Consider the following 72089-nt stretch of genomic DNA (forward strand, 5'->3'; position numbering starts at 1 on the left):
TTCGCCTTGTCCCTAGAGCTCTTCAAGTCAGCCCTTAGTTTCTCTAACTTTGAATCTCTGTCCTGCAACGACTCTTTCAATTTCTTCATAGCAACAACATTATCCGTGTCCAAAATGGCATCAAGTTCGGAAGTCCGCCCAATAGACAACAATCGAGTACCAATAACCTACCAAAAAAAACACACATTTAGAATACAAAACAAAATGCAAACAAATACAACTACCAACTAACCTATAGATAGCGAGCAACCCCTATCTTCCCAGGCTCATGAATCATTTTTACATCAACATCAACTTGAGCCACCTCATCATCCACCGCCATGAAAGGATACGAGGCTGACCATATGGAATTTCGCGGCCCGTCCTTATACCCGTGCAAAACAAGTTGGCTTTCATGCGCCGACTTAATCTCCTCGGCTGAGAACACAACTTCATCCTCCCATTGGTCAGTTAAATACACAATCTTTGAAGGACCCCCACCCCTTTTCCTCTTCAAGGGAATCTCCTGCTCAACCGACCCAACTTTTTCCCTAACCACGTTAGTTGAGGAACCCTCTTTCTCCTTCTTCTTAGCCTTATTAACAAAAGCCTTAAGATTAGCAGTCGTCAAAATCGACGCCTTCTCACCTAAAATCAGAACAAATCTCAGTCAAGAACTTCAATAGCAAGAAGTTAGAAAAACACAAAAACATATACTATACCTAAATATTCATCTAAAGCCTCCCTATCCCCTTCAAGTCTCAACAGAGCAGGAATAGAAAGCAAATTAGCAGAAGACATCGTCGAAATCAAGAACCCAATAATATAATCCTCACTCCTTACCCTTTCCTCACATTCTAATACCTGCCTAGGCTCAGCCGACCAAAACACAGGAAACCTCTCCTCCATTAGGGAATCAAGGAAGAACGGGTAACAATCTTCACACACCTGAACCTTAACAAATATTTCCTTAAAATCCTTGAAAGAGAACTTGTACAAACTAAAGATAGCCCGCCCCAGATGACTACTTAAATTAACCTAACCCCCCTTCCAAACTCTCTTAGCCTGGAACAAGGAAAAAAACACCCCAACGAGGGGTAACACCCCAAATACTCCATCAGACATTCAAAGGCACGAACGAAGGCCCATGAATTAGGATATAGCTGCGTAAGGGCACAATTCAACAGCAACAGTACACCACACTCGAAATCAGTAAAGGGGAAACGAACCCCAAGCTCAGTCAAAATGCGTGTATAAATGTAGAAATAAGACCAATCATCCCTTTTCTCACACATCCTATCATTTTTACCACAAGGCAAAAACTTCACTTTCAGATTATCACCACCCCTGACCCACCTAACGTCATTCAGTTGAGACAACATTTCTACAGTATCAAACACAGACACCCGCGACTTAACGTCACTATCAACCCAACCATAAGGGTCGTTTACATCAACAACAACTCCTTTCTTTCCCATAGAGAGAAAAAGACAAACAGAGAAGGTACAAATGAATAAAAGTACTTACCTTTTTTGCTCATTCTGCCACCCAAAAACCAAACTCCCAGGAAGCCTAACAGACAGGAGACAGCAAGTTACTATGACACACTACCCCAAGAACACCCCCCCCCCACTTCCCATTAACTAAACCACTCACGCAACCCCACTTTCAAAAAAAAAAGAGAAATAAGCAAACACGCGGAACAACAAACATTGGGAGAAGCCCAACATTCAAAAGCCCATACCACGCAAGCCCAGCCAGAGAACCACGTTGAACTTGGGGGCTACCCAGGCACTAAATCCCCCCCCAAACAATCCAATTTCACAAGCTGAGGATATAGAAAGCTCAACATGTTTCCCAAGCCGAGCTTGGGAGCTGTGTACCTTACCGATATCCTCGGCTAACAATCTCACAACCGAGAACAAGTCAAACACGTCTCAAGTGCCAAAAATCTCGCACTTAACCCATACATTGATTCCCAGTAACAAACCCTAAAAAGCCAAACACTACTCAAACGTCCACATTCCTCCACTACGCAGTCTATTTAAACAAACGAGCAAATCTCGTCTGGGGCAATAAAAAAAGCAACAGTGATCATAAGCTATTAAGGAAAACAACACCATAGCATCAAACCCCACTGATTCCTTATTTTTACTTTTACTTGTTGAAGTATATATTACCGAGCACTAACTTGGACGTCAGAGTCCTTTTTGCAGGTCCCACGCCGAGGTCTTCAATTCCAAAGAAAGCGCTTCCAGGTCTCCGACAGAACTCGTAACCGACCACACCTCGGAAGTTTTATCCCGCAAGGAACAACACTCACAATACACACTTACCCACACAACACTTAAAGGTTCATATTCAATACTTAATGCACTTACCAAAATTTGAATCCGAGTGTAACATATTAAGAAGCATATAGTTTAAGTAGTTGATACGATGTAATAAAAGGTGAAACAACTACTATATGACCAGTAATGTTAAGGTGTACAAAAACGTGGGATAGGTGAATTTATTGAACTGTTTTTTATGAAACTGATAAAGTAGATAGATTCAAATTTCAAAACCTTTAATTTAGTGAAAAATAAAATATGAACTTATTTGGGTAAACATGTATTTAATGAAGTTAATTTATTAAAAAACAATATATATATATATATATATATATATATATATATATAAGTAAATATTAAATTTAAGTAAAAAAGTAATCATTTATGGCTTATTTTTTTGTATAAAATTTAATTTTGATGTATTTACAGTATAAAATATTTTATATAATTATTTAATTACATCTTTTATTTTGAAATATATTTTACGTAGTTATTATTAAATATAATTATTTTTACTAATATAATATTATATAATTTAATAAATATATATAATTATTCTACTGCATCAAAATTAAATTATTTTTATATTAATAAAAAAACTAATTTCTTTATAATTAATCATACAAAAAAATTAATTATTCAATCAACCACTATATATTTATATATATTAATTTAAACATTATATATATATATATATATATATATATATATATATATATATATATATAGATTAATTTATACAATTTTTTAACTAAATAATTGATTACCAATAAGGCAGTATACCTTAGCTTGATTTAAAAAAAAAATAGAAATTCAAATCGCCAAAACTTGATGGTAGACATGTTAAACAATTATTGATATTTTATAAATTAAATTGTGGCAAAGTCAGATTATATCTTGGGAAAATAAATAAGAATGTTCATGTTACATGCAATTATGCAAAGGTGACCTACATTGTTCAAAAGTCAAAACTAACATGCTATAAGATTACAAGTAAAATGTTCTTATTTCTTCTTCCAAGACACTAACCCCAACCCTAAAAGACGCTTCACCATTACGTAACATCTTTTGTAGAAGGTTGGGGGGTAAGGAACAATGTGATAAGGGTTTTTTTTTAAACCTATACAAAAATTGTGCTTTTTGGCAATATTAATAACAATCATCAGCACGCACAATGAAACACAGAATTTCCAAAGCATTTTGCTTTATTTGCAATTTTCCTTACACCTGTTTCATTATGGGGGAATCCTCCATTAAGAGGAGATAGGTGGATTCTGTCCATGATGTTAATTTTAGGGGCATCAAGAATTGCCTTGGGCAATGTTAATGCATATTGCATACCCCAAATTGAAAGTGGCCTCATGTAAATGAGAGACCTGTAGTGTCCATCCATTGTCCATGCCTCTGGTGTCTGAAACCAGTACCTGCATTATGCCAAACCTGGTGAATTAATTCATTTCATTTCTTTAGACAAAAGAGAAGTAGTTGCTTCACCCCAATGTGTGATTTGATGAATTCAACTAATTATCAATTTAAAGAGCAAGAATGAAGCCACAGAATTGTAAGTTTGGTGGGAACTTTTTGCACACAAGATGTATGACAAACACACCATCACACTTTCAACCTCAATAGTAGATGTTGTGACATAAAGTTAAGAACTCAAATTCAATACTTGATGACAGACATATTTACCAAAATACTATTATTAACAATGATGAGAGAAAAAACAAGAAAGGGTTCGTTTATTTGTTGTGCTATAGATACTTTAAAATTGGATATATTAATCACGTCTTTGTAGATCTTTGAGTTTGGGATAAAATTAATTTAAGGGAGTAATTTCTAACTACACATCCAATAATCCTAACCCTATTACGGTAAACGAGATGCAAGAAAAAATGAGAATGCTGGAAAACCACACACAATTATGGAGGACAGATGACAAGAAAGTTTACCCATATCCGTCTTCTGACCAGCCTGCTTGAAATATACCCTCGGCAGTTGCAAATGCCTCCTCTTCCATTCCTGCAAGGATCATCGTAGAAGCAACACCGTAGGTCACACCTGTCCAAATTTCGCGAGACTGCATGCAGGTCTCATCCACCTTGCCATTGGGATGCATGCCATTCACGGCCCCCATCTTGCCTCCTTTAACTTTCATTACATTGAAATCATACACCTTCCGGAGAGCACTTTTGATCTTGGACTCATCAAAAAGTGGAGGAAGCCCCGATGATGCTGTATACCATTGCCCAGCCAATTGATCAGCTTGAATTGATTTACTGTTACTACTTGATCCACTGTCATAGTTGAAATAAGAACCATTCCACAAATTCTGTTCAAACGCTGGTTTAGCCTTCAAAAACTTCCTTTTGCATGTTTCTGCAAAATCTCTGTCACCTAGTTGAAGGGCCATTGCAGCTGCGGCTTGAAGGGCAGCAAGCCAAAGGCAACCACAATAAGCACTCACACCATGCACTGTCCATGTATCATATGTTTGATCAGGGAACCCATCATTCTCAATAAGACCATCGCCATCTCTATCAAATTGTTCCATATACTCCATTGCAGCTCGTACAGCAGGCCACACATCAACTCCAAAGGACATGTCCCCTGTTGCAGCAAAATCTCGATACACCTGAAGTACAAATTTGGGGTTCAGGTCCTTCCACTTGCTAGTATCATGAATGTTATAAGCATTCATTTCACGCCATGGATCGTGTGTCCCAAGATCATGAGGCACAGCCCCTCTAACCTTACGAATTCCGCAGTTGCCCTCTGCCAGAAACTTCACTTTTCTTCCATCTTCACACAATACAGCTTTAGCGAAGTCACGCTGTATATTTAATTCAATCCTTGGAAAGAGCTCAAGAAGGGCAAACGAAGCATAGAAGTGCACATCATATGTGCACCACATGATATATTCAACACCTTCCAAGTACAGAAACCTTCCAACATCATCTCTGTCATATTGCTGGTCCATCATTGCCAGAGTAACACTAGCATCACTTTCTTGGGAGAGATCACCACGATGTTTTTCATCCACACCATCTACCATGCAATCAACGTCACTGGCACTATCTGTTGTATACTCAACATCATAGGTGCTATCTGTTGTACGCCCAGCATCTGCACCTTGTCTACGACTCACTTTGGCTTCGGTCACTTTGACTTCTGTATTTTCCAATTCTTTTACCTGATCCCGGCTTTTATTCCTCATATTTGAAGATGGCAAAGGCGAGTCTGGAAGACAGATCAAAGAGTCTTCATTTATTAGACTAATCTGACAATAGCAAGATCCACCAAAAAGCTAGATTTTATGCAGGTTACTCAATCACAAAACAATATACTTAAATCAATACATACCAATCCAAATTGTTCCTCCAGCAACAAGAAAGTAGAGTTCATTGAACAATGTGAACTTGTACCTGTAAATGAAAATTTAGTTATATACTTATATTATCTAAACCAACAGAAGCTTCAAAAGAGTTGGATTCAAAACCACATGAGATAGGCACATAAATCTCTCTTTCTTTTGCCATCAGTTATAATATAAACAATGGAGCGGGAATATGACTGAAAGATGGTATAGGTAATGGAAAGACTAAATCCAAGCAAGCTTTGTTAGGGGAACTCCCCTTATAGCCTTTCCCCGTGGAAGTACGATTTTCTTTGGTGAACAGTCTGATAAATATGGGGGGAGGATGATCTAGGAAAGATTGAGAGAAACCTTTCTTAATTAAAATAAATAACAAAAATTTACAGAGAGAAGAGCTAGTCATGAACTAGCAAAAAAAAAAAGTAAAGTTCTGTTTTATGTTTTTTATACATACTGCAGAGGCTCTAAGCTAATATATACCTGGCAATTATCCATAACAAACAAAGACACAAGGTGATGCTTAAAAATTAAAATGACTTCATGCTTAAACAGAAAATTACCATTCTGGTAATGACTCATCCTGAAGAATAGGATTTTGCCATTTCTCAATGTCTTCTTCCCATCGTTTGTATTCTGTTTGGAATTTTAAACATAAAAAGGTTTGTAAATATTACTGACAGAATCTAAAACTACTTAGAAACATTACTTTAGAAGCATTCATATCTTTTATCCCTTTTGCGGTGTGTGAAGATCATAACATATAATACTAATGCAGATAAACCGCAGTAAGGAAGAATATCAACTTCAATCCAATCAGACAACATACGAGTTAATGCATCATGGGCCAAGTCCTTTGCAGCTCTCTCAGAAGTCCCATAAAATTTTGTGTATCTCCTGCAGAGTAAAAGAATTGAAATTATTCAAACAAAAGCGCACCACAAAAAAAAAAAAAAAAATGGTCGGCATACCACATCTTGCTAGACATTTACTATATACAATATTCTTACATAATTCTGATTACCTATGAAAAGTGCTGCCTTTTGAGAACTTTACTTTTGGAGATGACCATGCAAGACTAAATGCCACAGTGCATTTTCCATGGGGTTCCACCCACGTTGAAGCTGAAACAGCAGCACATAGAGTCTCTCCAGGTGATGAGGGCATACTAGCTCCAGAAGAGAAATTCTCCCGGTCAAATTGTCCATCCTTAATATGCAACAATTTCACTTAGAATCAACCATATATATTTTGCCATGAAGGTAATGGTGATATAAATATCATTTAGAATCCCCAAAATAGAGGTAATCTGTACCTGCACCATTTTACACCACATGCCTTTTGCTGTTGTGCTACTTTTTTCAGAGAGCCCAAACTTCGGTAAAACAGAAACACTAACATTCTGTGTCTCACATGCGGCTATTGCAAAGGTTACAGGAGGGTTACCTTTTCCTGTCCTGCATTGGAATAATTTCCAGTAAAATCATCAGTTATATAGAAGTCAGGTGCAAATCGTACATAGATGGATCTTTCATTGGTAATTTGTTTGTGAAAGGATTAAATGTCATCGTAGGAACTACACGACATTACTTGAATAGCAATAACAATAATAATAATAATAACAACAACAATAATAATCACCATCATCATCTACACTTCGTCAAAAGCTAAATCACTTCTATTTTTGCATATCTAAGTTTTCAACTTCAGTTACAACAATAACAGAGTATTATCTCACTAGATTGGGTCGGCTATATGAATCAAACGATGCCATTGTACCCTATCATGTGTCATGTCTGTTGTGGTCAACTCTTTTAACCTGATGCTCTACTGGTCTAGAAACATAATATAGATACAGAAGATGGTTGTTGGACTAGTATTCTGTTCTGGCTAGCCCTTTTTTTCTCTCTCAGATATTTGGCCTAAAAAACATTTCTCACGAAAATATACCCTTTACCATCCAGCAAATCACCTTTTAAATCATGCTTACCCCTTTCAGTGAAATACTACTTAAAGCACCTTTTAGAAAAAATTTATCCATAATATAAAGTGTCTCCAATCCCTTTTCCCTTCTGAATTAACATATCCAGACATAAATTGAGGACTTAGTTTCCTAAAACGGTTTCGTAGATGATCTTTGTTTTACAGCTAATCTGAGAATCCATTTATTATAGAGGACTGTAAAAGCCTAAAGTTACATGCTCCTACTTCTACCCATGCAGTAAATCCATATCAATCTATTCTAATTAATACAGAACAGCTACTGAGATCACCTGACATATGAGTCAACTACTGCACAGAATACTATCTTAACAGAACAAAATTTTAGTAAAATAACGGCTTACATTAAAGTATCCAAACCAGAAAACAAATCCCCTCACAACTAGTTCTTATATCATCTTTTCCTTCCAAGAGATCTAAGACCATCAAAACATATCACAGGTCTCCACGACATAAATTTGTGATCCCACTTGACACCTTGATAATTCTTGACCAATTGTTTCCCCTTTAATCTCATAAAATAGCCTTACTCAAAGCATAAGCTCTCACACCTAAACTTAATGATCAAGGAAAAGAATCCTTCTCGGTGCATCTTAAGCACAGCTAGTTAATAGGGATATAGGGAAAATCAAACCTAAGCAGCAATACCCCCTTTGGAATAGTCAGAACTTCATTTCATTGTCCTATTATGGATTTAGGTACAAACTACAGAGAAATATGCAAACCAACCGTCATATATAGCTATAAGGTTTGATAACTTGCTTGTGATGTAGAAGTACTCCGGAGACTCCATCTTCAGCTCTGTGAATGGAAAAGGTTTTTGAAAATAAAGAAAAGAGTCAAGATAATGTTTTGAGCTTGTGTTATAGATAAGCAAAGACATATCAAGATAGAACTTACATAAACGGCTCATTTACATGACCTCCTGTTAAGTGTGAGTTTCCACCAATGGAATTCTGCAGAAAATTGATATTGATAATTAATTTAATCGAGTTGTGTGCCTTTTTGTGCAAAATAATTATAATGGAAAAAATCTTACCACCCAAGTAAATAGAAGGCTGACTTTAGCTCTCTCCTTACCAGTGTTTACCAACTGCAAAAGAAACAAGTATGAATCTCTAATAAGCTATATATTACCCAACTAGATGAATGTAAATATGGATGCAATAGATAATATTGAACAAAGATGCAATGCAGAATATCAATTCCTTCACTCACTTTGAAAAAAAGCGAGGTAACATGAATTAAAATAAATGTTTTCAACTAAGAAAACAAAAACACACCAACTATTCTGTACTGTGGAAATATAATCAGAGAAAATGACAATAGCTGGAGAAATACATACTGTGTAAACAAAAACAGCAGCTGGTAGACTGCTTTCTCTATAATTATGCGGTATGAAAGGTGATATCTGCCGGCAAGACACTTTAAGTTCTGGGTCTGGCTCACCTAAGAATTAGAACACAGCTATTAAGCAATAATTCACAAGGACCATACGTATCTAGAGAACGGTTGAAAAACAATTAAAACAAATGAAGATACCATCATAAACTGTCCAAGCTCTTGGAAATAAAGCATGGTACGTTGAGTGCTGGCCATTAAGATTCCACCCCCATGATGATATACCCTGATCATCAGCTTTCTTGTGGGACCTGAAAAAAGAAAAGTAAGAAGAAAATTTGAGTTAATGTATGTATTGAGATATATGAAAAGCAACTAACGAGAGTAAAGCACACAAAATAATTAGAAACCCTCTTTAGGTTTAAACAAAAACCAGACTGATGGATAAACACGGACTGCTAAAAAAAAAAAACATAAAACCAAATGAAAAATCCCATCACTGAAAAATAGATGTCAACGAAAGCTTATAATAAACAATAACAAATAAAAACATTTCGAAGTTTGAAAAAAACGCCTACCCCCCTCTCCTGCCCTTTCTTTTAATCTTACATTACAGATGTTATATTTATAAACACTGGTTTCTAAACTTTCATAAATTACTCCTTACCCTAAGCCTTCATGCTGTCCAGGCGCCAAAACTGATGCAAAGCTTTTGTTTCCTCCATCTCTACTAACAAAAATCTGCCATTTAGAGTAAATAAATAAGATAATACAAACATAAGAAGCAAAAGGTCAATATTAAGCAGAAAGAAAAAATGAACGTACAGAAAACTGGTTGGCCATGACAGGTGAAGCTTCACATAAACCAGGGATAATTTGCCATTGTCGGAACTCGCCTCTAAATCCCCTTGATATGCTGCCACTCCTGTGGAGGCATATGAACATTGTACAAATCAGTAATAGAAGAAGAAAGACCTATTTGTTACAGAGAATTGCTACCAAAGCTGAACAAGTGACCAATTGAATAAAGAAAGAGTGCCCCATTAACCAGCAGAATGGTTAATCCTATTATGAAAAAGAATGTTTTTACACACCAAAAGATGGAATCCACTCAGACACCTTTTAAATCCAAGCGGTGGAGAATGCACATGTTCGAGACATGAGTAAGGTCCGCAATCAAATCTAATGGTAATAGAGCGAATGTCCTTTTTTGGTATCCAAATAACGTTTTTGTGTAAAGTAACATACAGAACTATCCATTCAGTTTATTAATGATCCTATTTCAGTTGGAATCGAACATACCCCATCCCTCCAAGTGGAACTCCTTGAGTTGCAGATGGCTTACAACTTTCTCGAGTGAAAGGATCAATAGGGGCTTTCTGCAGACACCAGGGAAACAAAAAGTCACTTCTCATGTCTGGAATCTTTAACTTTCTATAGTCTATAAAGTTAATCAACTCTTTTATCATAATATCAGGGAATATTAACAATAATAAAAAAATAAAAAGAGAGAGCAATGAATGGCCAGAAAAAATGAAGGATAATTTGAAATTTTACCCTTCCATGAGAAGCCTCTTCCCTTACGTATGACCATATGCGTATGCCTAATCGAACCTGGAATTTAGAAGTTTAATAAAATAAGAAACAGGAATATATCCAAGAGGAACAAAAATAATAATTAAAAACAAACTTGAATAACTATATGCAAAGATTCCATCTACTAAATTAATCAATTCCAGTCAGAGAGATAACACTTGCCATCTTAATAGCTTCCATAAAAGTGACACTAAATTCTTTAAGAAGATTGGCATGGCTGTTTAATCTCCTTCTCCAAGCTTGCTCAGGTGGTGCAGCACTATCAAAATCAAACTGCAAAAAGGGTGCAAGGAACACTTCAATTTTATTCAGCTATGATATGATTAACAAATCAACAACGCATGTAGCACCATAAACAGTTGCCTCAGCAAATACATTCATTCAATTTACTTTTTTTTCTTAATCATTTAATGGTAATATGCAACTCAATCATTCCACAGGGAAAATAAAAAATAAAAAAACATAGAGCTTCACATCAAGTCCAGAATTCAAATTTTCAGGCAAACTCATGCTAAATTATCAGAATACTAAGATGCCAATTCACCAGGAACGAAAATTATTGGAAAAAATCAAAAGCTGCAAGACACAAAAAAAAAATTAAAAAGTTTAGAAGCTTACCAGCTGTAAAGTGGCTTTATTGATATACTCTTCAGGCGGCCATGAATTCTTTCTACAGTGAAAAATGTTGCCGCTAACCATGATCAACCGAAATCAAAGAACCCTCTTTGGCCAAAAGAAAAAAAAATCACAAAAAAAAGTAATCACTTGCAACAGATCCTCATGGAAATTCAAAACCCAGGCACAAGTTCTTTTCCTCAATTGAATCCAAACCAACAATCAAAACTGACTTAAAGCCACAGAAAAACTATTGATCCCACCCTAAAAACCAAAAAAAAAAAAAAAAAACACTGTTCTGAGTTGTTGTGAGTTGTGCTTGGAGTTGAAGAAGCAGAAGAAGAAGAAGCTGGATAATAATAATAATAACAAGGTTATTCGAATTTATCGGGATATATTGATTAAAACTAAAAATGGATTCCAAGTTTTTTTTTTTTTTTCCGGAAACAGGAGATTCGAATTCTGAGAGAGAATGATGCGTGGCAATAGCAGGAACAGCCGCATGTACCACCGAGTCAGAAAGAAGACTCACTGAATTCAATTCAATTCCAACTCAACTCGCTGAGTCGCACACACTCTAACTCGGATCCACAAAAAAACCAATTGAATAGATTTGGAATTGGAATAGGAATAGAATAGAAAGGAAAAGAAAGAAAAGGAAAGAGTAGAGAGAAGAGTGAGACGAGAGCCACCCCTTTTTATTTATTTAATTATTTTGTGAATAAATTGGTGGCGACACAATTTTTGAGTTTTAATTTGAAGTGTGAATGAGGTAATGCGTCGGTCACTTTCTCTCTCTATCAATTTTTTTAATTCCTCTTCATCGCGTCGGTGTTAATGTTACCACTACACAATTCTTTTCTTTATTTTTCTCTCATTATTAATTTCTCAATTTCTTTTTATCAAATTTTTTAATTTCTCACTAAGGATTTGTTAGACATTATTTTTAAAAAATATTTTTTTAATAATTTTTTTAAAAGATTTTTATAAAATTAAAAGTGATATATTTAGATATTTCATATAAAAAGATTTTTTTGTTTATTAATTATGTTTAGATAAAATAAAATATCTATTAATTATGTTTGGATAAAATAAGATAAAAGTATTTTTTTGTTTATTTATTATATAAAAAATATTTTTTTAAAAAAATTAAAAATATAAATTATAACTTCTTAAAAAAGATATTTTTATTTTTTGTATTTTATTTTTATTATTAAAAATTTGTCAAATACATTAAAAAATAAAAAATTTATTAAAAAAATCTCGATTTAATAATGCATAAACAAACACTAAATATTAAGTACTTTGTACATATATATAATACACATAAATATAAATATTAATCATGAAATGATAAATAAAATTATATAGTAGGTGATTTTTAGCCTGTGATTAGGATTGGGTGAAAACTTTTGATATAGTGGCTAATTTTGTAAAATTTTGAAAAATAGATTCTGTATATGATTTTTTAGAATATAGAGGAGTCTAAAAAAATTACTGGCTGCAAATTTGAACACACAATTCTCCGGGATTAACTGATTTTTTCATGTTTTAAATTTTTTGAACAAAAATGTTACTTGTTCTTGAAAATTCTATTTTTAGTTAATTTTTTTAAAAATTTATTATTATTTAATTAATTTAAATATCAACAATTACGTATTCGTTTATTCAAAAAATTATTTATTATTTATTTTCTTTTTTCTTTAAAAATTTAATAAAAAATAATATTTTAAAAAATATCTAATGGCACTGCTTGAATCTGTAACCTCACGTTTTGATTTTTATTTTCATAAATTTAGGAACAAACTCAATTTGTTTGATTTTTATTTTCATAAATTTAGGAACAAACTCTGGTTATTTTTCCTTTTTTTTTTAATTTAAAAACACTAAATTTATTGGACAACCATATTATGCTTATATGAAAAGTAAACTACCAATTATTCATATAGAATATATATAAAATCTATAAATATATATTAAAATAAATTAAATATAACACATATATAATGTATTTATACATAAAATGATGATTTGGATAGATAATTTTTTGTGTAAACGTAGTGTATTTTGTTATTTGTTGTGGATTTTTTTCTCTATATAAGTTTTTTTTACTTTTTTATTATATAGAAAATAAAAGTGGTAATAAAACACAATTCTTTTATATGGTCTGATAAGATATAACAATTAAATAATGATGTCAAAAATATTTTATATTATCTACATAATTAAAATATTTTTCTATATATATCTGTGGATTGAATGTTAATATATATAATGTCAATTAACACTCCAGGAGCTCCTGTATGCTCTAATGATTTAGGGTAAATCTGGACCAATAGTTCAATTTCAAGCTTTTGTCTCAGTCCACATCACTAAGAAATAGTCAAAAAGGATTTAATTAACTTAAAAACGAAAATTGTCAAACCATAATTTAGATAAGCATATGTTTAATAAGTTTTATTAAAAATATATATATTAATGTGAATGATTTTATTTATAAGAAGCGCGTCGGAAATGGAAGTTGCAGCTGTAAAGTATCGAATGCCAAATTGGAGAGGGAAGTCAGATTTTAAAACTTCTAAATTTTTTAATTTTTTTTTTTAAAAAATAAAATATAATTTTTATTCTTGAATAATTTTTTTTATATCTTTTTTAGTTTCATTTATAAAATTAATAGTAAGAGATTATATTTTTTTTAAATAAATTCAAACTTTAAAAAATCTAAATAAAAAAAAGAAGTCAATTTTATATAGCAACTTGCAACCAATAGCTTCTTTAGTAAAATGGATGGCCATCTCATTCATACATACTCGGTTTACATCAAATTTAGCCGAGCGCAAAGTGCAGAAAATTAATATTATAAAATTTTTGTATATAATTTTTTAGATAATAAAAAATAATAGCTGAATTTTCATTTTATAATTAATTATAAAATAATTTATATAACTCTTAAAATAAAAAAATATATTATAATAAATTTTGTAATATTAATTATAATAAAAATTAATTTATTAATTTATATTTTATATATATTAAAATATTTATTTTGGTAAATAATTAAATTTGTAAATTGTATTTTTCTGGAAATAATTCTTGAATTGTTATCGAATCATAATTAAAATGAATAATCAAAGTTGTTCATATGTAATGTTTTTTTAGCTATTTTTTAGTATTATTATATTTAATTATTTGTACATTTAACACCAAACAAATTTACAAAGCAAATATAAATATTGGTGTGTTTGCTTAATAATATTCTATGGTGCAATTTTGATGTTATTGTACCAAAGTTGAAAATGGTTGGAGAGGTTTTTAATAATTTATATGAAAGATTATGAGATTGATAAAGTAATAGTAATAAGAGTATTGTTAATTATATGTATATATAAGTAGACTATAACACTACGTAATTTGAATATTTATAATTTAATAATATTATTACAATTTTAGTATAGATGATAATTGTATTTAGTCGTTACTTTATAATTAAAATGATTAATGACGCGTAATAAATTTAATTAATTAAGGGTATTGATTAAGTGAATATTTTTTTATTGTAAAAAAATGCATACAAGAGAGTTTTTTTAATGATTATCGGTTTATTACCTATTTAAAATAGATGACAGAGCCTAATGATAAGAGAGCTTTCTTAATAATTGTCATTTATTCGAATTAGTTGATATGATATGATAGAAAGAAATTAAATTGTATAAGTTTATTTTACAATAATTTTATATCAATTTTTATATAATAAAATTAGATAGATAGATAGATAGATAGATTTCCCGTGTTCAATATTCGCATGTTTTTTTAGAGTATTTACTATTTAATGTAGAGAAATGCTAGGTTAATAATTTAAAGTTGTTTGATAAATATGGGTTTAACTGTTTAATTAATAAAGGCATGAATTGAGAGATATAAGAAGGTGGAACTTGCACAAAATATGTAAAATTCGCATCTTTGTTGTTATTGTTAATTTGTTATGCGTACTTGAGTGACATAGTAAATTGATTCGATTCATTTTGGGCTATTTGATACAATCAAATATTAAGACTCTAATCAGACCCGGTTTTAATCGATTTTTTTTTTTTTTACTAAAGATAGGAAATTCGAATCCGCATCCTCTTAATTGAGTATGGAGAGACTATGTCATTTGAATTATTACTCATTAGCGGTTTTAATCGACTTTGATTTGACAAGATAATGGAATTTCAATGACTCAGTACCCAACTTGATAACTTAATTAGACACATATTCTTTAAAAGAAAAATATTCAAGTATTTATTTAATTAAACTCTATTGAAATAGAGATTATAGATATTAGTTTTTTTGTTTTGGTTCCTTAATTAATTTGTGTTTTGTGAATTTTTTTATTTATTTTAGTTTTTTAATTTAAAGTTATTAAAAATATAAAATCTCAATATAATCCGATACCAAATTATCAGAAAAAATCAAAATTGATTGATTAGGTGTTTTTTTCCTTTCATTTTTTTTCTCTAGTCTCGAACTACAATAATCCTATCACATATCTTTTAGAGAATGTGAAAAATTGACTGTAGTTGAATTTCCACCTATAGATAAATACTTCAAAGAACTTTTCAAGCATGTTGTTTGTTTCGAATGTACCCGTATAAATCGACGTGTCTATTTTGTATTACGTTTTTGGAGACATGCTAATATCGTTATCTATGACTGTTTGTATGAAAAGCTGAAAAGTGAAAACTTCTATTTTCCCCCCAAAATCCACCTTTAAATTTGTATCAAAAGATTTGGTAATTTTCCTAACAATTGAAAAAATAATTAGAACGGGTATTTGTGGACCAGTGGCTTCCATTGCTTTTCGGTGACAGAAACTTCTAATACTTTAAATCTTTAACAGAAGCTTAAAGACAAACCAAGAAAAGGAAATGTGCAAAAAAATTACAAAATATATATTAGATATAAATAATATAAATACCTCGAGGAACTTTACTTATCGGCAAAAATTTTTTGCTTAATTGTACAAAGCTATTGTGTTCTCAGCAGACCAATCCTTTGCTATCAAGAATTTGATGAAAGAAAATTGTAGGACTAAAGAAACTTTAGAACTGGAGGAGTGTTTAACTCAATGGTGTTGTCCCTCTATCTAATAGATGTTGCAAATATATATAAAACATAAATTTGATTGTTTAACCGTGGATAAAAATTGAATTATATTACTTATAAAATTGTGGACGATGTTTACAAACCCTTAAAGAAAGGCATAATTATTTACTTATGTTACTTTATTTTATTTGTTTTAGTCCCTTGAAAGATATACTTATCTTTGTAATTTTTTCCTCCCCGAAATGATATTACTTCCCTTTCCAGACTTTCCAGTTAAGGGAAGAAGGGTACTTAAGTCCCTTTCCAGTTAAGGAAACAAGAGTATTAAGGTAAAATTAAGAGAAGGGGTGTGTGTGTGTGTTCGGGGGGCTCCTATCATAATGTCTAACTTTCTATCAGATCCATTAATTGTAATTTGACTCGGTTAAAATAAAAAAGTTTGGAAAAACTTAAACGTCACTACAACAAATCCTTAAGATAGCGACGGTTATTTTGCGGCGGTTTTGTAAATGTGCCGCGAAAAGACAAATTGCGGCGGTTAAAAGTTGGGCTGCAATCAGAACGACATTTAGCGGCGATTTTAGCAAAACCGCCGCTATATTGCTGTAAGGTTAACATTTCGCAGCGGTTTTCTTCAAACCGCCGCTATATTGCCGGTCAGGTTTGTATTTCGTGGCTTCTTTTCGAAAACCGCCGCGATATGTCCGCCGGTGACTTCTTGTTAGGCATTTTACGGCGGTTACTTTTAAACCGCCGCAAAATACGTATTACCACATATTGCAATGTTTTCTTTAGTAATAATCATTTGGGTATAATCTAGTTAAGTAAATACTACTATCTTAAACTATATATGTTTAAATCATTGTTACTTAAACTTGTAACACTTTTTCTACATTCGTTTTACATAAATAAAAATTTCACAAGTTAAATAAGCCATATATGTTAACTCATGTGAACAAATTTACCAATAAGATTTTTTTGTTTACTTTATTGGCATTTAAATTTGCATTCAAATATGGATGTAAAAGAAGAAAATAAAATCATATTCTGAACTAATTAAAAATCAAACATTTTTTAAAAATAATAATTATATATATCTTCTATAAAATATTAAAAATAATAATTAAAAATATTTTCTACAAGTCATTAAAAAAATTCAAAACGTTATAATTTTACAAAAATTATAATTTTAAATTATCATTTTTTTTATTTTAATGATTTGTTGGGCATTTATTAAAATAAAAAATTTAATTTTTTTTTAAATAACAATCTTAGCTTGTATTCTTAGATATAAGAATTCATAATAACTAAATTTAAAATAAAATAATGTTTTATCAAAATTAAATACTAAATAGAATAAAAATATTTTTTATATGAAAACCAAACAATTATCTACATATTATTATGGTTAATAGATTCAATAATGCTAACTGACCAACAAAATATAATATTTTTGACAAATATTTTACTAATTTTAAATATTAAAGACTAAATTCTAAATCTTAATAAATATTTTTAGAAAATATTTTATTTTTAATAATTTATAAAAAATATTTATAATTATTGTTTTTTTTATTTATGATTGAATATACTCTTTATTGAATTTATTATGGATATTATTAGATGTACTCTTTATTGTACTCTTTATATATGCTTGGATCATATATAAATAGACGTAAATTAATTCGATCTACTATGGTCCAAAATTAATTCGAAGCAGACTCATTCAAATTACTAGGGACGACTTAGCGTGCATAATTCGAATCACCCTGGTTCGAACTACATGCAAGCATAATTCAAATTGGACAAATTCCAATTACAAGCATTACTACTAATTTGAATAGGACTAATTCAAAGTAGTGTTTGTTTGTCTAATTCAAATGAGACTGATTCGAATTACATAAGAATATGCTTTTGGGAGATTCTGGTAATGTTTTTCAATTTGGTAGAATTGTGTAATTTAGTCCTCCATTTGATTTAATTGTGAATTTTACCCAATATATAAGGTGCCTATAATAACAATGATTAGATATATAAAGTATACAACAAAAATCTGTGTGGCAATTAAATGTGTTCATATGATATATATAATTATTAGCGCTATATACATCGAAGAGACATTTGGCTTGGTGGTAACATGACATTGTTAAAGCTTTTCTTTCCTCTAGGTTCCAAGTTCGAGCCCTACCTTCTTCGTTTGTGGAAGGCTTTACAAAGTTGATATTCTACAGTGATCCACACGTTGTGGGTCTAATGGTGGAAGCGCGGGTTTAACGATTGAGTCAGTTGGACCACCGGACGGTCCGGTCCGATTCTAATAACTATGAACGGAAATACTAAAATTTGGCGGCGGTTTAAAACCGCCGCAAAACAAATGTTGTTTTCGTTTATTTGTTATTTAGCGGCGGTTTGCAACCGCCGCAAAATTGATAGATATTTAGCGGCAGTTATTCCAGCGGTTGACTAAAACCGCCGCTATCCGTTTTGCCGCGCCCTATCTTCTAGCGTTTCATAAAACCGCCGCGAAATGTTTCACGGCGGTTCAAAACCGCCGCTAAACGGCTCCAGGAACCGCTGCTAAATGGCGTTTTTGTTGTAGTGGTGAACACTAACATTAGAATTATCATCATGACTTCGCTCACATTTGTTGCTTAGGAAAACAGAAGCTAAAATTAGTATCTATTTAGTTTTACTCCACAAATTACTTCTAAAAGCATTAAGTAAACTAATATTATTTATATCGATAGTTATTATATAAAAAAGAGATAAAAAAAAAAGATTGATGTTTAATTCTTTTTATTTTTGTGAATTTCAAATACCCTTACTCATTAAAATACACAAACATTTTTCATTCTTAGTTGAATGCAAAATTACTCATTATGAGACGAAACTACTTACTCTATTCAATGTCACATTTATTACACATGTTTAATAAAAAGGTTTATTTGTTTTTGTGTTATTAGGGCACATGTTAAAATTACAAAATAAATAAATTTTTATTAGAAATATAAAAAATTTAAATTTTTAATATATTTATTTTGTATTTATTAAATAAAAATATTTAAAAATTTTCACTAATAATAAACTTATTACATGTATGTTAGCTATACCCTTAATAATAAATATTAATAAACAGTTAAATTCATAACTACCTATTAATCTTTCAGTATTTATTATTTAGTAATCACAAAATAGAAAATTATCTATAAGCTAAATTAATCCACTGATTTATATGAAATATATAAATAGAAATCATCTACCAAAGAAATTAGGGGTATTTATAGATTAAATCGAATCATATATACAAAATTATATATACAAATTCGTAATATTTATTCATATCCGATCCACAATAATTAGATCCACAAGATGATTAGATCCAATTGAATTTGCACTCTAATCAAATCAAATTGTAGTTATCACATCTATATTCGCAAATCCAATCCGTATATCCACATATCTACATCAAATAATATATATGTTATATAATTTATTTCAATTAATAATTATTATTCATATATGTTATATTATTTTATTTTTATTATTAAAAAAATTGATTTATTAATATTTTAGAAGTAAACATGTTTAAAAGTGTTAAAAAAAGAATTTTATTAGAGTAAAATAATAGATTTTATTGGCTTTTTTTATAAAAATAAATTTTTTTGATATATTTTTATTTTGTGAATATATCTAATATCCGATCCGATCCACACATATCCACAAATGTGCAGATAAAATCGGTTCAAGTATAAAAAATGTAAATATTTAATCTAATTCGATGAGTTTAATGCAGATTAAATCAAAATTTTAGTCATATCTGATCGTATTGCAAACACCCCTAAAGGATATGGATGTTTCTTTTTCTGAAGTGAATACAAATAATTTGATAATTAAAACTACTTAGCAATTGGAGACAAATTAGGAATCTCGAAATAAACCAGGGGAAGGTTAGTTAAAGCCTTATGTCCATAACTACCTTGCATATAGAATTAGGGATCTCAACTTTTGAACTTTGATGGATCCTTTATTTTCTTGATAGATCCTTTATAATCTACTTTATCTTAAAGAGATAAAGAGATGCTTTTGTTTTTGGACTGGAAAGAGATGGCTAACAACTCAATATATTGCAAAATTCCTAAATCCAAGTAAAGTTTGCTAAACTTGTTTACTTTTTATTTTTCTGCGGTTCTGCCCATCTGGCTTTGCAGTTAGGAATGAAAATAAGATTGTACAATCTACACGTTTATTTTTGGAAAAAAAGACAGATAGGTCTCTGACTTTTTAAATTTTTGACAAATATATCTCTGACAAAATTTAAATACAAAAAAGTCATTGACTTTAACAAACGGAGGACAATTTAGTCCTTCCGTCTATTTGCCTCTCATACACCTAACGGAACTGGCTGACGTGGCTGAAACGGTGTACAGGTGTCCGTTACGGTGCCACGTTGGAAGGGGAAAAAAGTTCGAAGGACAAATAAGTCATTGACGTCATTTTACAAATAAAGTTCGAAGGACAAATAGATCCTTGAGAATTTTTTTTTCATTATACTTCTATTATGCTTCTATTTCTATTATGAGAATTTAGTTTATAAAATTAGGCTAATTTTTTTTGTATAGAAAAAATATTGGTGTTTTTGTTGAAAATGGGAGAATGTGGTGTAATTATAGATGTGTGAATTTTTTTTGTGAAAAGTCAACACGTGGGGGCATGGTGAACACGTGGCATCATTCTGACCAACATGTGGAGAGCGTGTTGAACACGTGGCAGCATCTTAGCCAACACGTGGGGGCGTGTTGAATAATTTCCATAATACTGTAATACACTTCAAATGTCAATATTCAACTAAAACACCAATTTTCTTTCCATATTAAAAATAATTTCTGATAAAATTATGCTTGTATTTTGAAATCTAGTTAACTTGTTTTATTCTACAATTTAAATTATTTGTATTAAAATTGTAGAAATTGGGCTTGTTATGTTTCTACTCTTTTTTCTTAAATTGCATTAGTTCAGTTTTTATCATACCAGTGGCATTAGTTAGCATCAGTTCATTTATGCATCAAGTTAGCATTAGTTCATTTGTGCATCATTCATGTATTAAGTTAGCATTAGTGCATTTGTGTATTATATTAGAACTAGTATTTTTATGCATAATTACATTACGAGAATATTTTTTTTAAATTATAGTTCACTTTGTTCTAACAGTATAAATTATGCATGACACAAAAGATTTATAAAATCAAACTACTTTTACAAAAAAGTCGTAAGTTGACAAAAGTTTTTGACTAAGAAGACCAAGATATCTGCAGATAAAAAATTAAATAATAAGATTTTTAGTCATTATTTTTATATGAAAAAGTCTAATTTTTTATTAGTAATTAATTTTAACATTCGTTATCTAAAATTTAAAATAATTTAATGTGTATAATTTTACATTTAAAATATTTTAATTATAAAAAATATCGAATGACATATTTTGATTTGTCAAATTACTAATATAAAATATAATTATATATAGAGTAAAAATAGTAGAGAAAAATATAAAAATGGAGAGAGGTAGATGAGAGAATTTAAGAAATGAGTTCATTAATTTTGAAAAAAAAAATTCTCAAGGACCTATTTGTCCTTCGAACTTTATTTGTAAAATGACGTCAAGGACTTATTTGTCCTTCGAACTTTTTTCCCCTTCCAACGTGGCACCGTAACGGACACCTGGACACCGTTTCAGCCACGTCAGCCAGTTCCGTTAGGTGTATGAGAAGCAAATAGACGAAAGGACTAAATTGTCCTCCGTTTGTTAAAGTCAAGGACTTTTTTGTATTTAAATTTTGTCAGGGATGTATTTATCAAAAATTTGAAAAATCAAGGATGTATTTGTCTTTTTCCCTTATTTTTGTTTTCGAACCTTTTTCATGCAACAAAACATATTTTGAAACAATTTGAATAAAATTATACAAAGTATTAACAACTAAAAGTAACTTTATTTATCTTATTTAAACAACAAATACTTCTACCCAAAAAAGTATACATGTTCTACAAACATTATAATGATTTACTTTCAATTTTATATATATATATATATATATATATATATATATATAAAATAAGCTATAAAGCACGGACACTTCGATGAGTTGCCGTGTCCACGTGTCGGACACATTTCAGACACGACACTCATCGACACTCGTCTGACACACGTGTCTGCTGTGTCTAACCATGTTTTAATAAAAAATAAAAAATTCTTCTCCGAACACGCGTGGACACACCTAAATACTATTACGTATCCGCATGTCCAGTCTTATTCTTAACATATATTTTAAAAATAAATTTAAATATAGTATATATTATTATTTATTAAAACAAAAAAAATATTTAAATACTTGATATAATTAAAATAAGATATTAAAAATAATAAAAAAATTTAATTTATATTTTAATATCAATAAAATATCAAAATATTATTATAATTTATCTAAAAAATATTTTATATTTTATATGTATGCGTGTTTCCGTGTCATGTAAGATTTTAAAATTCCCGTATCGGTGTGTCCTATGTCGTGTCCTGTGTTCGTATCACTGTCAGTGTTTATGTCTGTGTCTGTGCATCATAGATAATAAGTAATAAATAATTTTAAATGTTCATATATCACACAATAAATACATTCTAAGAGCGTACAAATATTGCTCCACTTTGAGTGACAGTCATTTCAATGAAGTATTACTTGTTAAGCAATGCATTGATGTCAAAGGTAATTTTTTTTTTTTTTACTCTATAGATAATGTCAAATGTAAAGTTAAGCTAGGGATAGTGGACATAAACTTACATACACATACATAAAATTAATGCCAATCTGCTATACCTCCAAGTGTTGTGGATCCAACTCCTTCCCATACTTCACTGAAACCTAATTCCTCATTGTCAACACCTTCCATGTCATAGTCCCACCAGCCGCGACCATTTGCATCTGCTCATAAAAAAATGTGAATAGTATTAATACAATATATTTCAAACATATTTTTCTAAATTCAATATATTAACATGCACTTGTGAAAATCTTACAGTGATTATAGAGAGGTTTTGGCTTTTTGTTGCTAGAATTAATTTCAATTTGTGCTTTCTGTCCCTTCTGCTTGAACTTTGATTCACCTCCAAGAACCACTACATTATTTCGAACAGTTTGGCTCTGAATTCCACCTGTTAACATACAGAGCTAAGTAAAGTATTGAGAGCAAACAAAATTGCTATTAATTATTAAAACAGGAAAACTTTAAAATTACATAAACGCATCCACGAAAATCTCGGATCTATTTTTTCCGTCCAACCAAACATTTCCTTAGGAGGAAAGAAAAAAGTACTAGCAGTTTAGCATGTCCTTATTCGATCAAGAGTTCAATAAATATTTGACTTTTCACTTGGATACCTTATAGTGGCTTAGTTATCTTTTCATGGCAGTGCTTCTAATAAAAGCAAACAGAGCAAGGTGGCATTAATTTCTTTTCATATTTCTAATTTCTGCCCATTCAATTAACCTAGATCACTGAAATCATATGGGTAAAACTGGTTTAAAAATATGTGCATATAAGCAAACGCAGTTAATTAGGTGATTTAGATGTCATAGTAATGTCATGTTTAGGATTTTACCATAAGATAATGTCATGCTAGTCACTAAGAAAAGGTGTATTGGTAATAGACAGCCTTCCTTAAATAAGACCACAAAATTACTGTACATATGTCCCGTGAAAGAGATATTTTTGTCCTCTAATTTGTTAGTCAGAATTGGTTGCCAACTAACAAAGTTCTTATCAAGAAACATGAAACTAAAACCAGGATAAGGCCCTCAACAAAATCAAAGGAAGCCCATGAAAAATGAAATTATGCTATTTGTGTTCCATATGAATTCAAAGAGATTGTCACAATAAATTATTTATACAAAATTTCAAGCAACCAAATATAGAACATCACATCTTATTAAGACATTAATCACTACTTTATGCAAAAGAAGCTGAAGGGCAATAAGTCAATAAAAAGTTAAGAAAGTGGAATAACATTACGGAATTGAATTGTTTGCCTTAATGATGGTTTGAAACTTCCAGCCAGTCAATAAGAGTGCTATGCTCATATTTATTGGAAGACAAACCTTCAAATGGATTTTTCCTTTTCCTTGACTCCTGACTTTCATCTGCTACTGAAACTGAATTTTCTAATTCATCAGCACAAAGAAAACCCACAAAGTCTTCCTTTTCTTCAGTTTGCTTGAACCTTTCAAAAACCCTTTGGTCATTGGCATTACCACACCTCTTTTCTTCAACTACAGGAATCGTCTGCTCCACCGTGGGTATTCTTAGACCCAGAGGTGACAGAAAAGGTGTTGACTTGCCCTTATTTTTCAAAATAATAATAAGATAAGAGAATAGCATCAGAAAAACAAACATGCGCTTATGAATTGAAAAATGAATAAATCAACAGCCATGCATTAACTTTCTTTTACAAACCTGTATTATGCAATTTTAGGAAGAACACTTGTTACGGAAAGAGTTGAGTATTTGGACTTATTTATATACCATGTCTACAGACATTGGAAACTTTGTGTCTAAATAATTAGAATTTCAAGTTTATGGTTGGAGAACTGGCGAGACTGTAATTGATAACACTATCAGTTAAAGTCCACTTCAAATCCCTACTATTTAAACATGAAACTCCCAATTTCAACGGACACTAAATAAGCAAGTAAAAATAAGTGAGTTTCTGAGGTCAACTCAGTTGGTGATTCTCTTTTTTGTCTTTTTATTTTGGTGGCTGGTAAACTGTTAATCAAAGCTAAACTTTGGATACCGGTACTCATGCCAAAAAACAAAAATGAAATCAAATAAAAGAAAATAAAAATGAAGCTACCAAAGAACTATCCATAAAATTAAAACTGGAAGGAAAAAAGAAAAAAAGAAAGAGAAAACGATGATGATAGAAAATAACCTGAACTGTTTGGGAAAGAATGGAAGAAGATTTTGGCAGCTTCCGGTCGAGGAAGTTGGAGAGAGAAACATGCGCGTTCTGGCTCTTTCGTGAACCTAATTCATTCCTCGCATTTCTTTCAGAATCATTAAAGCTGGTTCTTTCACCAACAATTAATTAATTAATTTCACCGTGAATTCATCAAGTTCCTTCTCACATCTAAGAATATCATCAACAACAAGAAGAATATCATTATGTAACTTACGGATTGGATGGAAGAGAATGGAAAGTTGAATCTATGGATCGCTGTCCGAAAACCCTAATCGATGTGGATGCGGGTTTCTTCGACTTCGAGTTCATTCTTTCTTTCGCAGCTTCAGAATTTGAATCAGTGAAAATGTGAAATGCATCAACGGAATTTGTTTTTTGACCTTTTGTTTACTGTGGAAGTGGTGAAATTTTTTTTCCCGGGGAAAGGAATGGGTATTATCGTTTTCTATGATTCGAAAATTTCATTTCGCGCTAAAAAAATTTGAAATGGTTTTACCTATAATATTTTATTTTGAAAAAATGATATACAATTGTTACGGCCTGGCCCGAGCGTCACGCGGACCGACCCGGCCCGCTAACCACCCGACTCGAATGGTCGTGTGCGAGGCTCTCAACCCCCGATCCGGACACGCGTCCAGGACAGCTCTCCACTACAGCTGTAGGGGGAAGCTTCGAGGAAGGTGGGTCTGTCTTTATGGGACCCACCTCTGACACGGTATATAAAGGGAGGATCCTATGCCTCCCCCAAGGTACGTCACATATCACTTTATTCCTTTCTCACCTGCACACTCAACTGACTTGGGCGTTGGAGTGTCTTTGCAGGTGACACCCCCCTTTCGCACCAAGAGCTCGGAACGTCGGCTATCCCGACTCCACCTTCGCAACCCGGTTCCAGGCTACACCCCACTTGCCCATCCGAGGACCCCTCCGACCCGTCCAGTACCCGAACTACCGAACATTGGCGCCGTCTGTAGGGAAAACGCCGAAATGGAGATCGTGCAAGGTCCAGCGAACCATGGCCGCGCGGCGGGCCTCGAAGGGGCAGCCTCTGTTGCCTCTCCCCGCGAGCGGCTGAGGTCCCCCTCACGACGAATCGAGCCACAATCGAGAGCCCAAGAAAGACGCCCCTTCGGGGAAACTGGTAGCGACAGCGCTAGGATAATGCAGGAACTGCGCTATAGGGTGCAGAACCTGGAGTGCCAATTAGCGGATCAAGAGCATCATCAAGAAACTTCCGACCTCGACTATTCCCAATCTCCCGAGAGTCGGGGAAGAACCTCCCACCGAAGCAGTCGCTCTCGGCGTACTCTTGTCTCGAGATCAGAATCGGGGAGTAGCCGGGAAGATCGGGAACACCCCAGGAGACGAAATGACACTATCATCTACGCCCGAGGTAAGGGGACGCGTACCACGAGGCGAGATCATGAAGGCGGCGAGGAGAGATCCAGGGGAACACGACGACCTGTGATCATGGGCGCCACCCCATTCCATCGTTCCATCCTCGAGGTCCGGTTTCCAAAACACTTTGACAAACCAACAGACATGAGGTATGACGGAACCCAAGACCCATAGGAACACCTCACGGCCTTCGAGGCCAGAATGAACCTGGAGGGAGTGAGAGACGAAATAAGGAGCCGCACCTTCCCGGTCACCCTAACAGGGCCTGCAATACGATGGTTCAATAGCCTCCCGTAGGGCTCCGTGGCCGGCTTCTCGGATATCAGTCGTGCCTTCTTAACACAATTCACCACCAGAATCGCGAAAGCAAAACACCCGATCAATCTGCTCGGCGTCACTCAGAAAACCGGCGAGCCAACCAGGAAGTACCTAGATCGTTTCAACGACGAATGCTTGGAGATCGAGGGGTTAACCGATTCGGTGGCCAGTCTCTGCCTAACGAACGGGCTCCTTAACGAGGACTTCAGAAAACACCTTATCACAAAGCCAGTCTGGACAATGCAAGAAATCCAAACTGTAGCCCGCGAATACATAAACGATGAGGAAGTCAGTCAAGTTGTGGCTGCCAACAAGCGGCAGCCCTCCTACACTCAACCCAGGCAGCATGGCAATGGAGAAAGATAGAAGGAGCACGCCAGAGACGGCGACCCAAGCAAGGCACCCAGACCATTTCCTCGTGTTAGAAAATTCACCAATTACACTCCCCTCACCCTCCCCATCATAGAAGTTTACCAACAGATAGTTGAGAAGGGAATCTTGTCAAAGCCCCGTCCTCTGAAGGACCGAATTGGGGGGAACAAGAGCCTCTACTGTGATTACCATAAGGGCTATGGACACAAAACACATGACTGTTTCGACCTGAAGGACGCACTGGAACAAGTGATCAGGGACGAAAAACTAGCCGAATTCCCACATCATCAGGGAGCCGAGGAGACGAAATCGCAACCACGATGGGGAAGACAAGACTCGAACGGTGAAGCGACGACAAGAGCCAAGGGACGACGACCACGGCCTTACCATAGTGAATGTAGTAACCGCGAGAAACACGGCTCCAAGGTCGAAATCGGCGTGCAAAAAAGATGCCAACGTCCTGGTGGTCTCCTCTTCGTCTTCGCGAAGCTCTAAAAGGGCCCCATCCATCTCTTTCTGCCCGGAAGACCAATGGTTCGAAGAGGTCCTGGAAAGCCCCCCATGGTCATCACGGCCAGGGTCGGAACCGGTCTCGTCAAACGGATCCTTATAGACACAGGGGCAGACTCGAACATTATGTTCTGCAACGTGTTCAATGCATTAGGGCTATGGGATACCGACCTAACGACTCACCAGCACGGTGTCATAGGGATAGGCGATCACTTCATCAAGCCAGACGGGATAATCTCCCTGCTGGTCTCCATGGGACAAGGACAGGGGCGAAGATCGATAATGGCTGAGTTCATAGTTCTGAGGGACTCCACGGCCTACAACATCATCCTAGGGTGGAAGAACATTAACGATGTTGGGGCAGTGATCAGTACAAAGCTGCTGGTGATGAAGTTTGTCACGGATGACGGATCTGTGGGATCCATAAAAGGAGAATTGGAAACAGCAGTCGTTTGCGACATCGTCAGCCTCTCCTTGAGGAAAAAATTCAAAGAAGCATCGGGAGTGTTCCTCGCCGACCTGGATGCTAGGGTCGACGACAAGCCCAGACCCGAGCCAGAGGGGGACCTGGAGAAGTTTAGGGTCGGGGACACGGAGGAAAAGTTCACGTTCGTAAATAGAAACCTCCCGCATGAATTGAAAGAGCCTTTGGTAGAAATGATCAGGGCCAATGTCAATCTGTTTGCCTGTATGCCAGCCGACATGTCAGGGATAAACCCTCATCTCATGTCACACCACCTGCCCGTCAAGCCTGAAGCCTGAACCGTGGCTCAGATGAGAAGGAAGATGTCACAAGAAAGAGCAGAGGAGGTGGCCAAGCAAACGGCCAGCCTCCTAGAAGCAGGTTTTATCCGAGAACTAGACTACTCGACCTGGTTGTCGAATGTAGTTCTGGTAAAAAAGCACAATGGAATATGGAGGATGTGTGTAGATTACTCCGATCTTAACAAAGCATCCCCCAAGGACTGCTATCCCCTTCCCTACATTGACGCGCTTGTTGATGCGGCGGCAGGGTACAGGTATCTGAGCTTTATGGATGCCTACTCCGGCTACAATCAGATACCGATGCACCGGCCTGACAAGGATAAAACAGCATTCATAACGCCGAAAGGAATCTATTGCTACAAGGTGATGCCATTTGGCTTGAAAAATGTGGGGCCACATACCAGAAATTGATGAACAAGATATTCAGCGATCTCATAGGCAAGACGGTGGAAGTCTATGTAGACGACATCCTCGCGAAGACCACTTGACCTGATGATCTCCTGAGCGACTTGAGGAACGTGTTCGCGTCCCTCCGACAACACGACATGAGGCTCAACTTGCTCAAGTGCACCTTTGCCATAGAGGCCGAAAAATTCCTAGGATTTATGACACCCAAAGGGGGGTGGAAGCCAACCCTGAAAAGTGTCAGGCAATACTTCAAATGAAGAGCCCAGGCTGTGTCAAAGACGTCCAGAGACTGGCAGGAAGGCTCACCGCGCTGTCTCGCTTCCTCGGAGCATCGATGACAAAAGCTCTACCCTTTTTCAATCTGATGAGAAAAGGGATAGCGTTCGAATGGACCCCTGCGTGCGAGGAGGCGTTCAATCACTTCAAAGAGATCCTGGCGACACCTTCCGTACTCGGGAAGCCCAAGGTCGGAGAACCACTCTACCTGTACCTGGCCATAACGGAGGAGGCTCAGCAGCCAATTTACTTTGTGAGTAGAGCGCTACAAGGAGCAGAACCGCGGTATAGAAAACTGGAGAAGTTGGCACTGGCACTCTTGACCTCTTCTCGCAGACTAAGGCAGTACTTCCAAGGCCATCAGATCGCCGTGAGGACGGATCAGGGAATCCGTCAAGTACTCCAAAAACTCGATTTAGCGGGAAGAATGATTACTTGGGCCATTGAGTTCTCCCAGTACGACCTACGGTATGAGCCCCGGCATGCGATTAAGGCACAAGCAATAGCCGATTTCTTGGTAGAAGTAACGAGGGACCCAACCGAGGAAACGGGCATACGGTGGAGGCTCCATGTAGATGGGGCCTCCAACCAAAAGTCCGGAGGAGCCAGGATCATCTTGGAAAGTCCTACCGGGGTCATATACGAGCAATCGATCAAGTTTGAGTTCCCGATATCAAACAATCAAGCCGAATACGAAGCCCTCTTGGGAGGCCTGACCCTAGCTCGTGAAGTCGGGGCGTCGAGGATGGAGGTGTGCAGCAACTCGCAGGTCGTCACTTCGCAAGTAAACGGAAGCTACCAAGTCAGAGACTTGCTGTTGCAAAAGTGCTTGGAAAAGGTTAGAGAATTGAGCAACCAGTTTGAGGAGATCACGATCCAACATCTCCCAAGAGAAAGGAACACACGGGTAAACCTCTTATCTAAGCTAGCAAGCACAAAACCGGGAGTAAGCAACCGATCACTCATCCAAGGCATGCTAAAGGAACCAGCAGTTGCCCTCCACTTGACAAAGATAGGCCTCTCTTGGTTGGACCCTATCGTCGATTTTCTGGAAAGCAGCAAACTCCCTGATGACGAGAAAGCAGCAAAAGCGTTGAGAAGGAAGGCAACCAAATATGCGACTATACAGGGACAACTGTTTAAAAAGGGACTCAGCCAACCCCTGCTAAAGTGCCTACACCCCGAACAGATGGATTACGTACTCAGAAAAGTCCATGAAAAGTGCTGCGGCCACCATATCGGGGGCAAAGCCCTAGCAAGAAAGCTCATCCGAGCTGGATACTACTGGCCATCGATGATGGAAGATTCCAAAGAATTTGTGAAGAAATGTGCCAAGTGGCAGGAGAACGCCAACTTCCATAGAACACTCGCTTCCAAACTAAGCCTACTGACATCCTCCCAACCCTTCTCACAATGGGGAGTCGACCTCTTGGGACCCTTCCCGGTTAGCTCAGGACAAGTCAAATACCTCATAGTTGCCATCGACTACTACACCAAATGGATAGAGGCCGAGCCACTGGCTAGCATATCCTCATCCAATTGTAGAAAGTTCATGTGGAGGCAAGTGATAACTCGATTCGGCATCCCAGAAGTCGTCATCTCAGACAACGAGACGCAATTCACTGACAAGAAGTTCATAGAACTCCTCAACGGCCTGGGCATAAAATAGAAGTTCTCTTCAGTAGAGCACCCCCAGATGAATGGGCAAGTCAAGTCCGCAAATAAGGTCATCTTACAGGGCCTCAAGAAGCGGCTGGGTGACAAAAAAAGGTGCATGAGCTGACGAACTCGCTTCAGTCCTCTGGTCTTACCGTACAACCGAGCAGTCCTCCACGGGAGAAACCCCCTTCCGCCTGACATACGGGGTGGATGCGATGATACCCATGGAAATCGACGAGCCGAGCCCGCGGCTACTTCTGAAGGGAGTAGAAAAAGCAGTGGAGAAAGACCTGGTGGATGAGGCCAGAGAGATGGCCCATTTGACAGAAGTAGCATTGAAGCAAAGGATGGCCCTATGCTACAACGCCAAAGTACTCAAAAGGGAGTTTGGAAAGAATGACCTGGTCTTGCGACGCAATGACATATGGCTACTGATGCGTGAGCATCTTATCTATCTTTTCCTAGTGAATTTGCATATAAATTGTTGAGTTTAATTGAGAATTAATTATATTTTAGCCACTATGGATGCTATTTTGAGTTTTGTGCAATTTTATTTATTTTAGGTAGCATTCGGAGGGATTTGATGAAGTTTTTGCAGAGAAAAAGAAGAAACCAAAGATATGACCAGCGAAGACCGACGCGGACGCATGGCTCACGCGACCGCGCAGAATGGAGAAATCGCAATGACGCGATCGCGTGCCTGACGCAAACGCGTGGACTGGAATATGCACAAATGACGCGAACACGGACGCGTCACATGCGTGATCTGCAAAAATACAAATGACGCTGGAGGCAAATTCTGGGCTGTTTTAACCCACTTTCCAGCCCAGAAAACACAGATTAAAAGCTGCAGAATGGACAAATCAAGTGGTTCCCACCCATCAACTGAAAATCTGTTAATTAATTCGAATTTAAATTCAAATCTTATCTTTTAGGAAAAGATATTATTTTTATTTTTAGATAATTAGATTTTAAATTAATTAGGATTAGTTATAAAAAGGGATGACTTCTCTTCTTTTAGGGAACACATTACATTAGAGGGATTCCATTAGGGAATTCTATACAAATTTACATTCTACATTCCATGAGCAACTAAACCTCCACTATTAAGGTTAGGAGCTCTGTCTATTTGTATGGATTGATTTTATTACTTTTTCTATTTTAATTTATGTTTTGGATTTATATTTAAGAATTGTTTTCGTTCTTTATCTTATGAATTTGGGTGGAACGGAAGTATGACCCTCTTTCTATTTGAGTTCTTGTATAACTTGGAAAAGCTCTATACTTGAACAACAGCTTGAAAATATTTTCTCCTAAATTCTAATTATCTGGATTTAACGGGATACGTGACATATAATCATTTTATTCTTTGGGTAATTAGAGTTTTTGTGGGATGCAAACTGAAATTTGATCATGTACCCTTTAATTGGAATTAATTGACCAAGGAATTGGCAGTTAATGAATTTTAGAGGAGACTAGGAAGGTCTAAGGAATTAGAGTCTAGTCACATATAGTTTGCCATAAATTAAATCCTACATAATTAAAATAGTTAGTAAGAAAAGTTAATCCTGAAAAATAGATAACTCTAAAGCCTTAACTATTTCCCATATATATTTCTAAATTTCTTAATTTACTGTTTAATGCTTTTTGAACACCAAAGCACTCTTTTCTGGTACCTAACTAATTCTATCAAACGCTATTGTTGCTTGATCCATCAATCCTCGTGGGATCGACCCTTACTCACGTATGGTATTACTTGGTACGACCCGGTGCACTTACCGGTTAGTAGTGTGGGTTGTAAAATACCACACCAAGTTTTTGGCGCCGTTGCCGGGGATTGACTGTGATTAACAACTATCAATTGTTTGATTGCTTAGATTAGGCATTTTAATTTTTATTTTAATTAAATTTTTCTTTTAAATTTTCAAAAAAAAACCTTTTTTTTACGTTAATAATTTTTTCTTTTACACTTCCTTTTTTTTTCTTTTGTTCCCCCCTCCCCTGTCACGTTTTCCTTCTTTCTTTTCTTTTGGTTTTTTTTCCTTTTATAAAAATAAAAAATATAAAATAATAAAATAATAATAAAATAAAATTTCAAAAAAAAATTTAATAAATAAATAGTACCAATATTTTTCTTAATTGCTGAAATTAAGTTTGGTGTCCCCTTGGCTATTGAGTTTAAATCTTCTTTATGCTCTTTCTTCTTTGCTTGCTTGTTAACCACATGGTGCGTTTAATCCTGTTTGGTATTTTGTGCTGAGGAAAAATAATGGAGAGAGATCACATGGGTTACTACTTACATCCAAGTAGTGATTCATACTATGGTGGATGGAGGAACTATCAAAATTTTGGTTGGCAAAGCCAAAACCAAAGAAACTTCAGTGCTCCATGTTCCAACTACCAAGAACCATCATCTTTCTACCCATGTCAAGAGCCACCATCAGATATTGAGACTTCTTAGAAGAATAGTGTTATGGAAGTAGAAACTCTTAATGCTATTCTTGCCCAAAACAAGCTTATAACTCAGCAATTAAGTCTACTTACTCAACAGATGAGTGGCATGCAAGTCCCAACTATCAACACCCAACACCCAAATTTTGAGTGGGGAGAGCAACCTCAGAGGCCACAAAATTTTAATCATAGTTCTCAGGATGTTTTTCAACAGAATAATTCTAATAACCACCAGTTTCAGTCTTCTCAGTTCCAACAGAACAATGATTTGGAAGCAATCTTGAAAAGTTTTATGCAGGAAACCAGAGCCTCAATAAGAAACTTGGAAGTGCAAATGAGCCAAATAAGCAAGCAATTAGAAGAAGAGGAAGATGCACAATATCCAATGCCCTTGGTAAGTAATGAAGAAGAGATTGCATTAGAAGAAAGCTACCAAGAGGAAGAGGTTGAAATTGAGAAAGCATGCAAAGAGGTAGAAGAATTCAAAGAAGAACACAAGGGAGTGGAGCTTGCAAAACCACCATCACCATCCAATACAACATTCAAGTGGATAAAATTTCTACCCTTAATCCTTACTTTCCCACTTGAATATGGGCTACTAGAGACGGATGGTTAACTTAGAGCTCTTTGTGGCATTAAGAGTAAGAGGAAGATGGTTAGTGGCAAGAGTTGTCAAGCAAGGTCCAATATGGTTGCATGCTCCAAATCGAAGTGCAAGAATTGGTGTAGAGCTCACTTAAATGGGTCTAGAAGGTTGTTTGGATGTCTCTGTGAGAATTCAGATTGCTTGCCACCAGGTGGAAATAATGGTGATCCACAAGAAGACGGATGTAAAAGCAAGATTTGGGACCCTGGAATTCATTCCCATAATCAACTCTCTTGGGGCCTTGTCACTTGCTTCAATTTGCTCAAAGGCGTTATACGCCTGGTTTGGGATCTCGGTAGCCATTGGAATTACAAACATTGGTGGGGATTCCTGGATCAGTACAAGCATAAGCCACCATGACAAGGAGATCACCACATGTCCAACTTAAGGACTTTAACTAAAAGTGCTTGGTGGGAGACAACCCACCATGGTATGATCGTTTCTTTTCATTTTTAGTTGTTTTTTGTAGTAGTAGTTTTTGCATTTATTTTATTTTTATTGAGTTCTTACTAATTTTCTGATCATGCAGCTATTTTCACCCAGGAACCGAACACCTCAAGCTATATTTAAAAAAAAAAGAGGCGCATATGACGCGAACGCGCGATCATGCGTGAGTAAAAAAATAATAAATTTAACAAAGAATTGCGCAGGAGTGGCGCCAGAATGGAGCCTTTCGCACAAACGATCCCACGCGTTCGCGTCGTTTGTGATTTTTGCCAGTCACGCGGACGCATCAATGACGCGGACGCGTGACTTGTCAATTCGATGTAAAAGAGTGTTTGGGCAGAGAGTTGTGCTGGCTTGGGGCAGGAAGTGTGCTAGAAGCACAAATTTGGTCACGCAGACGCGTCCCTGACGCGGCCGCGTCCCTGACGCGGCCGCGTCAATTGTACATATGGCCATCCACGCGTTCGCATGCATGACGCGAACGCGTCGTATGAAAATTTGGCTCCCAAGCCATGCGAAAAGAAAGTCGCGCGGGCGCGCGGCTGGCTTCGCGCAAATCGCACAAAACCCAGGGCACACGGACTCGTTCTTGACGCTTACGCGTCATTATGGAAATTTCGCGACCCACGCGAACGCGTGCTGCACGCGTTCGCGCCGCTTGCGCCACACTAGTTCGCCGCCCGGTTTTTCTTTCTCTCTCTCTCTCCCAATCCTAATTCTCTCTTATTCTTTTCTCCTCTTATTTTTCTCTCCTCTTAATAATTGTTCTTCTATTTTCAGTACTTCTTTACTTGAGGACAAGCAAACCTTTAAGTTTGGTGTTGTTGGACGCTGCGCTTATTGGTTTTCTGGTACAAAAGGGAGGCGAATCATCTTCACTGAGGAGCACAACCTGAAGAATAAAGCGACTGCTAGGATAACTAAGGCGGTTGAGTTCCTTTCATTTTTATTCCTCCCCTCTTTTCTATGTTATGTTCCAGTTTTATGCTATTTTACTTTGTCTGTCGCATGATCTTTTATTAGTTAGAATTTTAGGACTAGTTTTTTTTTAATTTCTTTAATGCTGAAAAGATGTTTCATGTACCACTCACTGAACTTGAATCTAAAAAGAAAAGAAAAAGAAGTGATGTATTACAGGAGAAATTGAGTTTAATTCTAAGAATAATCTTATTTACTTAAATGTGGTGGTATTTTCTGTGATTTTTGAATGCATGATATGAACAGTGTATATTTGAATTTGAATCAAGGGATGTTGATGTATAAGGAATAGGAATTTAGAGAATTATTATGACTTCTCTGAAATAAACAAAAATTTAATCCTTGAAGCAAAAGAAACAGTAAAAGAAAAATAAATATATAAATAAATAAATAAATAATAATAAAAGCAAGGTCCAAGGCTCTGAGCATCAATGACTAGGGAGGTTAGACATGATTAAAAGCTCAAAGAGTTGTTTCCCTAGTCACATGCTTGTGGTGTGATTATGTCAAGTAATCCTTGAGACAGAACACTTAGAGTCGAGATCAAGTGCGTTTAACAGAGTATGCCAAAGGCTTTGAGCACCATTGTCTGGGATTAACTGAAAGAAAAATCAGAACTCAAAGAAAGTTTCCCAGTTAAGTGCTTGTGGTGTTTCTGTGTCAAGTAACTCTTGAGACAAAATATTTAAAGTCACAGCTAGGCTCAAGGTGCAAAGCACCAAAAGAAAAATAAAGTAAAGAAAATTTTGCTGTGTTCAAGGATTAAACTGAAATATAAAGATCAGAGAATTCATAATATTATCTGGATTCTAATTCCGAATGACATTAACATTCTTCTGATTCAAAGGAAAGTGAGATGCCATACGTATTCAGGATTGCAATTGTAAACCCCACTATAAGAAGAGACACGAGCTTAATCGAACTCTCATTCTCATGCAAATTCACATCCTAAGCCTATATTAGTTTTGGTTTCTTGAGGACAAGCAACAGTTTAAGTTTGGTGTTGTGATGCGTGAGCATCTTATCTATCTTTTCCTAGTGAATTTGCATCTAAATTGTTGAGTTTAATTGAGAATTAATTATATTTTAGCCACTATGGATGCTATTTTGAGTTTTGTGCAATTTTATTTATTTTAGGTAGCATTCGGAGGGATTTGATGAAGTTTCTGCAGAGAAAAAGAAGAAACCAAAGAGATGACCAGCGAAGACCGACGCGGACGCATGGCTCACGCGACCGCGCGGAATGGAGAAATCACAATGACGCGAACGCGTGGACTGGAATATGCACAAATGACGCGAACACGTGGACGACGCGGACGCATCACATGCGTGATCTGCAAAAATACAAATGACGCTGGAGGCAAATTCTGGGCTGTTTTAACCCACTTTCCAGCCCAGAAAACACAGATTAAAAGCTGCAGAATGGACAAATCAAATGGTCCCCACCCATCAACTGAAAATCTATTAATTAATTCGAATTTAAATTCAAATCTTATCTTTTAGAAAACGATATTATTTTTATTTTTAGATAATTAGATTTTAAATTAATTAGGATTAGTTATAAAAAGGGAGACTTCTCTTCTTTTAGGGAACACATTACATTAGAGGGATTCCATTAGGGAATTCTATACAAATTTACATTCTACATTCCATGAGCAACTAAACCTCCACTATTAAGGTTAGGAGCTCTGTCTATTTGTATGGATTGATTTTATTACTTTTTCTATTTTAATTTATGTTTTGGATTTATATTTAAGAATTGTTTTCGTTCTTTATCTTACGAATTTGGGTGGAACGGAAGTATGAACCTCTTTCTATTTGAGTTCTTGTATAACTTGGAAAAGCTCTATACTTGAACAATAGCTTGAAAACATTTTCTCCTAAATTCTAATTATCTGGATTTAATGGGATACGTGACATATAATCCTTTTATTCTTTGGGTAATTAGAGTTTTTATGGCATGCAAACTGGAATTTGATCATATACCCTTTAATTGGAATTAATTGACCAAGGAATTGGCAGTTAATGAATTTTAGAGGAGACTAGGAAGGTCTAAGGAATTAGGGTCTAGTCACATATAGTTTGCCATAAATTAAATCCTACATAATTAAAATAGTTAGTAAGAAAAGTTAATCCGGAAAAATAGATAACTCTAAAGCCTTAACTGTTTTCCCATATATATTTCTAAATTTCTTAATTTACTGTTTAATGCTTTTTGAACACCAAAACACTCTTTTCTGCTACCTAACTAATCCTATCAAACGCTATTGTTGCTTGATCCATCAATCCTCGTGGGATCGACCTTTACTCACGTAAGGTATTACTTGGTACAACCCAGTGCACTTGCCGGTTAGTAGTGTGGGTTGTAAAATACCACACCAGCTACCGACCCAAGGGGAAGGAAAACTAGCGGCAAACTGGGAAGGCCCCTACAGGGTCAAAGACGTGCTCGGCAAAGGCGCCTACAAATTGGAGAAGCTCAACGGCAAGGAAATTCCGAGAACATGGAATGTAGGTAACTTGAGGAGATTTTATTCCTAACTCGTGTACGCCGGCTAGGCGGTTCGACAAGTTCAGTGATTCACTGTTGTTAAAATGTTTACCATGGCTATAGACATGTTTAACTGCCGATTAATATTTACTTAACAAATTTCTCCTTTTATTTTTCCTCAACTACGCATCCCACGGCAATACGTTCCTCATAATGAGCGATAAACGGCGTAACAACACGGCGCCCCGGGACTGATCACCCCAGGAGCCAACAAAGTTAAAAATCCACAACAAATGACCGCGATAATAATAAAGCCACGACATGGCCTCGCCAAAGATACCAACATAACGGTAAACGAATGACGAGCAACAGGCATACAATGACCAAACGAGAACAAAACAAACCGTAAACACTACCAGATAAGCGGAAAAATACGATAACCACAAGCCGACCAGGCGACTAATAAAGTATAACAGAATAGTTTCAAAATTTCTACAACAAAACCACAAAAACACAAGGTACAGAAGTTTACTTTTTGGGCATATCAACAATCTTGCCGTCCTTGATCGTCTTGAAAACCCCGATTGCCGATGTATCAAAGTCGAGAGCCACGATCTTCGCCTGATCCTTAAGAGCCTCCTCAGTCATAAAGATCGCACTCTTTCCTTGCTCCCTGACCTCCTTATGTTTCTTTCTGAGTCCCTCGACCTTATCCTGAGCAGTCTTAGCAGCTGAGATGGCCGCGTCCCGTTCCTTTTCCAAGGCGACCACCCGACCTTGCGCGGCGCTAAGCTGGCTGACGTTAGGATTTTTGCTAGTAAAGAATTTTGTAAAAATATAGTCGCGTTGTGATTATAGATTCTAACCAACAGAAAATCCTTTCGTACAAACGTTTTGGTTGTCACAAGTAACAAACCCCTAAATAAATTGATAATCGAAGTATTTAAACCTCGGGTCGTCTTCTCAAGGAATTGCAGGGAGGTGTTCTTATTATTAGTTATGAGTCTTGTAAATTGGGGGTTTTGAAAGTAAGGAAGAAGTATGTTAAATGACAAGTAAAATAAATAAATAACTATAAAATAAACTCTTGGCAAGATATGAGAAATTAGAAGTCCTATCCTAGTTATCCTTATCAATTGTGATGAGAATTGGTTTTTTCTCCCACTTTGTTAACCTCTAACTATGAAGGTAAGTTAAGTGGATGAATTAATTTTTATTCCTCAAGTCCTAGTCTTTCCTTGAGAAAGGCTAGAGTTAGTGGAACTCGAATTAATTCTTGAAGAATTCCAATTTTCAGTCAACAATGAGTTTGACAACTCAAGAGTCACCAATCAATCAACCAGAGCCAAAAGGCAGAAAAATCTAAATTATTTATATCATAAATAAAAGAGACAAATCATAGATTTGAAAATACCTCAAATTATATTAACCAAATAAAATCATAACATGAATGGTCATTAAACAAATAAAAGAGAAAATAATAAATAAGAACATTGAACCTGAGATGAAGAAGAAAATATTCCTAATTTCTAAAAATCCTAATCCTAATCCTAAGAGAGAGGAGAGCTCCTCTCTCTCTAAAAACTACATCTAAAACTATGTATGACTGTATGATAATGAATTAATGGATTCCCCCACTTTATAGCCTCTAATCTGTGTTTTATGGGCCGAAAATTGGGCCAGAAACAGCCCAAAAATCGCTGTTTACAAATTTAGCTACGCTGGTTTTTTGTCACTACGACGCGTCCGCGTGGATCACGCGTTTGCATCGCCTAGCGGTATGGCCACTATGGCAAATTATATATCAAATTGAAGCCCCAGACGTTAGCTTTCCAACACAACTAGAACCACATCATTTGGACCTCTGTAGCTCAGGCTTTGTCCGTTTGAGTGCAAAGAGGTCAGGCTGACAGCTTAGCAGTTTCTTCAACTTCTTGTATTCCTTCCACTTTTGCATGCTTCCTTTCCATCCTCTAAGGCATTCCTGCCCTATAATCCCTGAAATCACTTAACACACATATCAAGGTATCGAATGGTAATAAAGGATAATTAAATTTAGATTAAAGCATAAAAAACATGTTTTCACATATATCATATCATGAGGAAGGAATTGTAAAACCATGCAAATAGTATGAATAAGTGTGCAAAGGCTTGATAAAAACCACTCAATTGAGCACAAGATAAACCATAAAATAGTGGTTTATCAATCTCTCCACACTTAAATATTAGTATGTCTTCTTGCTAAGCTCAAGAGAAGCTATAAAAGAATGAAGAGGAATGGTAAAATGTATGAAATGCAACCTATCTATATGAATGCAAAAATGTTTCTTTCTACTTGGTTAAAAGTAAGCAAGTTCTTCAAGACAAATATGAATCAATTCCACTAATTCAAATTATACAATGAAAGACAAGTAAACTTGTAAGAAGATAGCTCATGAAAGCAGGGAACATAGAATCAAGCATTGAACCCTCACTAGTAGTGTATATCACTCTAGTCTCTCTAGTGTATAGGGTAATCACTCTACTCTTCCTTAGTCCTGCTTTCTAAACTTTGTTCTTCATCTAACCAATCAACAAGTATTTAATGTACCAATGCAAACATCATGAGGTCTTTTCAAGGTTGTAATGGGGCCAAGGCAAGGGTGAGGATATATGTATGGCTAAATGAGCTATAAATTGAATCCTTGACTAACATAAGCTCTCACATGAATACACACACACTCTATATAACTTCTTAAATCACGCCTAGCTACCCATAATTTTCACTTTTGTATCACATACTCATATACCAAACTTTTGATATTTCTTTACTTTTATCACATGTGCATTGATCTTTCTATTAAAGCTTAACATTGGGGTAATTTTGTCTCCTTATTTATTGAATTTTTTTTTGAATCATAAAAATAAACATAATATTGTCAATGCACATGGATTTTTTTTCTATTTTGGTTTTTCATGAGTAGGTTTCCAAATTCCCAATATTAGAAACATGATACATTCCCTTATTAACCCATGTTCCCACAGTTTCCCACACTTAGTTGATACACAATCTTTATCTTAAGCTAACCAAAGATTCAATTGGGATATTTAATTTATTTTTCTGCTTAAGGCTAGTGATGTGGTTATAGAACAGAAGGGGATTAAAAAGTTCAAAGTGGCTAACAAAGGTAATTTAATGGGTAGGCTTATTTGGGATAAGTGAGCTAAAATAAATAATGGCCTCAATCATATGCAAGCATATAAATACAATAAATAATGGACATATAGAATGAAACAAAGTAAAGATTGCAATCATAGAGAAGAAAACACACAAGAATAAAATATTTATGGTTAAACAATGTAACCATGTAAATAAGCTCAAAGTCTCACGGGTTGTGTTTGTTCTAGCTTTTAACTATGTTCCAAATACAACTTCCAAACAAGTTTAACACAAATTTTTCAATTTAAATTAGTGAAATACTATAAAAAATTTTTGAAAAAAAAATATTACTTCAACCAAGTAGTACCTAAATGCGTAAAATCAAACAAACATGCAATCAAATATGCAAATGCAGCAATGAACAAACAAAGAAAATAGAATATTGGTGTTGAGAAGAGAATAACTAACCCGTGGAGATCGGTATCGACCTCCCCACACTTAAAGATTGCACTGTCCTCGCTGCATGCTAAGATGTACAAGTGAACGGGGGTTGTTGTTCCTCAGTTGGTGCTCTCTTTGTTCCTTTCCTTGCCGGTAGTTTGGGAGTAGCTTTCTTTGTACCCTTCTTGGTGGCCATCCTGAAAAGGGAAAAAGAAAGTAACAAGTAAAGCTAGGGAATCCAGCAAGGAAGAGAGCGGAAAATGTGGTAATCAATGCACAATAAAGAAGAATGACGTTAACACATGGTCATGACTACATGTGAAAAGTCATCAATGGAAATATAGCAAGCATGTATGACAGTAAATGCAAGATGTATTGGCATGCTAGCGAAGGCATGAGTAGCAATAGATCACGCATTCAATGTTTGAGTAGTAGAATAAAGAAATCTAAAATAGTGCATAATGCCATACGGCTTTTTCACAATCACAAAGCATGCATGGTAATAAGGTATGGAAAGTATTAAATTGAACATGCAAGCAACCCTATAAAAGAAATAATATAATTGTTAAACAATTTTAACAATCCCACAAGCAAATAATGACCAAATAAATTTCCAACACCAATTAAAAGAAAAAGAAAGAAAAAGAAAAAGAAGGGAAAGAAAAGATTTAGATATGGGGAAGAAAAGATAAGATATTTGGCTGATCTGAAAAGTGGTGCGGCGCAAGTGACGCGGACGCGTGTGGAACGCGTTCGCGCGGGTAGCACATAAGTGAGGTGACGCAAGAGCGTCGGTCACGCAGACGCGTGACATGGTTTGTGCTAGTAGCGCGAGGGCAGCCTCGCGCTCGCATAACTCGCTGTTCGAAAATCATATTGCCACTTTTGAGGGTGACACGGTCGCGTGGTTGACGCGATCGCGTGGATGGCTAAATTATGAAAACGGTGCGGATGCGTGGGGCACGCGTACGCGTGGTAGGGCTTGTGCGTCTAGCACGAGTCCAGCCCCATTCCAGCCCAACTTTCGACCTTACACCCTTTTTACGTCGATTTACAGGGCCACGCGGTCGCGTGGGTGACGCGGACGCGTGGGGAGGCTATTGCGGGCATGACGCGGACGCGTCTTCGATGCGGTCGTGTGGATCAATTTATGCCAAAGGCACGCCTCTAGCCACGCTCTCGCGTGACTCTCTGTTCACTTTTCTTTTCTTTCCAATGCACTGGTGACGCGGACGCGTCAGCGACGCTGCCGCGTCGTGTGCGTGCTTTTTTTTTATGCAGTATGCAGAATGCAATGCTTAATGTGAATGCTATGCATGATTCCAGGTTCAATAAAATAAAATAAAACTCAAAAACAAACAAAACTAAATAAAATTAAAATTGAAAAAGGAACGATCATACCATGGTGGGTTGTCTCCCACCTAGCACTTTTAGTTAAAGTCCTTAAGTTGGACATTTGAGGAGCTTCCTGTTATGGCGGCTTGTGCTTGAACTCATCCAGAAATATCCACCAATGTTTGGAGTTCCAGTAGCCTCCGGGGTCCCAAACTAGGTGCAAAAAGCCTTCAAGTAAGTTGAAGCAAGTGACAAGGCCCCAAGAGTGTTGATTGCCACAATAAATTCCCGGGTCCCAAACCTTGCTTTTGCACCCGTCTTCTTGTTGATCCTTAATGTTCCAACCGGGTGGCAGGCAATCGAAATTCTCACTGAAGCGGCCAAACAACTTCCTAGACCCATTCAGTTGAGCTTTACACCAACCTTTGCGTTTAAATTTTGAGCATACAACCATGTTGAACCTTGCAGGACAACTCTTACCACTAACAATATTTCTCTTACTCTTGATGCCACAGAGAACTCTAAGTTGACCATCCATCTCCAGTAGCCCATATTCAAGTGGAATTAGAAAGCTAAGGGATATGCATTTTACCCACTTGAATGTTGTGAAGGATGATGGCAACTTAGGGGGAGGAATTTCTAATGAACTTGCAAGCTCTACTCCTTTGTGTTCTTCTTTGACAACTACCACCTCTTTGCAAGCTTCTTCAATTTCAACCTCTTCCTCTTGGTAGCTTTCTTCCACTTTAATCTTTTCTTCATTGCTTACCAAGAGCATGGGAGGTTGTGCTTTTTCTTCTTGAATCTCCATCTCTTGATAAACCTCTTCCAAGTCTTCAATCATGATATGCCTTGGAGGTTGTACACCCTCTTCAACATCAATTTCAAACGTCTTGGAAGGAGGTTCTATAACTTGAGTTTCCCATGGAGGTTCTGCATCTCCTAAGTCTTCAACCACTTCTTCTTCTGCAACTATTATGGCTTCCTCTACTTGTTCCAGTGCAAAGTCATGCTCCTTATTGTCCATTGGAGTCTCTAGTGTCTCCTTCATGCTACGTTCTTCATTAGATTCTCCACATAAAGCATGGGGGTTCCTTGAGTGTCCGAATGTCTGGAAGGTAATTGTTTTATTGGTTGCTCCAATTGATGAAGGGTTGCATGAAATTGATCTACTGTTTCCTGGAAATAATCCCTCGACTCTTGTTCCTCCTTGATGATTACCTTTCCATGACAACTCCCTTCAATTACTCCTTCACCTTCAAGGGTCTCTTCTACCTTCACCTTTAGTGCCTCTCTAGCTCCTTATGAAGTAAGGATTCACAAAGACGATCCTCTCTCTCTTGTTTCATATCAATAGCATAATTGGGATCATCTTGCTCTTGGATTGGTAGATGTGGGTGTTCTTCCATGGATGGTGGTGATGGGATGGATGGATCATTACGTGGTTGAGATGGAAGTGCATTGGAGCTTGAGGGTTGAATATTGAAGGTATTTGGTGGTCTGATTTGGGCGGCGAGAGCTTGTATAGTAGAGTTTAGATCGGCAAATACTTTCTCCATGGAGGTTTGGGGTGGATAGGAGGGTTCATTTGTTAGGAGAAAGGGTTCATGGTAGGAAAGTGGTTCATCTTGATAATGATAAGGAGATGGTGTATATTGAGGTGATGGTTCTGTGTATGGTACATTTGGCTCATAAGGTGGTTGGTATGGTGGATACGGGTTAGGGTCATATGGAGGTGAATGGTGGAAAGGGGCTTGTGAGTATGGTGGTTCAAAATTATATTGAGGAGGAGGGGGTTCATGGGCATATGGTGGGTCTTGTTGGTAACTACAAGGGGGTCCACCATATATATCATCTTGGTATGCATGTAGAATGGTCTTTGTCCATGATATCTTGGAGGGTGTTGTCGCCTAAAGGGTTGATCAGATCCTCTTGGCTCCGTCCATCTTTGATTGCTTTGACCTTGATGCATATTCCTGTTATAGATTTCTCTTCTTGCAACATAGTTGTAACCAGACTCATAGTCAAAGGGGTGAGAGTTCATAGTAGTTGGAGAAAATAAAAACAAAAACTAACAAAAAAGAAAATATTTTAAAAAAGATTTGATTTTTTGAAAAATGATAAGATAAGATTTTGAAAAAGATATGATTTTTATTTTTTTTTGAAAAAGATTTGAAATTTGAAATTTGATTTTGAAATAAGATAAGATAAGATAAAAATTTTAAAATCTAAATTTTTTTTTGAAAAATATTTACAATAACCAATAATAAGGCACACGTTTGCAATTCCCCGGCAACGGCACCATTTTGACATTAGGATTTTTGCTAGTAAAGAATTTTGTAAAAATATAGTTGCGTTGTGAGTATAGATTCTAAACCAACAGAAAATCCCTTCGTACAAACGTTTTGGTTGTCACAAGTAACAAACCCCTAAATAAATTGATAACCGAAGTATTTAAACCTCGGGTCGTCTTCTCAAGGAATTGCAGGGAGGTGTTCTTATTATTAGTTATGAGTCTTGTAAATTAGGGGTTTTGAAAGTAAGGAAGAAGTATGTTAAATGACAAGTAAAATAAATAAATAACTATAAAATAAACTCTTGGCAAGATATGAGAAATTAAAAGTCCTATCCTAGTTATCCTTATCAATTATAATGAGAATTGGATTTTTCTCCCACTTTGTTAACCTCTAACTATGAAGGTAAGTTAAGTTGATGAATTAATTTTTATTCCTCAAGTCCTAGTCTTTCCTTGAGAAAGGCTAGAGTTAGTGGAACTCGAATTAATTCTTGAAGAATTCCAATTTTCAGTCAACAATGAGTTTGACAACTCAAGAGTCACCAATCAATCAACCAGAGCCAAAAAGCAAAAATCTAAATTATTTATATCATAAATAAAAGAGACAAATCATAAATCTGAAAATACCTCAAATTATATTAACCAAAGAAAATCATAACATGAATGGTCATTAAACAAATAAAAGAGAAAATAAATAAATAAGAACATTGAACCTGAGATGAAGAAGAAAATATTCCTAATTTCTAAAAATCCTAATCCTAATCCTAAGAGAGAGGAGAGATCCTCTCTCTCTCTAAAAATTACATCTAAAACTAAAACTATGTATGACTGTATGATAATGAATTAATGGATTCTCCCACTTTATAGCCTCTAATCTGTGTTTTCTGGGCCGAAAACTGGGCCAGAAACAGCCCAGAAATCGCTGTTTACGAATTTAGCTACGCTGGTTTTTCGTCACTGCGACGCATCCGCATGAATCACGTGTTCGCGTCACCTAGTGGTATGGCCACTATAGAAAATTATATATCAAATCGAAGTCCCGGACGTTAGCTTTCCAACGCAACTGGAACCGCGTCATTTGGACCTCTGTAGCTCAAGTTATGTCCGTTTGAGTGCAAAGAGGTCAGGCTGACAGCTTAGCAGTTTCTTCAACTTTTTGTATTCCTTCCACTTTTGCATGCTTCCTTTCCATCCTCTAAGTCATTCTTATCATATAATCCCTGAAATCACTTAACACACATATCAAGGCATCGAATGGTAATAAAGGATAATTAAATTTAATATTTCTAAAGCATAGAAAATATGTTTTCACATATATCATATCATGAGGAAGGAATTGTAAAACCATGCAAAGTATGAATAAGTGTGCAAAGGCTTGATAAAAATCACTCAATTGAGCACAAGATAAACCATAAAATAGTAGTTTATCATTGGCTTTCCAAAGTCATTTCCCGCTCGGTCAGACGGGATACGGAAGCATCAGCAGTCTTCAACTTTTCTTCGACAGACGCAACCTTCTCCTCGGTAGTCTTAAGCTTCTCCTTCACCTCGAACAGCTGCCCCTAGAGCATTTCAACTTGAGCTTTGAATTTGTTGTTGGCTATGGCGACAGATTCGAGCTTCCGATGTAGCGATTGCATACCCGACAACTCGAACTCTGCCTTCCGAGCTATGGCTGCACCGCGGAGGAGGTGCGATACATCCATCGCGCCTGCCCCGCAAGGTCGGTACCATGAAAATGTTCCTCCGTGCCAGGAAACAATTGGGAGTCTATGAACGGCCCGGCATCAAAGTTCCTCTCCATCACGGTAAGGACCCCTTCGGGGCTGGAGTGCGACATTTGCCTCTTAGGGGTAAGAATGACCCTCAAGTCGTCATCATCGGCCTGTTGAACGGGAGACGAGTGCCTGGTGCCAGCCGCCTCGTCAAGAACAGGGGAAACGCACGCCGCATCGACAAGTTTGTCTGACATAACAACGTCGCGAGGTGAGGGCGCCGCTTGATCCCCCTTGTCCCCGGGAGGAACTATCGGTGGCTCGTCAGCCTTCTCCCCATCACTTTCCGCTAGGAAAGTTTTGTACAAGCTTTCAAGGCCGGTCACTTCGGCAGACATTTCCACTGCAACAGAAATGAACAAGTTAGTCATTAATCAACATAACAAACCAAAGAAGCAACCATGCAAAAAACGACACGACAAAAGCGACTCACAAATATAATCCCTGGCGACCTCCCGGCTACCCATAAGGAGGTGGGGCTTCACATGGTTTCTCCCAAAAACGGCCCATAACACGTCGGCAATTTTTCGGTCCACAGCCGACATCCCCTTGTAAGTTACCTTAATAAAAGCGTTGGACCCCCGCCCCGAAACTCCAATATGTCGGGATGAGACGTTCTCCCTCCAATGACAACCAAAAAGGGTGACGACCCTTGACCGGACGCACCTTGAAATACTTATCCTTGAACCCATGATAAGAGTCCTCGAACAAGCCAAAGATCCTCCGCCCCTGGGCAGATCGGAAGGACATGAACCCCTTCCTCGCCTTCCCCCCTGGAAGGGTTCGTGAGATTAAAGAAGTAAAGGAAAACGTCGACGGACACCGGCAGCTCCAAGTATTCACATATCATCTCAAAACAGCAGATTGAAGCCCGACTGTTCGGATGCAGCTGCGACGGCGCCACGGAGATCCGACTAAAAAGCCCCATTTGGAAAGCAGAGAAGGGGATACGAACCCCCACTTGGGTGAACATGGCTTTATAAAACCAAATCCAGTCGGCAACCCGGGGGCGTGAAAATTGAGCTCGTACAACCGCTCGTGAGGGGCTGGAACAAAAACGTCGTAGTTGGCCTCCTCGTCAGTACCCCCGCACAGGTACTCAGCCTGACGGAACTCGGTAAGCTCATCCTCACCCATCTGGTTAGGGGAGTCCCTTAAGTCGGAAGCCACCCAAGCGTACGGGTCGTAACCCGCGGCGGAGGTAGAAGCTCGGGAGACAACGCGAGGCATACCTACAGTGGGGGTACCACTCAATTAGTCTATGAGGTCGGGAGCTCGAAAAAATCCAGAAACTACACTTAACCTATTCTGCAACTAAAATTAAGCATGGCTAAAGCTAAATCCAAACAAAAGCCTACCCTGAAATGGTAACCCCCCTAACACACCTACTTGACACTAGAGGCCATCCAGCATACAAGATCAAGCAAAGAGCATGCATGTAAAAGGAAACAAACACAAAGCAGAAAACAAAGAAATGAATGCTTACCTGGATTGGTTTTGAAGATTTGAAGAAGAAGGAAGAAAAGCGAATGCGCAAGAAGGCAAGAACAGCACTCTGGGAATTTTGAGAGAAGAAGAAGATGGAGATAGCTGAAGTGAAGATATGAGAACGAATGCAAAACGGTTTTAAAACTGTCACTCAAAGAAGCGCGAAAAGACTAAGGGCAAAACGGTCTTTGCGCGCGGGGTTTTTAACCCATTATGAGCATTTAATGCTCTACGCGAGAAACGAGGCAACGAATGGTCGTCCCAACAACGAATAGGCACCGCGCAAGAGGCACGTCCTTTCCACGGACGGCCGACCTGGTGACAATGCGTGAGTGAAGAGATAACACGCCACCAACAACCCGCACGAATATTGCTGGCGCGTTGGGGGCACTGTTACGGCCTGGCCCGAGTGTCACGCGGACCGACCCGGCCCGCTAACCACCCGACCCGAACGGTCGTGTGCGAGGCTCTCAACCCCCGACCCGGACACGCGTCCAGGACAGCTCTCCACTATAGCGATAGGGGGAAGCTTCGAGGAAGGTGGGTCTGTTTTTGTGGGACCCACCTCTGACACGATATATAAGGGGAGGGTCCTACTCCTCCCCCAAAGTATGTCACATATCACTTTATCTCTTTCTCGCTTGCACCCTCAACTGACTTGGGCGTTGGAGTGTCTTTACAGGTGACACCCCCCTTCCGCACCAAGAGCTCGAGACGTCAGCTACCCCAACTCCACCTTCGCGACCCGGTTCCAGGCTACACCCCACCTGCCCATCCGAGGACCCCTCCGACCCGTCCGATACCCGAACTACCGAACAACAATTAAAGACAAATAGTCAAATAGGATTACTGATATTCTCACAACTCCAAGTTATTACTAAGAAAGGAAAAAAAAATAAAAAGAAAAGAGTGTGCAATAAGAACGTTATTTCATGAAATGAATGAGATTGTGATTTATTTTATTTTTTTAAATGATGAGATTGTCACTGTTGATATAGGAACCAATGTAATACTATACATATCCATCAAATTTTGTCATAAAGAAATTCCAGCCACTTTGCATGATAGTGGCCGCTGACACTAAATGTGTCTGTTCAATATCTACATTCACTTTTTTTTTACAAAAGCTTTGATTGCATAACGTGAAGCTATTTATCACAAAAATGCTTGCCATGTAAATGGTCTTTTTTTTTTTTTTGCTCATTTTCATATTAAATATATACACTATGATTGCTATACAAACAATGCTAACTGATATAAACAGTTTTTTTTTCCCCATTTTTTCTGTCACAGCTACAATCATCATCAAGAACGAAATTCGAGTTTTCATCGGATATGCCGCTTATTTTGAAGTGCAACTGACATGTTTCGAAGCCTATTTTTTATTTCTGTAAAGGATGGCCTGACTTCAGGGTCAGGATTCCAGCACTCTTCCATAAGCTTCTTCCACTCGGGATCGCAGCGTTTCGGAATAGAAGGCCTGAGCGTATTATTGACAATTCCTCCTTCATTAAATGATTTGTAATAAACAAAACTCTCCATCAGAATTCAAACAAGGCTTTGTAAAACTTTTTTTTATTAATTTTCTGAGTGACAGAATGGTTCAATGATGAAGCAACATGCTGATTGATCACACCACATGCAGCTAGAAAATCACATGTAACATGCACATAGGTGTATATATAACTTTGAACTTGAAACTACTGGGAGGGGGAAGTATGTCTACTACTCCACTAATCCAACACTGGTAGATAAAATAGATTTTGTATACTAATGATTTACACTAGAAAGAGAATGATGTGGTGATATCTAAAATAAGAATAGCATTGTGCTATTGGCTAATTTTGGCAGATTATATTGGCATTTCTACTTCAAACATTGCTAACAATGATAATTTGATAGGTTTGACAAAATAGACAAGGCTCCAGAGGAATTTGGTAATAAAAACTCCAACGAAAGATGGTTCTCAAGTTAAACATGAAATTCTTACCAATTATAGCACCACAGTGCATGTTAGCATATGGCTCTTCCCCAGTTAAGATCTCCCACATTGCAATGCCAAATGAGAAAACATCAACCTGCAGAAAGCAAGAAGGGGAAAGTAATCTTCAAGAGTGCACTTACAAGCAATCTCTTCACCAGTATGTGATTGGTCATATTTTTGTCAACCAAAAAAGGAGATAGAAACACCAAGACGAAGTTTCAAACCTTTTCAGATACCCGATTGTTACCATCTAGCAATTCCGGTGCCATCCAAGGAAGGGTTCCTCTGACACCACCCGAAATAAGTGTGTTGCGTTTAATTCTTGATAGGCCAAAATCTGAAACCTATTGATTGGAAAAACCACCAAGGAGTTCAGTTCAACAGAACACATTTGTTCCTATATGAAAATGAAGAACGTATATCTAGGAAAACGTAAACTACAAAACAGATGAAAATGAAAAAAGAATAAGAAAGCCTAATGTCTTCGAAAATTATAAATAAACATGCAGTTACAAACCAAATGTTTTGGACATCTTTCCATTCAAAGCCACGGAGTCAAAAATAAATAAATAAACAGATTCTTGTTTCTGTTACAAAATACCTTACATACTGGTCGCTCAGGATCCCCCAGATTAACAAGTAGATTATCACACTTCAAGTCAAAATGAACAATATTTTTCAAATGCAAATATTCCATGCCAAAGGCTGCATCCATTGCAATCATGATCCTTTTGCGACGATCAAGCACTCTGCAAGAAGCATATAAGAGTGATAAGCTCTAAATTCGTGTGAAGTGTTTTACGACACAGATATGTGTGTTAGCTTACCTCTCCTTCTTCACAAGAACATTTCTTAGCGATCCATGCACCATGTATTCTGTTACTGTTGCCAATGTTCCATCTGGGCCATTTGGAACTACCCCATAAAATGCTACCACGTTTGGATGATGAAGAGTAGATAGAATCTGTGCCTCTCTCCAGAAATCTTTTGTCTGCAGGGAGAAATAAAAGCAATAAACATATAAATATCAGAAAAAAGAGATTATGTGAATAGCTTAATGGCCAGTAAGATGGATATTTTTCAAGCTAATGAAATCTAATTCTTCATTAAACTTGGCAGCACATTTCCTTCCATAACTTTTGCAATTAACTATTCAAAAGATAAGCATAAGAAGAGTAGCATGAAGAAAGGATACCAGAAAAATTCAACTTTCTTATAATTTATAGAGATTTACCATCCGTTCTTGCTCGGATAATCTACCAGAAAAACAACTACTTTTTTTAATCCTCTTAATTGCAACATCAGTTCCCCTCCACTTTCCAAGATAAACAGTTCCAAAGGTTCCAGATCCTAGCTCTTGCAATTCTTCAAGATCAATATTCTCAATAATCTGCATTTTTGCAACTGAAAAATAGGTTACACAAAGAAAGAAGTTGGCTCTAATCCACCAATAACAACTGAAGCTGGTAAAAGTAAGAAAATTAGGATAAAACAAATTGTGACAACTATTGGATTAAGGGTGGAACAAGTCCCTACTTATAATTGTCAAGCTCATGCTAAAAGAATTTGTAAGCAAATTCAATATACCATTTCATCAAAAATAGAAGCAAGAACTTATATTCTTATTTTCTATTTGAAATAATACTTTACCTAATTATGTTAGATGAAGTTTGAATACTCATGAAGTCATGATAGTATTGAAGATGGAAAGACAGCAAGCATCAATAAGTAGCTCCATACCTGTAAACCAAACTGTTCAGCTTCTGTTTCAGGAGTTGTATCACCAGGAGGCTTATTGATGTTTTCGCTGTCAGTATTTACAAGGCCATCTACCCTTTCCTGTGTAGGAGATGTTGGTGCAACTTCATCCTCTTTGTCTAAATTTGAAGCAACTTGGGTGCATGACCGAAAACCTGTAGAACTACAATCATTGATGCTTCTGGAAGATTCTTCGTTAACGTCTGTGTTTCCTTCTTTGTAGTCAGGATCCTTGTGAGGTATAGCAACCTCTTTCATGGAAGAAGCACTCATGACCGGATACTGAATTACAATTTTGTAAATGATACAATTCTTATATGCATGCTATTGTTAAGAGTTGAAAGTTTCAACAGAGATAGATACTTACAGAGATAGGCAGTACAGACTCTTGGCTAGCATGGGAGTCAATTGGCTGTAACTCAAAAGAGACAAGGGAAAGTGGTCGATTGTCTGCCTCTGGTGTTGCATATTGGTTGTGCAACGACGAATCTTGGCTCCTAATGGAAAACTCAGAAGCAGTTCTGTCTAATGGTGCACCATGTGGTTGATCCCTCCAGTTGCGTGGAGATTCTAAAGAGCTAAATGGTGCCACAGATACATTGCATTCACTGCTTTGCAGATCGGGCGAAGATGAGCAAAATCCATGTTGGTAGTTGATGCACTGTTCATCAAACTGAGCATTGTTTTTACCGACATGTTGCAGGTTCTCTTTACCAATATGTGTCAAGCCTTTTCTACAATGACTCATTCCTGAAATGGGTAAATTATGATACTTAGGCTCATGTTCCTGCCAATCAACTCGTGGCTGTGATGGACATTCTTCCAAATGACTTGAAGTTTCTGGTGATATCAATTTATCTCTCTCTACACTGGGTGGGAACTGCAAGTGGACTTTAAGGTTCTCTTCACTTTCCAGAAGTGATGATTCAGAATTAACATGTAACATTCTATAATGAGGTCCCGCTCTATCATCACACACAGGCAATAAACTTGACTTATGCGGATGGGAGACAATCTTGTCAAAATGATATGAACCTTCATTGGTAACCGAAGGTCTCTCGAATATCATATCATTTTGACCACTTATTGCAGAATATAACAACTCATTACTGTGAGTTCGTCTGTGAAAATGAAAATTATCACTAGGCTTCCTGAATTGGTCAGCATCCACTGTGTATTGATTAATGGGATGGTAATTCAGATACGGAGGCCCTTGACCATGATTGTTATAGTATGCAATTGGATCAACATAATTGGTATTGTCGGTATACAAAGAATTGTCGTGTGGAGCTTTTTCCATAACAAAGGGGAGAATGCTTTCATTAACAGCAATACATGGATGATCCATAAAATGCTGAACATCAGAAATTTTGGGATCTTTAGGTTGTAGGAAGCTGGGAGATAAAGAAGGCATTTGATTAAATTTGCTTGCTACCTGCATTGCAGTAAGAAACTGAGAAGGCTTTGGGGACTGGCCTGGCATATTTGTGGTGGTTGGGTTGCAATCCTTGGCCTCTAAAGAAAATGCAGCTGCGTGTGAGTCCCTATGGAAACCTGGACTATTGTAATCAGAGTTGTTACCAAATGGGCTTGCCAAATTCTGCCCGCTAGGGTTCCTTCGTGGACTTGGATTGTGCATGCCATTTACAGCAACAACATAATGATAATCAGTATCACTTGCCTGATTGACCCTTGCTTCATTAGAGCCTGGAGTCTCAGCTTCTGTTAATGGTATGAGAAAAATCCGTAGCCGGTTAGAGCCTCCAGCTCTTTCTAACTCTTCATACTCCTCAATCATATGATGAAGATCCTCATCAGAACAAACGGAAATGAGAGCATCAAGGTCCTCTCCAGGAAGCTGGTACCTGATAGTGTGAGTTTGATTGCAAATTGCAGAAGTCTTGCTCATAAGTTCCTCCCAAGTAATGTTCTTCCTGATGGATATGATCCGTGTCTCACCGCCCATATATCTGAGCTTCCCATCATTTGGCCTTGGAAGAATTCTTCCCCCGAAACTACAGAGAAATTTTATCTTATTGAAAAAACCTTCTGAGAATGCTGTTCCATATGCATGGCTTGACTGAGGAGAATCTACAACATACACTCGATCACAACAACCTCCCTCCAAAACTTTACCTGAGAGTTGTCTTGTAAATTTGCCTGAAACTTGTCGAGAAAAATGACCAGATCCTTGCCTAGAAAAGTGACCAGAACCTTGTCTGGAAAGTTGACCTGATACTCTGCTACCGCCAGGGTCAAAATGGAGCACGTTAAAATTATTCGGATAAGTCCTGTTGTCAACCTCAGCAACATATCCCCTTGGTACATAATACTCTGACAAATCTGAGTTACAATCAGACTCTGATCTTATTAATCCAAAACCATGATTTAGATCCTCATGAACCATCTGATAATTATTATTGATGTTGAAATCTGTTCTATTCGGAAGGCGCTGGTCTGCATCTGTTATGACAGGAAGTCTCCTAAAACCAACCCGATCGCGCAAGAAGTCAGCAGAAAATTCTTCACCAGTTAGTATACACACGTTATCCACATCAATATCAGAAGGAATTCTTTCACCTGAACCAACAAACACCGTTTCTTTGTGTCCTGCACCTGAATTGCCATGAGCCTCATTACTCATGGTGGAAGATCTAATAACAAACTCCACAAAACCACCAGTTACAGCAGTGCATTGAGCCCTCAACGCCTTCTTCACATTAAACAAAGTTATTCGTCGCCAAGTCACATATTCACATGGATAAATCCTTATGCTCTTGTCACCCCAAAGCAAAATCCTTGGATAACAACTTATCCTATACAAGGAATTTCAAACCTTGAACCAAAAGCAATTTCTCACACATCATTTACCGTCTTAATAGGCAAATTCATAAGGTGATACAACCACAAAAATCCTTCTTAAAAAAAATAAATTCACAATTGACACATAGATAATTGCATTCGCCCACGATTAATTCAATACAAAGAACCAACAAATTCCCAAGGCACTCTACGCTTAAAATGAACCTGCAACTTTGCCCCTTCACCTCTGCAACAACATGATTACACAACACAAATAGGAATCAAAATAAACCTTTTTTTTTTAAAGCGCAAATGCATGAACATCAAACCAATATATAATCACAATTCTTCTTTTTTAAAGAAAAAAGGAAGCTAGTGTCCAAATCTACGAATAAAAGCAAGAATGTATGTTAACAATGTACCCGTTGATGTACCGAAAAAGTGAAATTGGAGCTCGGAAGATTGGTGCAATGGGGGAAAATGGAAGGTTTTTGAGGATTGGAGAAAAATGAAAAGAGATAAAAGGTGTTGAAAGTGGGTTTTTGTTGGGAAGAAAGAGATTGGTTTGTGAGGCAATGGTTGAAAGGGTTGTTCCATGAGGGTCGGAATTTCAAAGGGATATGTTGGAGGACGCAGCATTTGCTTAAAATGGCACACTGTAGTATGGAAAGAGAGAGAGAGAGTTACACACAGAAAAACGAGGAAAGGAAGAGAGCGAGGAATAATTCTAAATAACCCATTTCTAATTACTATTAATCTTAACTCCACAATCCACATCATCTATTGCATTTACAAATTTAGTACACACACACAATTTACCTATTTTGTATGGATAAATTATTTATACCTTTGTCAATTTTAAATTTTTAATTGTTACTAGAGTGAGACCAGGTAAATTATTTATACTATACACTGTATAAGTAAATGTTATATTATTTAGAGATTAATTAAATTACATATAAACTGATATTAAATTTAAATTATTTATATTAAAATATTTTATAAAATATTTATTTGATAATTTGTATATAATTTTATATAATTATTCAATTAAAATATAATATATATATATATATTAAAATATAGTTTATCAGTTTAAAATTTTAAATTTATTTATTTTTAAAATAAGACATAGATTTTTTATATTAAATTTGCACAAAATTATATTTTCACTTATTGTTTCTATTTAATATAAATACATAGGCCTTTTATGAAAAAAAATTTAAATAAATAATTTAATTATTTTAATTATCAAAATATATCATTCGTAGTGTATTTATCAATTTACATTACATTGATTTATCTCGTTTATATTATAAACGAGATATGTGTATTTTTTAAATTTCATATATTAAGATTATAATTATCTCATTTACAATGTAAATGAGATAAATCAATGCAATGTAAATTGGTAAATACACTACAAATTATATATTTTGGTAATTAAAATATATAAATTATTTATTTAAAAAAATTTTCAGCCTTTTATATTAGAGTTGTACAGAACTATATTTTCATTTGTTGCTTCTATTTTTATATTTATTTTAGTTGTCATAATTTGTCTTTTCATATGGTGTTTTTTACCTTATAAATAATTAAAGAAAAAATTACAAAAAATGAATGAAAATGAGAAACATAAAAAATATAATATTAAATTATAAATTAATTTTATAATCATGATATATTTAAAAATATACCTAATAAAAAAATATACCAAATTTAAACTCACTTTGGTTTAGAAAAATAAATAAAAATAAAAAATACTAAAAATATAATATAAAATTATGAATTAATTTTATAAAATTATGAATTAATTTTATAATCATGATATATTTAAATGTATTTAGTAAAGAAGTGTTCAAATTTAAGCTTACTTGAAAGAGTAAGATAGATATATTATTAATATGTATAAGTTGTAAAATTTTAATACTTGTTATTGAAATTTTTTTAATTATTATTATTATGATATTTTTAATGTATATTTATTGTATTTAATTAATATTTTATATTTTAATAAATAATAATAAATAAGAGTATTTATTAATTTTTAAAAATTTTACTAAAAGATAATTGATTCATTTTTAAGTTTTATCAAATCATCAAAGTTACTTAAATTTATTATATAAGAAGTTGGTATCAACTTGTATATAATAAAAAAAGGATAAATAAATAAATAGATAAATTGTGAATATTTTTAAAAAGAAACTTATCATTTATAATTTAATGTACATGTAAAATTATTTTATATTGATATATGTATCAAAATTAAATTATTTGTATTATTAAGTCATTAGCTTTTTTATCTGCTATTTCATCATATTCAAATTTTTTAGGTGCCAAAATACTTTTAAATTAAATTAGAAGTTACACACTATCAATCTGTCTTGACATCTGAACTATTAAGTTGATTTAAAATAAATTAGTTATCTATAAATACATAGATGATATTGTAAATTTCGGTTATACACAAACCAACAAATTTTAAATACATCCTACGTAACCATTCTATTAGTTATGCGAAACAGGCTAAATTAAAAAGAAATTTTTATAAAGGAGATCAAGGACAAATATTCAAGGACAAGCGGAGAACCCCACAGAAAAATAGATATGCCCGGCCGCGGGGAAAAGGGAAAAGGGGGTGGCGGAACCACAAAATATGGTTTCAAAATATTCAAATAAAAATATTCATAAAATTTTAAAATAATAAAATATTCTTAAAATATTTAAAACATTCTTTTTTTTTTGTTTATTGTAGGGGTGTTCGTGGTGCGGTTTGGATCGGTTTTGAGTCAAAACTCATCCGATTCGAACACTAATTTTACTTGCAGTGCGGTTTGGATTGGATTGGATTTGCGATTTTGTAAATTAAAAAAATTAAATACATATAGCAAGTCTTAACATCAAATTTTAAATAATCAACAATGATATAACAAGTCTTAACAATATTTTAAAAAGACAGCGATAACATAACAATAGAATTAAAATTATAGGTTAGTTAAAATAAATAAATAAATAATATTTTGAACATAAAATATTTATTAAATAATAATAATATATGAACAATATAAAAATGTAGAACAAATTGAACATGTTATAAGTATAAATATAAATATAATAATAAAATAATAATATTATAACACATTGTGCGGTTTGGATTGGATTGGATCGGTTATGAAAAGTAGATCCGAAATTCGATCCGATCGAGCAGTTTACAAAAAATAGAATTCAATCAAATCCAAATTAGTGCAGTTTTAATCGAATTTCCGTTTGAATTGGATTGGATGAACGGTTTAATTTAAATCAGTTTGAATTTAAACACCTCTAATTTATTGTATCTTTTAATCCAACAAGTCAATAATTAATTTTCTAAAAATTCTATGTTTATTTAAACAGATAAATAAACTATAAATTCTACTAACACAAGTTAATTATCTTCCAGTCCAATAATTTAATGATTAATCTACTATAAATTATCTGACACATGTTTTAACTTTTAATGGACAAATAAACTACCCATTTGACTAACATACACACCTTTTATATATACTAGCGGCTCAATTGTCAGCCACTTTTCTATTATTCTTAAAAAAATTAATTTTTTATTTTTATTTTTAAAATTTTAAATCTAATAAAATTATTTAGATATTAAAAATAAAAAATTTAAAAACAAAAATATTTTTTAAAATTATTTAACTTTTAGAATATATAAAATTTATAAATTTAAATTAAATAAAAAATTAAAAGATTTTATTATATTATTATTATATATAAAAAAATCAAAATAAAAATTAAAAAATATTATTTACAAATGAATTATTTATAAATGTTATTAGGTTTATTTATTTATTTTTAATAGTATTTAATTTGAATTAGAGATAAAATATTATATTTAAAGTATTTTTTATTTTTATGCATAATTCTAATTAATAAAATATATTTTTTTAATTTATTATTCAAATTTTAAAATTATCTTTAATTTTATTTTTTTTAATTGTTAATTTATATTTTTATTATTGTCTCAACATCACTGTATATTATATGGTTCTCTTTTTTTGTCTTTTTTTTCTTCTATTTTCTCTTCACTCTATGGTTATTAATTATCACCAAGTATCATTATCACGATTTTTAATTTTGTCTATCACTTTGCTTTATAACAAACTATTCTGTTAACATTTTTGAATTGTTGAAGTTTTGTTAAAAGAATTATTTTTTTTTCTTTTGAATATCTAAATGTATAAAAAATTATAATTTTTTTCTTGATGTGCGTGTTAGTTGTCTTATTTTGTTCGATTAAGAAGAAATTTAAGATAAAAAACATTCAAAATTTTTGCTATATTAGTAAAATTTGATGATAATTCTAAAAAACAATATGAAAATATATTATTTTTAATTAAATAATAAAAAAATAAAAATACATCATTGTAAGTTTTTTAATTGATAATTATAAATTGAAGTCGCCAGTTTAATATAGTACCTTGGACAAAAAGTAATTATTGTTATCGTATTTGACTACTACTATATAAGTTTTATGTTTATTTTATCATGCACATTAATTAAAATATACTTTATTATTTCATTTTGCATGTTTTTAAATAATCTCATCATATTATAAAGGTTAGATTAATTTATCATTTGAATATTATCGCTAAAAAATAATTACTTAAAGTGAAACGATATACAAAGAGAAATAGAAAAATTTTGTAATTAGTTAGAAAATTTCATATCTCTCTCTCCAAACTCAATTTTGTTATTAAATTTTTTTAGGTAAAAATATTTTTAACTTTTTATATAATAAATATCATTTAAATTATCTAATACATAAAATGTCACATCTTTTTATTTATCTTCAAAATTAAAGTTAATTTTTGTTATTTTTTAACTTTTTTTGGTTTTCTAAATTAGCCTATATATTATCAACTTATTTCTGTTATTTATGCAATAATTTTTTTTCTAGTAATTATTCATTAATAAATGTTAAATTACTCAAATTCAAATCTATTCTCTTAAACCACTTTTTAATCATATGGTTTGAATCGTTTGAACAATAATTCTTTAAACTCTAAAATTTTTAAAGTAAAAAAAATACAATAAAATAAAATAATCCAAAAAATAAAAGATATATAAAAAACTAATAAATTAAACCTTACATGCCCCATGAGATAAAAAAAAGAAAATAATATTGAAGATTAAACTAATAAAAAAATATATATTCAGATACTTATTGAATTGTCAAATTATTTAAAAAATTAAAATTAATTAACAAAATTTTTATGTTATGTTATCCCATTTTAATGTTATATGGAATTTGTTCACTTTATCATTGATATGTGTATATTTTTTGTGTCCTCTGTATGATAAATATAATACTTTACATAATTAAATATCAAATCCAATACTCTAAATAATTAATTATTTAAAAAAATTAGTATACTAATATTTTAAAAAACACTTAATATGTGTGATTTTCTTGCATGCATTATATACCAATTAAATAACTAAGCTAATATGCCAAACAAATAATATTGTAAAAGACAAAATTAATAAACTTTTTTGTAATATAATTTATTTATTTTAGTTTAATTTAAAAATATTTATAATACTCAAATTTTAAATATAATATTCTAAGTAATCAAGTATTTTAGAAAAATAAAAAAAAATTATCCCATTAAAAGCAATTTAAAAACAAAAATGTTAAAAAAATATTTATAAAATTTTTTCATCCCATCATTGACAGATAGTTAAATATAGACATGTCAAAAAATAAATAAAATGTACCTATAAAATGTAAAGAAATTATTTTTTATCAAATCAAATTAATGAGAGAAAAAGACATAACGCTATTTGTCTACGTGAAAAATTGGTAACAAATTAAAAAAATAAAAAATCTTAAAAATATAGATTGAGTAAGTAAATTGAAAAAAAAATTGTAACCGCAATGGAGGAAGGCAAAGGAGAAGGATGGAGGCAATTCAATTGAGAATGTTAAAGAAAGGAGAAGAAAAACATCAAAAGAAATATAAAAATGATAAAATTTTTTAAGAAGTTACAACAAAAACTCTAATAAAATAATTAGAGTGAAGATACAGAGTACATTGTACTCAGAACAAAATGGTACAAACTAAAAGTAAGATAAGTAACTATAATTACAATTTTGAAAATCGAAGATGAGCGGTGGAGTGAGCGGGGAAGAGACTTTGAGGGTGAAACACGGTGAGGCAGCCGATAATGTCGGCGGAAGAGATAAGGGGGAGAGCGGGGGAGGGATTGCATCAGGGAAAAAGGAGGATCATATTTTGAGAGGGGTTTCTAAGCCTTTGAAGGTTTCTTTCAGGGACAAAGTTGTGGGTTCCAAGATTGCTAAAGCTTTTTCACTCGTTGGAACTTTATCGGGAGATAACATTCCGGTAGTTTCTGGAAAACAAGGAGATCTCTTGCCACCGAGTGTCACGTTTACCCAAGAAGCTAAGAATTGCTTGGCAGAACCTTATAAGGATGCTATAGTGATTAAGGTGCTAGGTAAACATTATAGCTACACTACATTGTCTCATAAACTCCGAACGGTATGGAGGATTAAGGGAGGTTTTGATTTATTGGACGTGGGATTTGACTCTTGTGAAGTTTGATGTGGCTGAGGAGCGAGAAAAGATTCTCTTAGGAGGTCCATGGATGATCGAGGAAAATTATGTGGCTGTGAAGTCTTGGGATCAAGAGTTTAGATCAAGTGAAAACTGTTTTGGAGCAACTTTAGTGTGGATTAGAATTTCTGAATTACCAATTTGGTGCTACCAAGAAGATGCAATGCTCCGTGTTGCGGCTACAATTGGGATTCCCGTTAAGGTTGATTTGGCAACAAAATTAGATGAAAGAGGACGATATGCTCGAGCCTGTGTTCAGATAGATTTAGGATTGCCAGTGACTAAGAAGATTCTTATTGAAGGTGTTGAATATGAGGTTGAATATGAAAGTCTTCACCTTATTTGTGGCTCCTGTCTCAAGTTTGGTCATGATATGAAGGTGTGCAAGACTGACAGCAATGCGGGAGGAGAAACTAATGCCAAGGTGGTCAGCGATGTAGCAAAGCAGCCAGAAAGCTCAAATTCAAAAAATTCAGTGCATGTGAAAAAGGCAACTTTTTATTTTGGCAAGAATCTTAGAGATGAGACTGTAAATGTTACTGTCCCAGATTTGGTGGAGAGTGATTTGCATGCTGTTCATGTAGACCATGCACAACATGAGGATTTGGAAGGCTGGACTCAAGTGATTAGAAAAGAAAAGTATAAAATGGGTCAAAATCCTTCTCCTAGCACCCATCAGGTCCAACCAAAAGCAAAGAAGACTCCTAACAAGGCTACCAATACTTGGACAAGGCCTAATCACCAACGTACAACACATGCTACTGGATCTAAAGTAAAATTAAGCAGGGACATCAATATTGGAAAACCGGTTAGTGTGGCTTCTTCGGGGACCCGGCACAATGTTCATCATCAGCAGCAAGGTGAGACAACAAATGGCACTGTGCGAAAGCATCCTCGCCCAAACTCTTTGCAGAATTCACCAGTAGATAAGGATGGAGCATCGACGGCGGGTATGGTGCAAGTTTCAACGGAGAAAATTGGGCTACAACTTGAGAGTCCATTAAAGGCAGGATCGTCGAAGACAGGGACATCATGTTGAGTCTCGGGTTTATTATTGGAGCTCCCTTTTTGATGTTTTTATGGATAGTTTCAATATCATAGCCTGGAATGTGAGGGGTGCGTCTAACAAGATGGCCCGTGTGCATTACAAAAATTTGGTGAGAATATATAAACCATCTTTCTTCTTTCTCTTTGAGACTCATACCATGTTTAATAATTTGAAGAATTTTTGGGATAAGTTGGGTTTTTATTGTGTTGGTATTGAGGAAGTAGTAGGACACAGGGGTGGCATTTGGTTTCTATCTTTTATTGCTAATATTTCTTGTGTGGTTATTGATCAAATTGACCAATGTATCACAGTGAAAGTGAGTGTGGGTAACTTAATTTGGCTTTGTAGTGCAGTATATGGGAGTCCTCAATTCGAAAAAAGATGTATGCTTTGGGATCATTTGTGTTCTATTAATTCAGGTCATAATAGACCATGGATGGCTGTTAGTGATTTTAATGAGATTGTAGCACCAGATGAGAGTACAGGTGCTTATTTTTCTTCTCACGGAGCTAGTCTATTAGCTACTACTCTAGATGACTGTGAGTTCTTTGATCTTAAAGTGACTGGTAGAAGATATACTTGGTATAGAGCAGTTCAGGCTGGCAGGGACTTGGCTAAAAGATTGGATAGAGCTCTAGTTAATGAGGCGTGGATGACAATGTTTCCTGAGGGTTATTCTGAAATTCTTAGCAGGCTTCATTCTGATCATTGTCCTATTTTAGTTCGTTGTCATGGTAGCCCTAGAGTGAAAGGTTCTCATCCTTTTAGGTTCCAAGCTACGTGGGCAACACATCCTTCTTATAAACATGTTATTAGTAAGGCTTGGAATCAAGAGTTTGGAGGAGTTACTGAAAGGCTTAAGATGGTTCAATAGGCTTCTTTGGACTTCAACTCAAAGATTTTTTGAAATATTTTTGTGCGAAAAAATAAGCTGGAATATCAGATTGATCAGATTCAATGGCGTTTGGAGGTTACCGATGTGTTATCTCTGAGAATTAAAGAAGCTGAACTGAGGGAAGATTACAATAGGCTTTTATTGCAAGAGGAACTTTTTTGGTACCAGAAATCTAGAGAGCAGTGGGTCAAGTATGGGGATAGAGACACTAAATTCTTTCATCTTCAGACTTTGATGCATAGAAACCATAATAGAGTATATGGATTATATGTTAGAGATGGGTATTGGTCTACTGATCCAGATATTCTCCAGGAAGAAGCCCTCTCTTTTTACAATAATCTCTTTGGTACAAAGGAAGAGGTTGAGGTTGATTGTTTAGGGATGTTCCGATGCCCACTCTAAGTACTGAGGCTTGTGCTAGGTTAATTGACCCTGTCTCTTTTGCAGAAGTCAAGTCAGCAGTATTCAGTATGAGCCCTTTTAAGGCTCCTGGTCTAGATGGCTTTCAAGCTTATTTTTTTAAAGAATATTGGGAGATAGTAGGCACTGAGATTTGGAATATTATCCGGAGCACTTTTTTGGGAGAGTTCTTAAATCCTACTATCATGGAAACTCTGATTGTGCTTATTCCTAAAATTGATAACCCTACCTTTATGAAGGATTTTAGGCCTATTAGCTTGTGTAATGTTGTTTATAAAATTATCACCAAAGTATTGACTAACCGACTTCGGCCTTTTCTTCCAGATATTGTTAGTCCTTTACAAGGAGGTTTAATTCCGGGGTCGTGGTGCTCCTGATAATATTATTGTGGCCCAAGAAATTCTGAATTTCATGAAGCACACAAAATCCAAGAAAGGTACTCTTGCTTTTAAAATTGATCTTGAAAAAGCTTATGATAGGGTGGATTGGAGGTTTTTGGAGAGTACTCTCATTGCTTTTGGTTTTCCTATCATCACTGTTAATTTGATTATGAATTGTGTCTGTGCATCATCTCTTTCTATTATGTAGAATGGGAATAGATTGGATAGTTTTGCTCCTAGAAGGGGACTTAGACAAGGCGATCCAATGTCTCCTTACTTATTTGTGCTTTGTATGGAAAGACTTGCTTGCTATATATCTCATAAGGTGGTCGAGGGTGTGTGGAAACCAGTTTCTGTCACTAGGGGTGGCCCAAAATTTTCTCATTTGATGTTTGCAGATGATCTCTTACACTTTTGTCAGGCTACAAATAGTCAGGTCCAAATGGTCATTCATTCTCTTAACATTTTTTTGCAAGGCATCTGGCATGAAAGTGAATCTTGAAAAGTCTAAAGCTTTTTGTTCTAAAAATGTGACTGCTCGTAGAAGAGATATTTTTACTAGTGTTTCTTCAATACATTTTGCTTTGGACTTAGGAAGATATATTGGAGTTAACCTTAATCATTCTTGTACCAGTAGGGCTTCTTTTCATTCGGTGATTGAAAAGGTGAGGGGAAGATTAGCTAATTAGAAAGGAATGCTTCTAAATAAAGCAGGGAGACTTTGCCTGATCAATTCTGTTGCAGCATCCATTCCTGTCTATCATATGCAGTTATCTTTTTTTCCAAATTGGGTTTGCGATAAATTGTCTTCTATGATGAGACAGTTCCTTTGGAAGGGTCAAGTTGATGGTATAGGTCTTTCTCTTGTTAATTGGAGGACCGTGATCACTCTAAAGAAATTTGGTGGCCTGGGTGTTAGAGATCCTGTGTGTGTTAATATATCTTTACTTGGTAAATTGGTTTGGCAACTTTTTTATTGTTAGGACAAGCTTTGGGTTGCTCTATTGAGGGCAAAGTATTTGAAGAATGAGGGATTTTTAGATGGCCATGTCCCTTGCAATGCTTCTCATGTTTGGAAGAGTATCTCAAAGGCTTTTGGTGCTCTTAAGGATGCCTTCTCTTGGTGCGTTGGGTCACTTGATCAATCCTTTTGGTTTGACAATTGGAGTATTGAGGGCCCAATTGCTCAAGATGTCCCTTTTGTACATATATCTGACTGATTTAACTATTAGAGACGTTTAGAAAGATGGTCAATGGAATCTCCATGATATTTTTTCTATCATTCCAGAAGATGTCAAACAGCGTTTGAATGCTTATAATCTGGATTTGAATGCTGGAGAGAGTTCGGATTGGTCGTGGGGTGTGGCATCTTCTAGACTCTACTCAGCTAGGAGTGGGTACAGTTGGCTAGCCAAAAGAAAGTTTGACTGGAATGAGCATGATAATTGGTTGTGGGTATGGCGACTGCATATTCCTGAGAAGTACAAGTTCTTGATTTGGCTCAGTCTTCGTAATGCTATTCCTACGGCAGAATTTCATTTGGGTCGTGGTTTAGCTTTTTTTAGCATCTGTCATCGATATCAGAATGATTCTGAATCCATTCTTCATTGTCTTCGGGAGTGCCCTAGTGCCAAGGAGGTCTGGAACCTTTTAGGCATGTATTCAGATAACTCGAATTTACATGATTGGCTCTGCAGAGGTGCAAAGAGTGGAGATATTTTTCTTTTCTTTTCGACCATCTGGTAGATTTGGAGAAGCAAGAATTAGGACTTATTTAGTATAGATGATTCATGGAGTGCTAGTAAAGTGGTGAGTTTGATTCGTAGTTCAGTAAGGGAGTTTCACACTATTTTTGCTATGCATCAATCTTTGTCTCTTCCTTCACTTTGTTTGCATTGGGTTCCACCTCTAGTTCATTCTGTTAAATTGAATTGTGATGCTAGTTGGTTTGCTCCTTTTGGCTATGCTGGTTTTGGTTGTATCATTCGCAATCCTGATGGATGTTGGTTGAAAGGTTACACTGGAAAAGTCGAAGTGTGCAGTGTTCTTTTTGCTGAATTGTATGCAATTTGGAGAGGTTTACTTCTTGCTTGGGAGAGTGGATTTCGTGAGGTTATTTGTGAAACAGACTGTTTAGAAGCTCTTTTCTTGGTAAACCAAAGAATGCTTGGTAAGGATATTCCAGAATGGGATTTGGCAAAGCATATACAAGAGGTTATGAATTGGAATTGGAGAGTCTCTATTCTTTTAATTCAGAGAATTGCAAATAGTGTTGCAGATTGTATGGCTAAAGCTACTTCTGGCGCGGACTTTCACTCGAATTGGAGCCAACCATGGAGTGAGCTTCAACATCTAATAGATTTAGATATGAATCTAGCCAATTAATTTGGTTTTGTCTCTTTTTTTTCTTTCTTTTCTATTTAGTCACAAAAAAAAAAACTAAAAGTAAGATAAAACTAAATAAAATATAATTTAAATGGATATCACAAATATAATAAAATTTACCAAAAATTACTTATCACTTGATGTATGGATTTATTTTCCTTGTCTAATACTCTCTCGATAACTAGCACACCTTCTAGCAAGGTGTTGCTGCCTCTGTTCTTCACTCATATTTTGTCTTCATTGTCTTGCCAAGTTCGTCGACCACCTCCACGTGAATCTTCCATTGGTATATTGTCAACCGTAATTAATCAAAGAAACATAAAAATAGTTTTATACTTTTATTTAATGAGAAAAAGTAAATTACAGTTTTACATTATATTTAGGTGAAGTGAGAAGAATGTCGGAGAAGATAGAGGATAAATGAAGAAAATTTTTTTCTATTACAAAGTAACTAGTGAAGTGAGAGAGAGTAAAAGGAGAAATTAGTATCCTATTAGTTATTATAGATGAAGATGAAGAATAAGTAGTGGGAATTCTGTAACTGATGTAGTAACGTGATGTGAGAGAAATTAACGGGCGAAGTTATATTGACATGAACGTGAATGAAAATGAAGTAGTGAAAATTCTGTAACGGGAAGTAAGTTATTAAGAAGGATAAAAATGGAAAAAAAATTGGACACCAAAATGAGTTTTTCCATTATATATTATTATAGATCAAATCAAATTAACGAGAGAAAAAGACATAACGCTATTTGTCTAAGTGAAAAATTGGTAACAAATTAAAAAAATAAAAAATGGATTAAAAATATAGATGGAGTAAGTAAATTAAAAAAAAATTGTAATCGCAGTGAAAGAAGGCAAAGGAGAAGGATGGAGGCAATTCAATTGAGAATGTTAAAAAAAGGAGAAAAAAACATCAAAAGAAATACAAAAATGATAAATTTTTCTAAGAAGTTACAACAAAAACTCTAATAAAATAATTAGAGTGAAGCTACAGAGTACATTGTACTCAGAATAAAATGGTACAAACTAAAATTAAGATAACACTAAATAAAATATAATTTAAATAAATATCACAAATATAATAAAATTTACCAAAAATTACTTATTACTCGATGTATGGATTTATTTTCATCGTCTAATACTCTCTCAATAACTGTCACGCCTTCTGGCAAGGTGTTGTTGTCTCTGTTCTTCACTCATATTTTGTCTTCGTTGCCTGGCATAGTCTTGCCAAGTCGACCACTTCCACGTGAATCTTCCATTGGTATGTTGTCAACTGTAATTAATCAAAGAAATAAATAAAAATAGTTTTGTACTTTTATTTAATGAGGAAAAGTAAATTAGAGTAGGTTTTACATTATATTTAGGCGAATTGAGAAGAATGCCAGAAACGATGGAGGAGAAATGAAAATTTTTTTTTATTATGGAGTAACCAGTGAAGTGAGAGATTAAGAGGAGAAATTAGTATTCTATTAGTTATTATAGATGAAGATGAAGATTAATTAGTGGGAATTCTGTAATGATGTAGTAAATAGTAAGGTGATGTGACTATGTGAGAGAAATTAACGGGAGAAGTTATATTGACATAAACGGGAATGAAAATGAAGTAGTGGAAATTTTGTAATGGGAAATAAGTTATTAAGAAGGATAAAAATAGAAAAAAATTGGATACCAAAATGAGTTTTTTCATTATATATTGTTATAGATAATTAATAATAATTAAAAAATTACCTTGTTTAAACTATTTTGCAAATGGAGCCATTTTTATAATCTTACGATTGAGAGTGATCAATCTTTTTAAATTTATTTGACAGTTGAAAATAAAGCAGTCTCGTGGGTTAATATAGAATTTACAGAACGTGAGTACGTGACTAAGTATGTAGTTTTAGATTATAGAAATAGGGATAAAATATAAAAAAAGAATTGGATATCAAACCTTCTGTATTCCCATTATATATTGTTATATATATATATATTTAAAAAATAATTTTAGATATCATATATTTTATGTCATTTTTTGTTATTGTGATTAGAAAATGAGACTTTTTTATTATTAAAATATAGTGATTTTACGAAAAAAAAAGTTTGTTAAATGGTTGCAATTTTTTAACACAAACATAAAAAATTCAAATATCAAATTTTGATTGGCTTTTTACTTGTACTTTATATAATACTATCCAAATTTTGTCATGAAAAATAAAAAAAATTATCAAGTTGTTGCCACTTTAAAAAAAAAAAATTGTTATTTTATCACCTTTTAAAATTTTTTTAAGACATATTTGTCATTTTGATCTTAATAGTCACAAATAAACATACAAATTTGTCTTCTATTTATTTGCTATTTTATTGGCGCTTACAAATAAAAGTTTGTAATTAGATGAAATACATATTTTTGTCAATACAATTCAGTTAGTTTATCAAAAAAAATTCTGCTAAAAACATAATATTTTTTAATTCTTACGAATAAAAATATATCTATCTGTTATATATTAAGAAAGAGTATGAGAGTAGTTTGGTATTAAAAAAGAGTATGAAAGTAGTTTGGTATTAATTTTTTTTTAAAACACATTTCTTTATGTATCTTTTATATTTTATTATATAAGGGGATATAAGAGTAATTTAGTATTTAATTTTTTTTTAAAATGCTCTTCGTTATACATAATTTATAAAATGAAAATTGTGTTACTTACTATTTTAATTAATTTCAAATTTATTATTATTAAGAATAAGTACTGTTTTGATCCCTAAAATTTAAGATCAAAATTAAAATCGTCCTTAATCTTTTTCTAATTCAAAATGGTCCTCCATATTGTATTTTTGAATTGAAATCGTTCTTTCAAAAAATTTCCAACAAAATTTCTCTTATGTTTTTTTTTATTCCAATCCTAACACCACATTCTTTATTCTCACCAAATATCAGCCATTTCTATTCCTATAACTATCCATTTCATCTATCATCATCAATAATAACATAATATTCAAATTTAAGAACAACACCACTAACATTATTTATTGCAATCTAATTCTTCAAATTCAGCAACAACAACACAATATTCTTTTTTTAAAGAAAAAAAGGACAGAGAGAGAGCGAGACAAGAAAGATGGAGTGAACTAGAAGTAAAAGAGAAAGAGAAGGAGGAAGAAAAAAATAAAATAAAAGGAGGAGGATAAAGAGAGAGTTGGACAGTAACGATGAGAGAATCCACCGCTGCTGCTAGTTGGGTCGTCGAAAAGAGACACTGAGAAGAGAGGGAGAACACATGGGGAGAGAAAGAGAGATAGAGAGCCAAAAAGAGGAATAAGAGGATATCTAAGATTTCTTTCTCCTTTTCTACCTCTGCTGCCACTACCATCGAAATCGTTGTCGCTATTACTTCTGCTCTCCAAAATACTATCAGAAAAGTGGATATCTAAAATCTTTGTTGTTGTTCATTCTCTCTCTCTCTCTCTCTCTCTCTCTATCTTTCTCTTTCCCTCTCTTTCTCTCTCTCTCTCTCTCTCTCTCTCTCTCTCTCTCTCTTTCTCTTTCTCTCCCTCTCTATCTTTAATTTTTCGACAGCAGCAACAATACCCAACCTCGCTAACGCTGACCCTTCATCTTCTATCTTGTTTTTATACCAAACTCTCATTCACTCTCTTTGCTTCTCCCTTATTTTATTTTCTTCTAAATGTTGTGTGAGATTGAGAAGAAGAGCATAAGAAAAAAAATTGATTGTAAAAAAATTTATTGATATCTAAAGTGAAACTATATGAAGATGGAGATGAATAGTTTAATGGAGATGAAAATAGTATTATGGGTTAGTGAGATGAGAAATGATGTTAAAATAGTCAAAATAATATTTTTAAAACAATTTAAACGTTGAGGACCAGTTTTAATAAAAAAATTAGGGATTATTTTGATTTTGATCTTAAATACTAGGGCTAATTTTTTTTGAATAATTATCTAAATCATCTCCCTAGGTTTTGAAAATTATACACTTTAATCTCAAAGTTTTAAAATACACAAAATAATCCGTAACATATATCTTTATTAGACAATACAGTTCCTCTTCAATTTGATCTGTTAGTCATTAAAGGTGACTAATGACATAGAATATTAACTCATGGACATAGTTGTTAAGTATTCATACATGCAAGTTAGACAAATTAATCTCCAGAATGAAATACAAAACAGTTGCCAAAAGAGTTTAACAATTTTCCAAATAATCTTTCAAAAATTTTATAAGTTCTAAAATAGTTCCTTCCATGTTAGTTTATATATACAAAAAGTTTTTTATATATTTTTAAAATAAATTATAAAGTAATTTTGAAAATAAATTATTTTTTAATGAGAAAATACTAGGCATCTAAGTACTTTTTGAAGTTTTGAATTAAGTTCATGTTTTTTTTCTCTTTTGTAGAACTAGGCTGGGTGGGCAACCTGCAAGACACTCTGATACTAAAGTTAGTAGAGTATGAGATTGTAAAGTGAGTTTCTCGTGTGTTTATCTGGTGGTTGCCTCTCCCTTTTAGTCTTTTCCCTTTGGGGCTGCCATTTTTTTTTTGGTATTTAGTGCTCATTATCGCACATTATTTGCTAGAATTTGGTAGTTATGGAATTCGGTAGTGTATCCGTTGTGGTATAAGGCTGTTATCCCATGAGATCGGTTGCGGCCTTAATCACTTGATCAGTTATGTTCTCTTTTGTTTGAAACAGTGCCTCCAACTCGGATTCCTAAGCCTGGGCCCTCAAGTCAGGGGCATCCGAGTTCATGAGTTAGGTCCTTCCTTTAGCTAGGAATCTCAAAGGGTTTATTGAAGGAAACTGAACAGTTTTCTTTAATTTAAAAATGGTTACGAATCCATTGTTCCACAAACTGTCAATTCTACTTTCTCTCTACAATAAATGTAACATTAGTTTGAAATTAAATAGCCTTTATTTTTCACTTTATCTTTCATTTCTATACTTTGCCAAAGTCTTTCACTTTCATTTCACAAAAAGTCACTTTCATTTCACAAAAATTCTCTCTCTCTCTCTCTCTCTCTCTCTCTCTCTCTCTCCCTCTCGTACAAACAGTCTCTCTCTGATGCAAATAGTGCCAATAGTTCCTTCCCCTTCTTCATACGTGAACAATTTCTTTGCCTTCCTCAACGTGTTTCTTCTTCAACAAGCTCATTGCTGCTGATTCTTCTTTCATCGACGCATTTGAGGTTACTGCTTTTGGTGCCTCTTTTTTTTTTGCATGTAACCTTCTGAAGCTTAGCTTTTCTTCTATTATG

The 72089-nt window shown here is 34.9% G+C and overlaps 4 protein-coding genes across 5 annotated transcripts; 1 reads left to right on the forward strand and 3 right to left on the reverse strand.

Annotated features, from left to right (window-relative positions):
- Positions 1–3155: 3155 nt before the first annotated feature.
- On the reverse strand, positions 3156–11923 carry LOC130948460 (uncharacterized). The gene is made up of 18 exons (XM_057877203.1): positions 11242–11923; positions 10786–10896; positions 10585–10641; positions 10330–10406; positions 9853–9952; positions 9695–9768; positions 9229–9338; positions 9032–9135; positions 8726–8779; positions 8587–8642; positions 8449–8487; positions 7001–7142; positions 6710–6894; positions 6515–6582; positions 6249–6321; positions 5676–5737; positions 4265–5552; positions 3156–3736 (listed from the first exon to the last, which is right to left on the reverse strand). The coding sequence occupies exons 1-18, from the start codon at positions 11320–11322 to the stop codon at positions 3475–3477; spliced, it is 2943 nt and encodes a 980-aa protein (XP_057733186.1). The 5' UTR covers positions 11323–11923; the 3' UTR covers positions 3156–3474.
- Positions 11924–23097: 11174 nt separating this feature from the next.
- Positions 23098–25769, reverse strand: LOC130951274 (uncharacterized). 2 transcript variants are annotated; one of them, XM_057879923.1, is made up of 5 exons: positions 25542–25769; positions 25298–25430; positions 24465–24705; positions 23387–23521; positions 23098–23291 (listed from the first exon to the last, which is right to left on the reverse strand). In XM_057879923.1, exons 1-5 carry the CDS (start codon positions 25634–25636, stop codon positions 23167–23169), a joined length of 729 nt encoding a protein of 242 aa, XP_057735906.1. In that variant the 5' UTR covers positions 25637–25769; the 3' UTR covers positions 23098–23166. The 2 variants fall into 2 exon arrangements, with proteins under 2 accessions (XP_057735906.1, XP_057735905.1); XM_057879922.1 differs by having other exon boundaries at positions 25298–25436; positions 25542–25746.
- A 3582-nt stretch (positions 25770–29351) lies between these two features.
- Positions 29352–31043, forward strand: LOC130950023 (uncharacterized). The gene has a single exon (XM_057878591.1). The coding sequence runs from the start codon at positions 29352–29354 to the stop codon at positions 31041–31043; it is 1692 nt and encodes a 563-aa protein (XP_057734574.1).
- Positions 31044–49561: 18518 nt separating this feature from the next.
- On the reverse strand, positions 49562–55741 carry LOC130951143 (uncharacterized). Its single transcript, XM_057879772.1, has 9 exons — positions 55487–55741; positions 52630–55311; positions 52245–52544; positions 51739–51894; positions 51332–51495; positions 51106–51253; positions 50729–50848; positions 50511–50598; positions 49562–50025 (listed from the first exon to the last, which is right to left on the reverse strand). The coding sequence occupies exons 2-9, from the start codon at positions 54904–54906 to the stop codon at positions 49847–49849; spliced, it is 3432 nt and encodes a 1143-aa protein (XP_057735755.1). The 5' UTR covers positions 54907–55311; positions 55487–55741; the 3' UTR covers positions 49562–49846.
- Positions 55742–72089: the final 16348 nt, after the last annotated feature.

The sequence above is a fragment of the Arachis stenosperma genome, chromosome 9 (assembly GCF_014773155.1).
Source record: "Arachis stenosperma cultivar V10309 chromosome 9, arast.V10309.gnm1.PFL2, whole genome shotgun sequence".
NCBI classification, from domain to species: domain Eukaryota; kingdom Viridiplantae; phylum Streptophyta; class Magnoliopsida; order Fabales; family Fabaceae; genus Arachis; species Arachis stenosperma.

Bases quoted from the DNA above. Each gene is read 5' to 3' on its own strand.
- LOC130948460 (XM_057877203.1), bottom strand. From the start codon at position 11,322: ATGGTTAGCGGCAACATTTTTCACTGTAGAAAGAATTCATGGCCGCCT. The intron at 10,642-10,785 runs GCAAGTGTTATC...TCTAAATTCCAG, and splicing joins TTATGGAAGCTATTAAGATG to GTTCGATTAGGCATACGCAT. The intron at 9,769-9,852 runs GTACGTTCATTT...TCTAAATGGCAG, and splicing joins TCATGGCCAACCAGTTTTCT to ATTTTTGTTAGTAGAGATGG.
- LOC130951274 (XM_057879922.1), bottom strand. From the start codon at position 25,636: ATGAACTCGAAGTCGAAGAAACCCGCATCCACATCGATTAGGGTTTTC. The intron at 25,437-25,541 runs GTAAGTTACATA...TGTTGGTGAAAG, and splicing joins CATTCTCTTCCATCCAATCC to AACCAGCTTTAATGATTCTG. The intron at 24,706-25,297 runs GTTATTTTCTAT...TTGAAAAATAAG, and splicing joins TTCTTTCCCAAACAGTTCAG to GGCAAGTCAACACCTTTTCT.
- LOC130950023 (XM_057878591.1), top strand. From the start codon at position 29,352: ATGAAGAGCCCAGGCTGTGTCAAAGACGTCCAGAGACTGGCAGGAAGG.
- LOC130951143 (XM_057879772.1), bottom strand. From the start codon at position 54,906: ATGAGTAATGAGGCTCATGGCAATTCAGGTGCAGGACACAAAGAAACG. The intron at 52,545-52,629 runs GTAAGTATCTAT...ATTGTAATTCAG, and splicing joins AGTCTGTACTGCCTATCTCT to TATCCGGTCATGAGTGCTTC. The intron at 51,895-52,244 runs GTATGGAGCTAC...GCAAAAATGCAG, and splicing joins CTGAACAGTTTGGTTTACAG to ATTATTGAGAATATTGATCT.